Below are 72,089 nucleotides of genomic sequence, written 5' to 3'. Positions count from 1 at the left end.
ATATATATATTATTTATATCATTATATGATAGATGCCTTTGCATCCATTTCCAAGTAAGTTTTATCTTAATAATTCTGATGCACACTCTACACTCTCTATTCTCCCTTTATCACTATTATTATTCTTTCTTTCTATTTTTCTTCGCCTCCCCTTCACCATTCTCTTTCTCTCCCTCACTCTTCCTCCTTGACCCTCTTGTTGCTCACATGTGACCAGTGGCTATTCTTTTTTCCTCTCACTTTACAAGAGATAACACCTACTTTTGCCTTCTTTTTTCATAGTTCCTTTCTCCAGCGTTCACTACTTCACCTTGTTATGGCTTAACAGCCCTCACCATTTATTTTTATTGTTTTGTTCTTACTGTCCTGTTTTTGTTATCACTTTAAACCCCACCCCCTCCACAAAAATCCCAAATTTTATTTAATTTGCTTTGCGAGAAAGACTGTTTTAATGAAGTTGCGTCTTTTCCCAACCTTCAAAATGCGGAGTAGATAAAACAGGGGACAACTGATGAAGGGATTGTTCTTCGTGTTCTCGTTTTTTTGATGTCCTGTACCCACATATGCATGTATATATACATATATATGTAGGTATGTACATATATGTATGCATATATGCATATATATATATATATATATATATATATCATTTATATTATTATGTGATCGAACACCACGCATCCATTTCCAAGTAAGTTTTATATATATATATATATATATATATATATATATACACTCACATACACACATATATATACACACATATATCGGGTGGCTTTTTAGCTAGTATATAGCTTTAAAGCAACTGACGCTGAATGGGAAGATCTGCAAACAGATCTCTGAGTTGTTTAGGAGAATTTGTTGCAATTGCTTCCACCAGAGTCATATCCCATCATGAGTAATAATAGGAGTGTCATTGAATAGTGAGAGATGGGATCTAAGTGTGACACACTGATACACAGAAATTAGTTTTCGCATTTATTATATATATATATATATACAAGGAGGTGCTGAAAAGTTCCTGGTTTCAAGAGTATCGCAAAAGGCCTGGTTGGAGGCCAACCTTCTGAGTTCTTTTGCTGCGCTTAGAAAAACTGAAGGACTGCTGCAATAAGTGTGTGAATCTGAGAGGGGGAATATGTTGAATAAAATCATAATTAACTGATACCCCTGTATTTTCTTTTATTGAAAGCCAGGAACTTTGCAACACCTCCTCTCTCTCTCACACACATATTATTCTTTACTTTTTTTTACCCTTTTTGTTAAAATAATTTCCCTGATAATTTCAGCATTGAGAAAATCAGTATGTCTGTATGATCTCACTGTAGTAGCTCTAAACGGTATTATCTTTATAGTCTTTTATCTCCCCCAATAAGCTACTAAACTCTTATAATGACATAGAACACTCAAGCCTACCACTACCAAATGATAATATTGATTTCTTTTGATGGATATATTTAGGACAAACAGATTGGAATGTTGTGGTGGTTGGTTACATTTTCCTCAAAAGCATTATCTATAAAAGTGAAAGAAAAAAGACCACAGCTAGAATTAAAAGCCAGTCAGAAATTCCTTTTGCTGCAAACCTTTTCATATTTGGTTTTTTTACTCCAATCTGTCTTTGATGTCTAAATGATATCCTATCAGTTGGTTTCATGCTAAAGAATGCTAAACATATAAGCTGACCAAATTACTATTTCTCTAATCCTCACTAGGGTAAGAAAATTATAGATTCAGGAATTTTTAAATAATTAGGTAATGTATTCACTATTTCTGGTATCTTTATTGTTTTCAATTTCATCTCAAGAAATTTCAGAAAAATTTTTTAAAAAATTAAATCTGCTAACTAAATAGCAGGCACAAGTGTGACTGTGTGGTAAAGAAGTTTGCTTCACGACCACACGGTTCCAGGTTCAGTCCTACTGCATGGTACCTTGAGCAAGTGTCTTTTTACTACAGTCCTGGGTTGAAGAAATTGATGCCAGGACTTATTCTTTGTAAGCCTAGTACTTAGTCTATCAGTAACTATTTGCTGAACTGTTGAACACACCAACATTGGTTGTCAAGTGATGGTGGGGTGACAAACACAGACGCAAAGACACACATAAATCCACTCATAAGGCTTTGGTCAGTCTGAGGTTATAGTAGAAGACACCTTCCCGAGGTGCCACACAGTGGGATTGAACCCAGAACTATGTGGTTAAAAAGCAGGCTTCTTACCACACAGCTACATTTTAAAAATTTCTTTTTCCTAATAAAGTATTTAATGTTTGTTATAATTTTCGCTGTTGGCAATAATAATGGTCATATAACTTACATTGGTTTCAGCATTATCAGCCTGGGACATGGCTAAGTCAGTATCACCACCTGGATAAGTCTTTTAGTTAATTATTTCGGGACACTATGGACCACTGAAGCAGAGAGTTGTTGTTGGTTGAGACGTATCCAGGTGTAGGTGGTTTATCTGGTATTTCCTGGAGGAATTTGTTCAGGTACCGTTTGAAAGTTGTGGGGTCTGAATAAATTTCTCACTAATTTTGAAGCAATGGACTGTAATGTTGAACGCTTTGCAAAAGTTGGACATATCATTCAAGATGCTGTGCGTTATTATCATAAGATATATGAAGAAAAAAAGAAAAAAACTATTCAAAGCTCATCATGTTCCTTGAAAAACCATCTACCTCAACCAAAGAACATGACTGTGAAAATTGAAAATTTATGTTCAATTGCAATTTTTTCATTGGAACAATTTTTTTTATTGTATGTATTCGGAATTTCATTTGTATTAATTTTTACATTAGTTTTAGATTGTATTTATGTTTACAGTACAACAGAGTACATATGTATTTTTTACATTATGTACAATAATTATGGATTAAATTTTTGGGATTTATATTTTTATAACTCGTTTGAATGAAAATAGTGTTGGAAAATAGAAATCCAACGTACGACCAGATCGACCTACGACCTGTCAGACGGAACGGAACTCGGTCGTAAGTCGAGAAGGTGTACCTAGCTTCCTAACAGGGAATACTACAATATTTACTGGTGTACAAGATGCGCTTTTTAAAAAAAATTTATAATAGATCCTAAAATTTCTTTATGTCTAATATGACTATATTAATATATATGGAAGATTGAACTCCGTACACTAAAGAGCAGAATGAGCCTGAGTTCACAGGGTACAATAATTTTTACTAATAATAAAAGGTTGAAAACAAGCCAAATTAACAGACTAGTTGCATAAATTTGCTAAAAAGTGCACACAGTTACGTCGCTAATTATGTGAGATCACGTCATCCCATTATTCCTACTTCCTTAGCATACATGACCCGCTTATTTAATGAATTTATTGCCGTGGGGAAAAAAAACAACCTGACCATACCTTTGGTACATCACCTTGGTGGCCGATCGCAGTTACACAGAATTTTATTGCTAGAGATACACATTTTACACCTATTACGGCAATTCTTGTAATCGAAATATAAAAACTATTCAGTTGATCTGAAAGAAGATAAAGCTGAAATACAGCTCCACCATAACAAAGTTTATTATGATAAATTTATGTTTTCATACTTAATTTTAGTATTCTGTCGGAACATTCTATTTACATGCACAGAATTATTAATTTCCCGCCTCCCAAACCACTTTGAAATGTCTTTCAATAAGCATATGATCTTTAGTTACGCCGGGTTTTTTTTTATTATCAATTCAATTTTATTATTGTTGGGTTTATAATCTTTATTTCTATTACAATTACTTTTGTATTAGGATTTTATGTTATTTATGAGTAGGATATCAAGAAGATTATTGCGTTATCTACTTATACACCGACGAATGCGGTAATTAGTTAAATTTGTGCTTCATTTTAGACAATTACCGTTTCATAAATAACTTATTTAATATCTCTATGTAACCATACTGATGGGTCAATAAGACAATATGAATGTATTTGCAAAGCCTGCTAGAAACAATAACTAAAACATGCTGTTTTGAAAAAAGGAGGACATATTGGATAATGTGGTAATGGGTATACTAATCCAGCAACTAAGGTAGAATAAGTATATTTGGAATGTCTTTGATCTGAAATCAAATCTGGAGTTAAGCAACACGGATATATGTAGATTGTGATGGTAAATAAGGGCATAGTTGAGACATTAAAATGCTCTCTTTGAAATCATGAGGCTCCAGGTTTGATCTCATTACATGGCATCTTGGATAAATGTCTTGGAATTTAGTAGAAAGAAACTGTTTAGAACAGGCGTGGAAACCTTTTGCGAGAAGCGGCCAGCACCAGACATGGTTCATCAAGCGGGCTGCACTACTGAAAGAATTCAAGGAAACTTTTTGTTGGTGTGCCATTCAGAAAGTCCTACAGACTGCAATTTTGCTCATGACTAATTTAGAAGCTCATTAGATAGATGTTTTGTTCTTGTAATAGAGATATCAAGGATCTTTTTTAAAACGGGGGCCACATTTTTCATTAACGAAACACTTTGAAACCTGGAACACTGGTAGAATGTGTCATATAAAACATCTTTTTCTCTTAGTCTTCTTAAAAAAAAAAAGAAATCCCTAAGTTATTCCATGTTAAAGTTGTCGTATTTCTGTAATTTCAACCAATCACTGACGTCCATTCAGCCGATATACATTAAGTGCCGACTACATAAACAAACGATTCTGAAACAATTAACCCTAACCCTAGGGTTAGGGTTAAAGCAAATTTAAAATGAAAAAAGCAAATAAAACGAAGGTATGGAGATTAAATACGCTTTACATCGCTTAATCAGCCAAAGGAGTAAATATAAACAACTGAATACTTGTCAGTGATTGGTTGAAATTATCGAAATAAGACAATTTTTTACATGAAATAAATTCGAATACAAAAATATTTTTCTGTTCTATAACACAAAATAGATAAGTATACGAAGTTTGAAAGTCTTTCCGTACCAAAAACACTACGTAAAACAATGAAAAATGTGGCCCCCGTTTCAAAATAGATCCGATATCAATTCTTACTATATATTGTATCATGCTGATTTTATATGAGAATTGTCTGTGGAATATTCAACCACTTACACGTTTATGTAATGATTAGGTAGTTCGGTCGATCAAACGACAAAGCACTTATCGTTGAAGCCAACACCGCCGTGGTTACTAAACGAAGCAAGGGGATTACATTAACATTTTTACCTGAATGTCATTTGATAAAGTAAATGTCATGCTTATTTAAACAACATTCTGCTATATTTATGAATAGTGCATAAAGCGAGATGAGATAAATGATTTAGAAGTGTAGAATATAGCTGGAAATCCAGAATTTGTATATTTCAAAAAGAACCCCCAGACATTCCTGTATAATAATGATGTAGAATATTAAAAAATATCGAATATATTCTCTTCTTTTCTAGCATTCCTGTGTTTCATACAAGGAAAATTACGATTCTGAAAGATGTTTTTTCAAAAATTAAAAATTGCTTTTAATTCCATGCCCCTGCTTTCGTAACATTTTCTTTTCCTGTGTTGTAGTGTGTGCTGCATCCGAAACTACGACCCCCGTCCTTTATATATCAAAAGGATGTGTTATAATACTATTCCACAGCCACACCAACAATCCAATACTATTCCACATATACAAAAACAGCCATACCAACAATCCAACATACCTCCATCATAAGCTGCCCCACGGATATCATTATGGTTTCGACACCTGGGCAGTACCATTCAATCCGGCGGTGTCAACAGCACTAAAATAAGTGTTGATGGGGAACAAACAAACCAAAAAACTACAACTTTTAAACACATTTACCCAATGTACAACCGTACCGATAAATAAATACCATAAGTAAATTTCAACCACTCCTAAATACGTAACTAAACAGCGACAACTCTATTAAATTATACAAAATTATAATCCCTACCGTCTTCCGTAGTGTAATATAAAAGTAAAAACTTAATAACCACATTCTAATCAATCAATATATAGGCAGGATTAAACACTTTAATAAAACTACAAGAAACATATAAACCAATGTACATTGTATCGGTATTAATAGTTAACTGCAATAACTAAATTATATGCTAAATTGCGATCAATCTTTAAGTTCATATAAATAATAATCCCACCGGTCTTCCATAGATACTACTATAATGAAAGTTCAAGCCTTATAAAATTTTTTTCCAAAACAAAACACGAATGAAATTAATTTAACTCGTATTTTTATGTGTGAAATACATTATTTCATAATTCAAAAGTTAATAATAAAACACTACATACTCATTAATATATCACCACTACAAGTTATAATATATATATATGAAACTTTTTAAAAAAGCTCATGCCTTGCGTTAACTTTTAATGCATATTCAGTGTACCGTGGATCGAAAATATTTAAAATTCGATAATATAATTTATAGTAACACAAAAAGCGTTAAATGTAGTAATGTAAATTACAGCCATTACGTATTTAGGAGTGGTTGTAATTTACCCTGTTCAAACCCATCTTACACAGATGAGTGTGCGTAGATGAAAGAATCAAGTCTAGTGATAAAAACTAACGAAATAAAATTGCTCAGGCATGTGTGTATAAGCTAATACGAATGAAAAGATCCGAAATTCATGTCTACTTGTTCTTTATGATTGTTTATAGATATACATAAACACTTTCTCTGTCAAACATAATCTTACGTGCATTCTCCCCATACAAACACACATACATAAACCCATAATTATACATACACACATAAATGCAGAAACAAGTACTAACCGACATACATTTATTAAGAATAGTCGTGCACGTACACATAAACACACATAATCAAGAATAGTCAAATTGTGCGCGTACACACACACATTTCAAGACTAATCATGTCGCGCGCACAGACAAGCACAGACAGACATACTTATATCGGGAATAGTTGCGCGCGTATACACGCAAACACGTTCATACATGTAAGTGGAGGTGGTGGTGGTGCTGTGGTGTCAAATAAATGTCATTATTTGTCTGTATATGTTTTTGTTTCGAAAACTACATTTATGTGAAATGACAACAAAGAAACAATGAGTAAATGATAAAAAGCGGAAACGAAAATGGAGGAGGGGAATAATAATGTGTGTCTACATTGTGTCGGATTGTCTGTAATAATGACTTCCAACCTTGGCCCTCTTTCTCTTCACCTTCCCTCTCTCCATTTATCTCTATCTCTCCATCCATTTTATTATATTAGTGTTGTTATGTGTACATGTATGTGTGCAAACGTATGCATATGTAGATAATGTGTGTATGCATGTATATAAGAATTGTATACACACGTATCTGTGTGTGTAGGGGGGTAATCATCGGTATATAATATATATGTATATATGTTTATGTCTGCAAGTATCCATGTTTGTGCTTGTACATTTATAGAGAAAAATACACTACATTATCAATGTGTGTTCTTGTATGTTATATGTAGCTGTATACAGTTGTACGGATATGTTTGTGTATGTGCGTCAATCGGTATATTTTTGTGTATGTGTAGATAATATTGCTATATGTTAGTGTATGTTTGGTGGTGTGTGTACGTGGCTATATGCTTGCGTGTAAGACTTAAGGTTGTGTCTTTACGTGTGCGTGTCTCTGGTTTGCTTTGTGTAATCAAGTGGTTGCTTTTTCCATATTTCAAAAAAAAACTAAATGAATTGCTACTCTGCTTGTGTTGTTGGCAACAAGAAATACAGGAGTAACAGAGACAGATTGTGGTGGTTACTGACATGTACAACAACACTGGTGCTTTCTCCATGACAGTAGCAATGTTAACTGCTTCAAGAACTGTAGAACGAAAACAGCTCCTTAAAAGGAAACACACACACAATATCTGTGTGTGTGTTTTATATATATATGTGTGTGTGTGGTTGTCAGTGTGTATGTATATATGAATTTATTTTGCTTGATTGTGTTTGGATTGAGGCCATGCTGGGGCACCAAATCGAAACTAGTTGTCAAGCGGTGACGGGGGACAAACACAACACAACATAAAAACGCTCACGCACACAGATATTCTGTATTGGGATGAAATTAGTAAAATATTGTGAGAAATTGTTTGTTCTTTTAAATCCCTCAATAAAAACAGTTTTAACATTTTAAAAAAATGTGCAAATATTGAGAAAAGAGAATAACTCGATGTAACACGGTTACGCAACTGAAGTATAAAAGAATTCACTGACGAGTTATGTTATATGTATTGGAAAAAAATTTTACTCATTGTTACTCCAACTATCACGCTTTTTGATCGGAAATGCGTACCTTGCCCAAGCAGGACCGAACCCGAAACCACGTGGTTTCAAACACACAACCATACCTTCGCTGCTTATTAATCAATATTCTTTCATTTATGCTTGTTAGTCACTAGCTATACTTGCCATTCATTCTGCTGTAACTTTGACCACAGCAATCTTTTATGTCCAATACTGTTTTCCTATTAAAAGTTGAGTAAATTTTCAATGTAAACTTCGAATGAACCAGGCGATGCATTCATTGTGTTCTTACGCAAAACACTTCATTTCACGTTGTTCCAGTCCGCTCAGCTGGTAAAAATGAACAATCCTGTGACAGACTGGCGTCCCATCCAAGGAGGAATATATACGCCGAGAAATCGGTCCTATGCTCCTTATAGAGTAATGTGGACTAACCATATTTATTGTCAGTATTTTATGTTCTACTAAAAAATGGGTGGGACTAGTCAAAGTTTACTATGTTTCTAATAATTCCAGTTAATTTCCATTGTGATGACAGCCTACATCACTACCGTGAAATAAAAGGTCTTTTTGTTTTTGCTAAAACTTTACAACAATAAGCAAAAAGTGGTGTGCAATAACTGCACTTACAGAGTATTTATAGTGATGAACTTTAAAAGATTTTGAATGAAAGAAGACATTTTGATCAGCAGACTAAATCTGAGAGTGACACAGAGTAGGGAGGCGTGCCGAGCAATCGACAAGGCAAAACTAAAACAATATTTTATGAGATGGGGCAGGGTACACAAGCTGACCACTCGATTTAAAACCACCAGTCCTTGAGTTCTTTTAATCCTTTGTCTGTCATGTGTATTAGATGTGATACACATCCATGCTTCATATATGATATACAATTTTTTTTAGAGGCTTTATTTTGAGGCTTTGACCTTGTTCCTTACTTTCACTCCTGTCACTTTTGCTTTTTTCTCCCTTCTCTTTCTTCACTTAATCTCAACCTTCACCTTGTTTAAACATATTTCATTGGTGTCCATGCATCATATGTGATACACAATCCCAATTATTTTCAACCACCAGAGTAACTATGGACTTTATGAAAGGAAAGTTTTATATTATTCAGAATATATGTCTGAAAAGAAGCATGGACATTTAGGACAAACTTATTAAAATGCTTTGGGCAGGCAAAGGGTTAATGGAGACCACTCTAATGCAGGCTTTCTGACTCTCTGTTTCTACTCTTCTATTCTTATGAAAGGAAAGTTTTATATTATTTAGAAAAACATACATCATTTTATCTATTATGCTTGTCACACTTATCTAAACCTACTTTATACACCCGTCATATTTTCCTTTCCAATGTTCACTCTTCTGTGTTAAAACACCAGCTTCTTTCCTCCATTGCTACCTTTCAACCATGTTACATTTTTTGTTAATCAACATCGTTATTTTTGCCTTTTCTCCTATTTAGCCTTCTATTTTTCCTTTTCTTTTTCCTGTCTTGATGAAGGACTACTCTCCAAAATGTAGACTAGTCTTCCTTTCTTTTCTTCTGCATTGACACATTTTGTTTTTGTTCACTTCCTTTTTTACATTGTTTTCACGTCTCACCTGGATCTTAATTATATTGATATCAATTACTGTACTGTCTAGGATATAACCTGGTTTATTCTGGAGTTTTATATTTCATTGTCTTGAGGTTATTAAAATTATTTAAATTTTTTAAAAAATTCACACAATATTTTGAGTTTTACAGTGTGGAAAAGCCAGGGAGAGGTGGTGTGAGTGGAATATGAGGGAAACAAAGGTGGGAGAAGTTGAGAACAGAAGAGTAGAAACAGTGAGTCAAACTAGAGATCTGGCCTGAATGCCTGCATTAGAGTAGTCTCCATTAACCCTTTGCCTGTCCAAAGCATTTTAATAAGTTTGTCCTAAATGTACATGCTTCTTTTCGGACATTTAATTAGCCCTTGTTTTGTAACTTAGATAAGTTTCAGCCAGTATAGACCCAGGCCATGTCGAACTTATAGCACCACCTTCTGAAGTGATTTAGTTCATGATTCATACTTCAGTCATATATGGGATACCATGGCCCACTCTAGCAAAGAGTTATTATTGTTGGAGACATTTCTGGGTGCAGGAGGTGAATAATACAAAACTTTTTTTTCATAAGTCTATAGTTACTCTACTAGTTGAAAAAAATTGGGAATGTGTATCACATGATTCATGGACACTAATGAAATATGTTTAAACAAGGTGAAGGTTGAGGTTAAGTAAAGAAAGGGAGGGAAAAGTTAAAAGTGGTAGGAATGAAAGTAAAGAACACAAAGCTTCTAAGAAAAATCCTGAAGGATGATCAAATATTGGTCAGTGGTAAGAACACATTTATAAATAGCCTTCTTGATGAGCATGCATGCAAATACACGCACACACACACACACACACACACACAAACATGCACATACAATGCAAGCACGTGATTGTATATACACATGCGAACACAAGCATGCACTCTACTTACACCACCACTTCCGTCAAGCCTTTTGAATGTGATATAATGAAATACTCCACCTCTTGGAGTAATCTAGTTTACATCCTTGTCAGTACTGTAATATAAATGACATGTATGTAATTAATATCCATGTGAGACATGCAAAACAAAACAAAATAATACACCAAAAGAAAATATAAAGTCACTGTATTTAGCACTGAGAAGAAAAGAAAGGTAGATAAATTTACATTTCAGACAATGGTCCTTTATGAATAAACCCAGTCATTTACACAAAATGAACCTATGGAAATTGTAATTGAAGGGTGTAAAGAAGTTAACATGAGAAGGAGAATGAGATGGAAAGTAGAATTGCAGGAAGTTGAGGCCTATATTTATAGCTTATGAAGCAGTTCTCAGAGATTAAAGATAAGATGCTTTTTGTTGTGTTTGAGTCCAGTCAAGTCTAGTGTTGTAAAACACAAGATGAGAAGTGGTTAGTGGAGTGGACAGATGGACAAGTTGAAACGATATGCTACAAGTTAAGGGACTTTCTGGGCATTGTTACAGGCCCTGTGTGATGTTGTGTAATGTTCTTTAAAACAATCAACTGAATGTCAACCTATCTTGCTATCTATGAGGTATTGTAGATTTTATGTGCTGTGGAGAGAGTTGAAATGGCCACTCTCATTGACTGTAAATTTGGAGCCTGCTAAAAGGACACACAAAGACAAATATAATACTGGGAGAAGAGACTAGTGACATTCCAGATTAGGTATAGGTAGGGACAAAGTGATACCTGATCATATCTCTATTATGCCCAATATGTCTACTTTTTTAAGCTGCTTATAGCTTATCAGACAGTTGATCATCTGATTCAGGTAACCTTTGCTTTTGTTTTCTACACATGTAACAAGCCTTCTTGCCCCTTAAAAACATATATGATGAAGCATTGAAAAAGCCTCTATATTGTTGTGTGACTTACAAAATTAGCCAACAAGTCTCTCTTTAATTACACCTGCTCTTTTAACCCTTTAGTAATTTAAACCAGCTATACCTGGCCTTAATATTCTACCTGTTTTGTTTTAAAACCTGCCAGATTCAGCCTCTTGCACTTACCCTATTATGTCGTTCTAACAATAAACAAAAAACATCATTGAAATCTTGAAGTACCGAGATAATGCATGATTAATTCAAAATAATGCAAATGAATAAACATCACATTTGACAGAGTAATCTGAATACTAAAGGGTTAAAGAAGCAGCATGGTTGTGTCTGGAACATTTTTGATCATAATAAGTCTAATCATTCAAGATTAAGGGCTGAACAACAGCTTAAATCATCATCATCATTGTTTAACGTCCGCTTTCCATGCTAGCATGGGTTGGACAATTTGACTGAGGACTGGTGAGCCAGGTGGCTACACCAGGTTCCAATCTTGATTTGGCAGAGTTTCTACAGCTGGATGCCCTTTCTAACGCCAACCACCCTGAGAGTGTAGTGGGTGCTTTTATGTGTCACCCGGCATGAAGGCCAGTCAGACGGTACTGGCAACGGCCATGCTCGAAATGGTGTATTTTACGTGCCACCTGCACAGGAGCCAGTGTAGTGGTACTGGCAGCAATCTCGCTTGAATGTCTTTTCACCTGCCACTGGCACAAGTGCCAGGAAGGCGACGTTGGTAACGATCACACTCAAATGGTACTATTTACGTGCCACTGACACGGAAGCCAGGCAGCTGGTGCTCTGGCAACGATCACGCTCAGACGGTGCTTTTGTGATCCACTGGTATGTGTGTATCTTAATGTATCTTTGAGAAAAGAAATGTCTATTCTATAGCATGGGCTTTTATCATAACAGGCTGATCTGGGATAAACAACCATCACCTCCAATTCCCCTTCCCAAAGGAGGATGTTTATTCTCCTTGGTTTAATGGTTAAGGATCTTCGACAATACAATGGTGGAATTGTTGGGGTTGCAGAGCACTATACTAAATTCATTTTGGTATTTACTAGTTGTGGCATATACATTTGCTTATTGTTTAAACATAATAAAGGATGCACTTCAGTTGAGAAAAAATTAAGGGCTATGATGGAAGCAAAGGGTGGCCATTTTGAATAGTAATATATGCAAAATATTGTCAATAAATATAACCATCAACCTATGAACTTTCATTAATCAAAATCTAAGGCTTTTTATTTTATGATAAAATCAATAATGGGTGAATACATGTACTGCACCTAGTACACCTTTCACTGTACCTTCAGAGTTCAAAATGTCAATGGAGTTAACTCTTGATTCTCTACTCTTTTAGATTAATAAATTAAGTAATATTTGATGCTGTTTAGCTGCCAGTCGGTCCTAATTGAGCAGAAGACCAATGATCAAAGGCATTCCAGTCATGACTATTTCATCATGTTTTTGTATGTGTGTATCTTAATGTATCTTTCAATATATATCAATATCAACATGCTTATTTTTTGGCCAGTAGAGTGCAATTTGAAGAAGATTTAGCTGCTATTTCTTGCATGTTGAGCCATGTAGATGCATCCATGTTAACTAGAGTGAGTATTAGCCATATACTGAGCTGGTTCAATCAATTATATCTCACCCTTACACATTAGTGTACCCTGGGTTGTTGCAAGAAATCTATAAATAGTGAGTGCTTTAGTATAAAATCATCTTCTGTGAGCAGGTCATTCTTGTACTACCCTTATACATTCACTGTATTTTAAGTCTGTTCTATTCCTAATATTTTCCATTTTTGGTTTCTCTCTTCCTCTTTTCCATTCATTTTATCTTCTATTAACAGTGTCTGTAAATCATTTTTCTTTTATATCAAGTGCAAAATATTTTTCTCTCTTTGATGGTGTCCAGTTATATTTTCTTAGATTTTGCCATTCTTAGTACTATATTGTTAGTTTTGGAACAAGAAAACTCTTAATAATTAAAGTCTGTAAGCTGAACTCCATTCACAAGAGCTGTCTCACTTCTTTAACACTGCTAACATCATACTTACATCACAATCTCCCAAAACCTTTTCATATAATAAAATCTCTACCTTTTAGCATATTTAAGAGATAAATTTTACTACTATAACTATATTTTATTAATATACAAAGGTGACATCATCTTAAAATAATTTCTTTAAGATATAATTTATAAAGCATTTTATAAATTCATCGATGTAAAACTGGTGTAAACCAGTTGCTGATATGAACTATTAATAAATCTGAAAGTCTGACTAACTTCCAGGTCAAGACAACCTATGCTAAGAGATCAATTTAATCATCTGCAGCAGGCTATTAAGCTATTGTTCAGTGTATGTACGTGTGTGTCAGCGTGTATGTGTGAATCTTTTAGTTGATTGTGATGGTGGCATACTTTTACAGTAAGTTCTATATTGACTGAACTACTTTGTGCAAGTCATATGATGCTGCTAACTACACTATATAAAGGTGCTGGAAGAGTTCTCCATTGAAAATTTTAATCAGAATCTCTCTAAAACTAATATTATAGTAACATTACAGTAATTTATTTTATTGTATATTTATATTTGTTTTATTCATTATTACACTTTAAGCAAGAAAAGTCTGTTAAATGTTTGCACATTGTCTGAGAAATAAGCCTGCAATTTGGTTTCAATTCTCAGTTGGAACCATCTGAATTCACAGACATCTCTAACTTGACATAGTTTTGAGATGAAAGGCATAAATGCTGAAGAATCTGGTTAAACTTTCTTAATATATCTGATACTTTCTTTTTTCTTTGAATAGTTAAGCTCAAGCTAACATACTTAATGCATTAAAAATTGGTAATGAACAATGCAGTAGTAAGGAGTGAATCTGGTATTGACAGTATGGTGAGACAATTGTGGATGTGTTCCAGTATTATTAAACCTCTTCAGTTAGGTATAGTATTTAACAGTATCTCATTTTGCTCTTGTTTATCACAATTGGCAAATTGTACTGTCAGAATGATTGTCTCTTATCTTTATGCATGTACAGTTCATGTTCAGTGTTTTTGATATATGTGAAACCTATAAAACTCAACAATTTAACAATTTGTCACCGAAATCCTACCTTTTTTAAATTAAAGATATAACAATGGAAGAATAAGCATTTCATTTCTTTTTTAATTAGTCATTGCAAAACATTGCTGCTGCTGCAAACATGGCAATAATTTTTATTATTGTAGAGTGCTTAGGATGAGTAAGGCTTGAAAGGAGCCATTTCTCAACAAGTCACATTTTCAGAATGTGACCCCCTTCTATTATTATAATTTCATTGATAATTAAGGTACTTATAGGAGTATTAAATCAAATCCAGTAGTTGACTGATACTTAAATGTATCTGTCAGAAAGATGAAAGGCAAGTAGACCTCGGTGCAGTTTAAATTCAGAAGGGCCAACAATTCTGCCAATCATCTGTGAGTTAACCACAACATTTCAGGCTGAGAAAAAATTATCAGTTATAAACATATTTTCCAGCTGAAATGCATTTCATCATCATCTGTTGGTAATGTCTATTTACAGCTGTATATAATGAGACAATAGTAGTGTAGTGACCTAGGTTAAGGACACAGTTAATTGCTTTTAAAATGGAATATGAACAATTAACCTTTTACAATACTTTAAACAGATGATTGGTGTAAAACTAGACAGGCCTTATTGCTTTATCTTACTGTCTGACTTCTAAAATACTATATTTTATCTAGAGCGTTCAGATCTGTAAATATCAATTTAACTTCAAAGAAATAATAAATTAATTCTGGCCCTTCGAAATACAAGCACAGCTAATTTTTGCCAGCTAAGTAGACTGGAGCAATGTCAAATAAAAAAATCTTTTTCAAGGACTCATCACACTGTTGGGAATTGAACTCATGACCTCATGATTGTGAGCTGAATACCCTAACCTCTAAGCCACACACCTTCACTACACACACATACACACACACACAAACCCCTATTTCTTTAATGTTTTAATTATTACATTTTTTTTTTAATTGCAGAATGGTGGTAATGGTGATGTGCTTCTTTAAATTTTTAACATGAAGGTTTGTCCCATGGGCATTTTGTCCTGCATGCTGTCAGACCGTTGAGCCAACCTCTGTGTTTGTTGTAAATTGATGTTGCAAGAAAAAAGATGTGAAGGGAATAAAAAAAAAAAGAGGACTAGGTGCCATTGTCAGAATGGGGCCTGGTGATGGTGAGGAAGTGTGGTAGGAAGTTTCTTAGCAGAAGTAAAGTAAAACCAACCAGAACTGAGGGCAGAAGACACTAGTTGTGGAACAGAGAGAAGACACTAGTTGTGGAACAGAGAGAAGACAACATTTGTGGACTAGCAATTGGAGTGTATTAATGACTGACTTCATACCAAGTGGTTGAGTGTCCTTTTTTTTTTGGTTATGATCTCAGATGTTCATGTGTGTGATAGCAGCAGGAGTGTCCAAAATGAAAGAGAAGCACTCTTTTGCAGGCTTCACCTGAACTTTATTGAAGAGCTTGAAGGCACCATAAGCATACCCCAGCAATTATTTAGACCTATTGACAGTTGTTTGCTGCTGACATCTCTACACCTCATCCCCCAATAAATATGGATTCTCTCTCTTATTTTAATGATTTAAAAGTCTGAAAGATAGAGAGTTATATAAAGAAACATTTGAAAATGGTCTTGGAGGTATACATCTAAAGCTAAAAAGACAGTAAAAAAAATAGTTTGTAGTATTACTTCTGGCTCTTTGTGTTTCATGTTCAAATCTCATCAAGATCAGCTTTGCCTTTCATCCTTCTGGGGTTGATAAAATAAAGTACTAATCAAATACCTAAATTGGAAGCAATTATTATTACCACTGTTATGACAACAGTGCCATAACAATGATTAACTTTGCTTGCTTCACAATCCTGACGATAATGTCCACTAACTCTCTCAAGGCTTTCTTTTGTTTGTCTATTGTTCTGATCTAAAACCAAATGTTGACTAAGAAAAAAATTTTACCATGAGAAATGTTGAACATTTCCACTTTGTGTTGTGGAAACTCTTGTTATGGTAATAAAAATGAAAGCATTGTTTTCTTTCTTTTCTGTTTTTCCTGAAAAATTTCTATTGAAATGCATCACAATTTATAATATGGCAATTAACAGGAAAATAGGTATTTCTGACTTTATTCTAAAGAACAGAACAAAAATTATCTAGTGCATTAAAAAAAAATCATAATTTTATCAGATTGTATGTTATAAGTATTGTATATTAAGATTCTTGAATGTGGTAAGGTGGCAAAGTTGTTAGCAAGCCAGATAAAATGCTTAGCAGCATTTCTTCCAGTTTTACTTTACTTTCATCCTTTCTGGGTTGATAAAAGAAGTATGAGTTGAGCATAGGGGTTGATGTAATTGACTATCCCATGTCCCACATAATTTCAGGCCTTCTGCCTATAGTAGAAAGAATATTAAGATTCTACAAAAGAAAAAAAGTACGAGAGAAAAGAAAAACAAACAACAGACTAGTTTAATTTTATCTATGGATCCTTCTTATCATTTGTCAAACTGTTTTCCATAAATTTACAGTCTAGCTTAAAAAAAAAATTTTTTCAGGTTTATGTTACACATATTATTGAAGAATCATAATCTCAAATATTTGAATATAAATCTGAAAAAATTTTAGAACAGAATCAAAACTGAACAGTAATCTACAATGCTCAAAGCATATACATCCAAAAAATTACCAGGTTTTGGCACATATGATAATTTCTGACTTTGTTCTTTAGGAATGCTAGTTTTTTATAATGGAATTCTCTCCTTATGTCAAAGCTTTCAGAAATGCAACCCTTCAGTAACAAGGGGCATAGTTGTTTTATAAGAATAAAATTGAATTGCCCTGAAGTATCATAGAATTATTATATCATAATATTGTTTACATACATTCTATAAAACTTTATGATATCAATGATAGGAGGTCTTTGCCTCAATTTGAACCTAGATTCTTTTTTCAAGTAGAAGGTTTCAATAGCAACAAAACAGAATCTTTCATATTAAGTGATGTCATGAAAAATCTAACCAATGACTCCAACAACTTACACATTAACTTCTTAAACTGATATCAGCAAAAATCTAGTGAATCTGAAATTGTTGATTGAAGATCAGTCAAGCTTATGAAAAGAAAAGTAAACAATCAAGCATCTGTCAAACAGATATGGTCAGACAGAACTGGACAAGTGTATGGAGGAGTGATGCACTCATGCATGAGGTTAGGCTACTTGTTTTTGACAACTTGATTGGTCAGAATGAACATTCACATTCTGCAACACCCAATGACTAGACTATTAATTTCAAAATAAACCACATTTATTTACTCACCCCTCCATATCTCTCTCTCTCTCTCTCTCTCTCTCTCTCTCTCTCTCTCTCTCTCTCTCTCTCTCTGTTTCTCTCTCTCCCTTTCCCTCTCACTCTATATCTCTCTTTCATTGACACAGTCCCACAAGGATTTACTAAATTACTTAGGTGAGCACAGCACTCTCTTACAGAATCAGACTACAAACAACAATAATCTTAATTTCTTCCATTTTCTTTTGGAATAGACATTTCCTGATTTCAACAATAAACAATAAAACAATGGACTTAAACAACAGACTAGTTTAATTTTCTCTATGGATCCTTTTTATCATTTGTCAAATTAATCTCTACTTGACCATTTGCAGAACTAATGTACAAACTATATTGGAATAAAAGTAAATTAAAATGTTATAAAAACTTCCTTTCTTCCTTAGAAGACTAACCATAAAGCAACTGCTATGAAGACAGTTTGTGTATGTGATATAATTTGAAACAACGTCTCCTGTATGTAAGATAGCCATCGGCAGTTATGTTTATATGAATATGTGTTTGAACAGATTTCCACTAAAACATTATCAAAATATTCTGCATGTTGTCCTCAATGTCTTGTTTAAGTTATGTAAATGTTATTGTAAACTTTGTATAACTATACAAATATGTCACCTTATAGACTATTGTCCGCCATGTATCTAATGTATTTATATTCAGGAAAAACAGATAAAGAAAAAAATTTTCAGCATTTATATTCTGAGCTTTCTCTCCTGAAAATCTTTTGTATTCTGAATCCTTGCTACTTAGTATTTCTCTACAGAACATTTTAAAGGCCATTTGTGAGTTATTTGTTCCCATTTATTTGAAGCTCTTATGTAGATCTTTACTCAATTGTTAAGTATATGACTGACTTGCATGCCTATTTCCAAGAGCATATGTGAATCACAGTTCAGTGACTGAAATAGTATTTATTTTGACCAACTATTCATAGTATAGTACAGATGATAGGATGCCTACTGGATCCCACAGCTGAGAAACTGACCTTTCAATAACCCTGTTCACTTAGATAAAATTAAATGTTAAGCATTGGCATGTCTGTGTGGTTAAGAGGATTGGCTCATAAACACATTGTTTTAAGTTTGATTCCACTGCATAGCACCCTGGACAAATGTCTTCTACTTTAGTTTCAGGTTGACCAATACTTTGTGAGCAGAGTCTGCCAGACAGAAGCTGTACAAAAGCTTGTTGTTTATGAATTCATGTGGATGTGTAGAGCTTTCGCTGATGTATATCAGTAAAATATATGAACATCAGTGAGAAAACTGAAAAGAACAGTGTTTTACACTCAAGATAACATGTACCATAACATGATGGTGCTTTAATGAAATGAAATCAGATTCAACTGAATAATTTACAAACTATTTATGTGATCAACAGTTCTAACTTTATGCCTAGTAGTTATAAGTGTGCTAGGTACCATTACTAACCGACTATGTAGTTTCCTGATTGAGATCAGAGTAACTACGAAAATTGTATTTGTACAGAAATTTATTCTAATAAGAACAGCAAAGATTGTTTGAAAAGACTTCAATATATATAGAAACTACTTGTAACCTGGTTTCAAGGTCATTGATTTAAAATGTAACATATTAATGCATACCTTTAATAATAATAATAATAATAATAATAATAATAATGATTTCTTCTATTGGCCACATGGACCTAAGATATGGAGGACAATATCGAAGGATGATTTACAGCACAAAAAAATTACACAAAAGCCCAAAAATATGTGGTGTTAACATCAATAAAGGGGAGATACTACTACATTAAAGGATATAATAGAGGATATCTAATAGAAAGTAGAGAAATGAATAATAAATAAATAAATAAATAAATAGAATCCCCAATAATGAGGCAGTCCACTTAGGGTAATCCAGGGTAAACCCCACACAAAAATCCTGGATTACCCTGCCATCTCCAAGGCATGGGAATGTGCCCTCTTCCAGTTTCTTTCCTTCTGCTTAGAAAATCCTATTCAGAATAGATCCATTCAATCTCACCAGTGTCGCCGCTGTTGACTACCTTTTGATAAACACACTAGAAAGCAGCACCTCCCTCTTTACCCTCACCTTCCTCTTCAAATGATATCTGAAGAAATTGATCAGGACTTGACCAGATAGGAAAGTGCCTGTCTTCAAACCTTTCAGATGGGTCCACCATACAGCCTCTTTTGCCACAGCGACTAAGCAGAAAATGATCTGCTAAGAGAAGGTCATGCATTAATCTTCACTAAATACTCGGTAGACAGCTGAATATGTCTTACATGCAACAGCAGCTGCTCCACACAATCCCACAACTCTCTAATGCATGGAGACTGAATTATTGCATGCAGGACGGTTTCATCCCACCGGCAAGCACCTTAGGCAGGTTTGGCTGTTGTCACTTCATGCCTGAAGAGCTTGTCTTGAATGGGCAATGCCCCTCTGTAGCACTGCCAAGTCAAAGACTTTTGGAAATTGTCCATGATCTTTGACTTGAAGGTCTTCTGGAAGAGACTACTCAGACTGTGCTCGTTGATGCCTAGATTTAGTCCTAGGCCACCATCACTCATACCCTCAACTGGCCTCCTAAAGAAATCTTGGGTTGTTTTCTCACTAATGTATTTGAGCAGCTGATACAATGCAGTGAGCACCTGGCAACATTCTAGATGCCAAATGCCCAACCTTGGTCTACATTTGACCCATGACTGCAGCTCTGTCAATGAGATGAGCTGTGGAACGACATGTCGCACGAAAGATGCCCACACCAGTTCACCCTTATTTTCATCGCCAATAATAATGGATTCAGAATGGACTAAGCCTAAGGAACCACATGTGTCAGATGGTGAATTAAATTTACCACCAAAAAGAAGAAAAAAAAGCAAAAGAAATTAGGTATAAGTCATTTAACAGACTTATGTCAACCCAGTTTCATTCACAATGTTTTAGTCAACTCTAAGGCCTCTCCCCCACCCCTCTACTGAAATAGTCATTATCCTCTTTACTGCAAGACACCTGTTTCTATTCCTCTCTCATATTCTAACCTCTATCACCTGCCACAAAGCCATCTCCCTCAACACTACATCCCCTCAGTTGAGGAGTCTTGTCTTGCAGGCTATTTTGTGGCCTTGCTGGTGCTGGTACCACATAAAAAGTACACAGCACACTCTGTAAAGTGGTTGGTATTAGGAAGGGCGTCCAGATGAAGAAATCATGTCAAAGCAGATATTGAGCTTGGCACAGTCTTCTGGCTTGTCAGCTACTGTCAAACCATCCTACTCATGCTAGCATGGAAGGTGGGCATTAAATGGTGATGATGTTGATGAAGGCTATGGCAGAAGACACTTTTCCTGAGGTTCATGCAGTGGGATTAAACCCATAAGCATATAATGACAAAGTGACCTTAACTACACAACCATAATGAGTTTTCAATCTTCCTCAACACAGGAAATTCTAATGCTTTCTCTTACAAAAATCAGCTTTTTAAAGGGGACACAAGGTGTTTCCCCAGTTACTGTTATCCAATTCTGTGTTACATGATCTTATATCAGATATATATCACACATAGTTCTCTTCTAAAAATATGTTTGGTAATATCTTGCATCCTAGACAGAAACAACAGAATTACACTCCAATTTGACCAAGGAAGTTGTGCTTTTATTTGTTATACAAGGTAATTAGATTATACTTCTTCAACACTTTTATTAAAGCTAAGTATCTACTTCATTTCTAATTTCAAATGATAATGAGACACATTAAGTTTTGTTTCCTTCATTTAAGTACTGTTTCTGTGTTTAAGGAAACCATCTTTTAGCATATATTTAACAAACCTTATTGAATGAATTGATAAGGAGTTGGATAATGGTTGACAGTTTGTATGCAACTCTCTCTCCATGGTTCCACATGCCACATATTTCCCAAGAATACAAGTCAACATATTTTCTGGCATACAAGTCAACACAGCATATAGTGTAAACATATAGTGTAAACATGTAGTGTAAACATGAAATGTAAACATTCAAACATTGTTACTATCTTTTCAAATCCTGCTGCATTTCCCATAGAAGTTTAGGTCTTCCAAAGTTGTCTTGGTATGTAAGTCAACCTATCTTTTATGTCAGTAAATTTTGGTCTGAAAATATTGACTTGTGTACCAGCAAATACAGTAAGTCTGTTATAGTTACTGAGACTGGTAATTAAATATAAATATTATCAATATAAAACTGGGATGTATCCAATGATAACAGAAGCATTAGTGGGAGTACTATATAGCTGAGCTTGTTGTTAGCTTCCAGTGTGAAGACCACGTGTTTTTCTGAGCTCAGAGACATTACCAATAAATAGATCCAGTATTTAATCTCAAACTACATACCCACCATAATTGACAGGCACATAATCAACCCCTTCAACCCTAATATTACACTATAAATTTAAAACGGGTGTTAGTAATTTTTTTAATTTATTTATCTACTCCAGTTTATAGTAGAAGAAATTGAGAAGAAACATAGTGTTAGTGTGTGAAACTTTTCCAAACAGTCAGATAATGACCTTTTGGTGATGACTTTATGTGTGTACATGCGTGTGTGCATGTGTGATAAAAACTGAGTTGTTCTTCAACTTTATCAGTAAGTAATCTGAAGTATTTTCTGGTTTTCGTATGTGCAATAAGCCACTGTATGTTAAACTCATCAATCACAGCCACTCACAAGATTGGTGGCTGACTTGATTGACAATAAAGTTTCCTCAACAGTATACATGGTGTTGTTTAATGCTAGGCTTGACATGATTGAGCGGATCTATGATGATAGGTCTTTTTTCATATATCTATGACATTGTTAATGTGTCATTTTTGAAAGCAGTAGAATATGATTTGAGGAATACTTGGCTTCTATTTTCAGCAAGTCAAGTGACCACAAACAGGCTTTTTCTCATTGGCTTATTGATTTTGTGTAATAGTGAATCATATCAATTATTTAGTTCCAATGCTCTGAAATGGCAGAAATTTTCCTTTGTTATGTCTCAAGAATGTTGGTTGATAGGCCACAATAGCAAGTATTGCCTTGTTAGAGACATCACATGCCAATGAAATGTACTTTGTTAGAGACATTACACATCACTGTATAATGTACATTAGCAGTAAAAACAAAAATATTGTAAACTGATGTTAAGGATTAGCTGAACAAGGAGTTGGTCATGGAACTTTTGGGGTGAAATGAAGTAATTTAGCTGAGGTTTTAACCTAAAAGGGTAATAGATTCTGTTGCATGCTATCACTCAATGACATAGTAGCAGAGACAAACAAGAGGCATGGTATGTTGATAGCAAACCCATTACTAACTCCACCAGTAAAAGCAATACAAGCACAAAAGAAGGGAGCTCATATTGATCTTTTGGCCTGCTAGAAACAGTAGCCAAATCTCTTTCAAATTATTCTCTAATTTCTTAATAAGGAAAGACTCATTAGATTATGAAGTGCTAAATATACTGTGAGTGAAAGGATGGGATGGGATGGTCACGGTTAAGTTTCAAATACCTTTGATCATTGAATTAGGTGATGCTGGTGAAGATGGAAATATCTGATTAAGATTGTTGTTCCTTGCTATTAATGATTTCAAAATTATTGATTCATTTATGAAAACCAAACTTGTAATTTAATTATAAGCTTATAATCTAACACCAACAAGGCTCTAGAAGATAAGGTAATTAAGTAATTAACCAGAATATTGACAGTAAAGATAGCCTAACAGTGATTTAATTGTAGTGATTGTTTTAAAGTTATCATTTATGGTAATACTTTGATTTGAACTCTAGATATGTTCTTAAAATATGCAGTACTATACAGGGTCACTATCATGTAGCATAAACAGTTTATTTTTAAATGTAAAATGAACAGACCACCAATTGTTGAAAAATCCAATGTCTTACTATTCACCTTCTAAATGAACTCCACAATGTGATGCACATTATGATCTAAAATTATGATAAAATTAGATGACAAAATTTGATTGAGATGTAATATTATATAATTATGAAATAGGTTAAATTAATTTTGATCATTGCCATGTAGTCTTATGAGCTCATGATGATCTCACAAGTACTGGTTGGCATAAAAAAAAAGCACCCAGTACATATCGTAAAGTGGTTGGTGTTAGGAAGGGTATCTAGCCATAGAAACCATGACAAAGTAGATGCAGTCCTTGGACCCATTGGATTCTGTCGAACCATCTGACCCATACCAGCATTGAAGATGGACATTAACAATTATGAAGATGATGATGATGATGAGTGCAGAGGCCGACTTACCATTACTTCCGTTGAAAAGCATCACTGAGGAATAAGACAGATGAGGTTAAATCTGGTACAAGAGACCCAGTTGTCGTTCTTCCTTGCTTTCCAAAGAACACACTTAATGCCATGTGTGAATCTGCAGTAAATGGAGTAGCACATTGCATGGTTTTACTGTAGCTCAAAGGTTGTTGATGGTATTGTTTGACCTTGATCAAGCAAACTTTTGATCAAAAGTGTTCTAGTTATAAATATCCTGTTTCTTTTTCTACAAATAGTGTACCAGGGCTACATTCTCCATTCCTTTTTTTTAAAGTCAGTAGTGTGAGATTTGAGAGAGATTTGGATGCTATTTCTTACAGGTAAAGTAACCAACTGATCTAAATGTTTTCAAGGATGAAGTGGTGGTGTTAAGCAGCATGACCTAAGAATACGGATATCTTTTGTAATATTGTAATTTCTCTTCCAACCTATTTCTGATAAAATTAATAAAAACTAAAAATTACATTCAATATGGAGACTCATGTCAGTTTCTTGGCATTTGTTTTCTCCTAGTTGTATACAAAGACACAGTGGCTGAGAGGTTTAGAAGTTTAGTTTGTAATCATTAGATCACAACTTTGATCCTTCCATTAGATGTTTTGAACAAGTAACATTTACCAAAACCTCAAATAGACTCAAGACTTGTGAGTGGATGAAAACTGTAGAAGGTCGTCAGATAAACTGTAACTGCACTTCAAAAGTCTATATTGTTTTGCCTGAAAATTACATTAACCTTTTAGCATTCAGATGTAATGGTTATTTATTCACACCATTTTGAAATAATCAAGCATTATTTTGTAACTTCAAGATTTCAATGATGTAACTGCTTATTTTTTAGAATGACATTGTAGGGTAGGTGTGAGAAGCTAGATAAGGTTTGTTTGAACATAATACATGCAAAATATTTGAACTGGATATGGTTGGTTTAAATGTTAATGAGTTAAAGGTATATGTGCCTGTAGAATACTCAGGTACATGCACTATAATTCAATTAGGAGACAGTTCAGATGATCAAGCAACTGAAACAGTAATCCTTAAAATCAACAGAGACCCATGTATTTTTATGCATACCTACTCACACAACATACGTACACACATGCATACACACATACATTCATTCATATTTTTGCACATACACACACATACATCTACATGTACACAGACATGTATACACACATACACACACATACATGCACACAAACACATACACATTCATGTACATATATGCATTTACATATATATATGCTCAGTCTTAGTTGCAAGTAAGTCTATAACATTTCAAAAAAAGCTCCACTATATTATTTCTACATCGCAAACATTTAATATTTCACCAGTCTGGAATATATTCTTCCCACAATCATCTCATTTATTTATTCATTTATTTATTTATTTATTTGCTTTAGTAAATTATCTTGCTGGCATTGAAAGACAGATTAGCAGAGCTACAGACAACTGTAATGATAATTACTAGAGAATTTTTGATTGGTTTGTGCATGCTGTGACTATATATCTTCTTAACAACTGTGAATGTAGTATATGCTTGATGATAGTTATCACTAGATTTTTTAGGAGAAAGAATTTGGTATATCATCATCATCATCATCATCATCATTATTTTCTATTGTTGAACAAAACTTATTTTACTCTTATTGTTCCTAGTGCTGATTTTTCTTCTCTGATTGATTATGTTTATTCTGAGCTCCATATCAATTTATAGGACTAATATGTCTGTATCCAAACACTGATGAGCGAAAACCTATAACAGATGTGGATGATGATTTAATGATGTGTATGTTTTTTTTTTTTGGCTTTTGTTTTTTGCCTATTTAGGTGATTTGTTTTGCAGCCTAGCAACAAGTTTTCTAAACTAGAGAAAAAGAAAGGGTCTTTTGTGTTTGGTTCTGGATGGATATAAGCTTTGTTTTAGAAAGAGGAAAAAGTGGAAGTAGCATCTTGTTAGGCAGACGAATGAAACAAAATGGCTGACTTAAAAAGATTGATACATGAAGTAGATTGTTATCAAATTAGCAACAAGACATAAGCACGTGCTCTCGAATCTCTAGCTGTCTTTTCTAGAATCTTAATGAACATCTTTTCTCTTTAGATTAATCACCCTTCCAAAAATACAAAAGAAAAATTCTGTGTGTGTATGTGTGTGTGTGTGTGTGTGCATGCGTGCATGCGCGTGTGTGTGTGCATGTGTGTGTGTGTTTTAATTGCTCATCTAGCTACACTGATAGACTTTCAACAAAAGAACCCACGGTTTATATTGTCATTAGCAGAGTGATTTGCTTTTTGTGAAAACTCACAAACGTCCCAGTTCAGTCCACTTAGTTTTAAATAGGTACCATGAGTATGTGCACCTCAGTAATATAGACAACAATATTGTAAAGTTTTTGAGTGTCCTTTCCTTTCCATTCAGCTGAGTGGAAAGGAAAGGAAAGACCATGATGGGCTACCCAGCAAATATTGTAGCAACACAAGCTTCCATTGTTTCAATGAGTTATGTACATACACATACGTGATGAAACACACACATGTACAAAAGCACACATGTACATATACACACGCACACACACAGACATGCTTATAATATACTCAGCTAAAATGTCATAACCACTCTACCTCATCATCATTTTAACATCCTCTTTTCCATGTTTATATGGGTCAGATGGAGTTTATCAAAAATTTTCTACAGCCAGATGCTCTTCCTGTTGCCAACCCTCATCTAGTTCCAAGCATGGTAATATTTTTCTATAGTCAAACATATTCTCACAAAATGGCACTTATTGTGTGACAGTGACAATCATTTTACAACTATCACATAATGTCAGGACAAGGACACACACACTATATATATATATATATATATATATATATGATGAGATTTTTTTTCAGTTACTGTCTACCAAATCCACTCTCAAGGTTTTGGTTGGCCCAGGTTTATAGAAGAAAACACTTACACAAGATGCCACACAGTGGGACTGAACCTGGAACCATGTGGATGGGAAGCAAACTTCTTACCACATAGCTACACCTGTACCTACCTCACTTAGATGTTAATGTCTTTGCTAGAAAAACAATCCAATTTTGTAAGAGTTGCTATATATAATTGTCAGCATCAAAGCTTAAAATGGAGGGAAAAGCAAAGTTATCTTATTCAGATTTGAAATCTGTGTAATGAGATATAGCTTACGTTATGTTCATTCCTTTGACTCCACGTAGAGTGTAGAGTGCCATTCCTCCTCTTGATCCGGATTTTGATAGGTTGCCGGTTCACTTTTCCCCACAAAATTTATATTTGTGAGTCTGTCTTGTAATCTCACCTGAAAGGATGTTCCAGAGACATCTATTCACAAACATTTGGAACTTATCCATGGAGAACTTTGTGACTCGTCATGTTTCACATGCATACAGCAGAACTGTCATCACAGTTCTGTTGATTGAACAACTGGAATACTCCTTGTTGAAACCCATAGAGGGAGTCCATTAATTTGTTATGTTCAGCAAGTTCATCAAATCAGTGGTGTCCATAATAACTCTAACTCTACAGATTAATTCTTCTTATTTTTTATCTTTTACTTGTTCCCATCATTGGTCTGTGGCCATGCTGGGGCACCACATTGAAGGGTTTAGTTGCACAAATTGACCCTACTACTTACTTTTAATGTCTGGTACTTAAAATCAATCAATCTCATTTGCTGAACTGATAAATTACGGGTATGTAAACAAACACAAAGACATACACACATTCACACATACAGTTTTCATCTACAAAATTCACTCACAAAGCATTGGTTGACCCTGGGCAATAGTAGAAAACAACTTGCCCAAGGTACCACACAGAAGGACTGAATCCAAAATTGCATGGTTACCAAGTGAGCTTTTTGACCACAAAGCCATACCTGTACCTAACTGAAGTAAATCAATTACTCACATTAAGAGTCCCTAACCCAGGGTTGTCTTAACAGTATCATGTGCTCTGAGTCACAGCAATATACTAGGGCAGTGATTCCCAACCATTTTTTATCTAAGGACCCCTTTGATTGCTGTTTTACTCTGGTGGACCCCATCCCCACCCCTAGCCAATTGATGCTTAACAACTAATTTTATAGATACTTCTTTCAAAATTCCTATTCTGCTTTTCACACATTAATTTGTGTAGGTTGAACTATGTTAAACATTAGAGAAAGAAACCTAGCTGTTTCTTTCAATAAATACATCCAGAGCAAAATATTTTCATAGACCCTTAATATACTGCTGTACATCCCTAATTTACTAATTTTGCATGCATGGACCCCCACCACCACCACCACCACCAAAAAATCTTATATGGACCACCAGGGGTTATATGGACCCTAGTTGAGAACTACTGTACTAGGACCTATAGTATTTATTGACAGCACACCACAACTATATCAAATAGCATTAAGCCCCTAAACCCATGACTCTACCCCAGGCAATTGTCTAGTTTACCTATAACTTAAGATAGTATTAGCACAATATTTAGTGACTCTTGGTTACTAAATATCATAGATAATAGTCTTTCTCTTCATGTAATACATCTAGGACAAGATTGGCAGAGCCTTTTCTTCTTGAGTTAACAGGAGAGCTGCTACATGGTCAACCTGCTAGAAATAGCAGTCAAATCTACTTCAAAATCACACCCTCCAATCTTAAAAATGGAAGGATATAGTCATAGATAAAAGAAAAGAAAAATGGATGGTCGTGGCTGAAATGTCTTTGATTATAGGTCCCCTCTATAAAGTCTGACCTGGGGCTAAAAACTAAACAACCAACAAGAAGAGGTTCCAGTGTTGCTGCAAATTACAGCTAAGTGGATTGTGCCTTTTGAGAGTGAAATATCTTGGTTATACATACACCAGGTAAATAGCTGTAGCAATTCAACATTTCAGCTAGTTGCTGTGGTAGTTTAACCCCAGGTCAGCCATGACTGAGTAGACCTATGATCACATGAGTTCCAGCCAGGACAGTATTAGCATTTTGTATCAATATATTAGGGATTTCATTGTTAAATATGTCTGTACTTAACCCTTTAGCATTCAGACTCTTCTGTAAAATGCAATGCTTAGCTTTGAAATTTTGATGATGTGATTGTGTATTTTTGGAATAGCAATTTAGGGTAGGTATGAAAAGCCGGATCTGGCTGGTTTGAACATAAAACAAGAAGAATATTTGGGCTGGATATGGCCAGTTTAAATGCTAAAGGGTTAAAACAATAAGGTGTGATATGAAGCTCATTTGGTAGATATTTTTAGCAGATCTAGAAACCTCATAGTGGCTCTTCCATCACCTATCTTTTATGACCTTCTAGTTTACTTTCATCTGATCTATTTCTAACTTATATAAGCACTTCTACTAACTATACTAGTCCTCTTAATATTACACCCATTATTCAATCCCACCATGGGTTAAATATTTGATATGTTGCTACAGCTATTTCATCACCTAAATATCTATCATGCCAACCATTCACGCATATACACACATTAACACATGTATATCTACATGCATGTATATATGCATGTATATATATATATATATATATATATATATATATATATATATATATATCATCATCATCATCATCATCATCATCATCATCATCGATTAACGTCCGCTTTCCATGCTGGCATGGGTTGGACAATTTGACTGAGGACTGGTGAAACCGGATGGCAACACCAGGCTCCAATCTAATTTGGCAGAGTTTCTACAGCTGGATGCCCTTCCTAACACCAACCACTCAGAGAGTGTAGTGGGTGCTTTTACGTGTCACCCGCACGAAAATGGCCACGCTCGAAATGGTGTCTTTTATGTGCCACCCGCACAAGAGCCAGTCCAGAGGCACTGGCAACGATCTCGCTCGAAAACCCTACAAAGGCCAGTCAGGCGGTACTGGCAACGGTCACGCTCAAGATGGTACATCTTATGTGCCACCCGCACAAGAGCCAGTCCAGGGGCACTGGCAACGATCTCACTTGGCTTGCCGGGTCTTCTCACGCACAGCACATTTCCAAAGGTCTCGTTCAGTAGTCATCGCCTCGGTGAGGCCCAATGTTCGAAGGTCTTGCCTCACCACCTCAGCCCAGGTCTTCCTGGGCCTACCTCTTCCACGGGTTCCCTCAACTGTTAGGGTGTGGCACTTTTTCACGCAGCTATCCTCATTCATTCTCACCACATGTCCAAACCAGCACAATCGTCTCTCTTGCACACCACAACTGATGCTTCTTATGTTCAGCTTTTCTCTCAAGATACTTACACTCTGACGGGTATTCACATTGACATTACACATCCAGTGGAGCATACTGGCTTCATTCCTTGTGAGCTTACGCATGTCCTCAGCAGTCACAGCCCATGTTTCACTGCCATGTAGCATGGCTGTTCGTACACATGCGTCATACAGTCTGCCTTTTACTCTGAGTGAGAGACCCATTGTTGCCAGCAGAGGTAAGAGCTCTCTAAACTTTGCTCAGGCTATTCTTATTCTAGCAGCTACACTTTCAGCGCACCCACCCCCACTACTAACTTGGTCACCCAGACAGCGGAAGCTATCGACTACCTCTAGTTTTTCACCCTGGAATGAGATAGAAGTTGTTTCCTGTTTGTTTACAGTGTTTATTGCATCTGAACATCTGCCACATACAAAAACTAACTTCGTTGTTAATCTGCCTTTGATATTGCTGCACCTCTTCTTATGTGTCCATAGCTTGCACCGGGTACATCTTATAGAGTTACTACCTACTCCTTTTCTGCATACTGAGCAGGGCCATTTACCTGAAGGGGTTTGTGTTTTATCTACCTTCCTACTTATTAGGATTTTGGTTTTTGCTAGGTTGACTCTAAGGCCCTTCGATTCTAGTCCTTGCTTCCACACCTGAAACTTCTCCTCTAGTTCTGATAGTGACTCTGCAATTAGTGCAAGGTCATCAGCATAGAGGAGCTCCCAGGGGCAACCTGTCTTGAATTCCTCTGTGATCGCCTGGAGGACTATGATAAATAGGAGGGGGCTGAGGACGGAACCTTGGTGGACCCCTACCTCTACCCGGAATTCATTACTGTACTCATTTCCAACCCTCACCTTACTGGCAGCATCTCTGTACATGGCTCGCACAGCTCTCACTAACCATTCTTCTATCCCAAGTTTCCTCATTGACCACCAGATAAGGGATCGGGGGACCCTGTCAAAGACTTTCTCCATGTCAACGAAAGCCAGGTACAGAGGTTTATCCTTGGCTAGGTATTTCTCCTGCAGCTGTCTCACTAGAAATATGGCATCAGTGGTGCTTTTTCCTGGCACAAACCCAAACTGCATCTCATCTAAATTGATTCGCTCCCTAATTAGTTGGTCTATGACCCTCTCCGTAACTTTCATAACCTGATCTAACAGCTTGATGCCTCTGTAATTATTTGTATCTAAAGCGTCACCTTTACCTTTGTAGCAGTTGACTATGGTGCTGCTACACCAGTCATTGGGTATGACTCCTTCGTGTATCACCTGGTTCGTAATACGGGTGACTAGGCTGTAGCCAACACTGCCAGATATTTTGAGCATCTCTGCAGTGATTCCTGATGGGCCGGGGGCTTTCCCTGTCTTCATACTCTTAATTGCTTTATCTACCCTGGTACTGTCAACTCGGATAGCTGGTCCCTCTGTTGGGTCGACATACGGCAGGCTCTCTTTCTCCCATTCATTCTCTTTATTAAGCAATCTATCGTAGTGGCATCTCCAGACCTCTTTCTTTGCAGCCTCATTTAGTGCAAGCGTACCATCATCCATGCGAACACATTTCTCTCCTACAACATCACTATTCTCTCTCCTACACTGTCTTGCAACACGAAATACCTCGAGTCTTTGGTCCTTACGGCGCAGAACATTGGCAAATCTTTTCTTATCTGCTTCCCCTCTGGCTAAATAAACCTGTCGCTTAGCTTCCCTTCTGGCAGATTGGTACAATTCCCTGCTACCACCGTTCTTCCAGTCCTTCCAAGCCTGTTTCTTTTGTCTAATAGCCCCATCTACCTTCTTGTTCCACCACCGCGTTACTCTGGGTCGAGAGGGGACTTTACACCAGCCACAGATCTGGTCGGTGGCTCTCAACAGGTTGTCCCGCAGAAATCTCCAATTGTCTTCCACGTTGTATGATGCTATATCCCCTTCTATTTCGTCAAATGCTTCAAGTAACTTGTCTCTAAGTCTCCGTCCATTTGCAGGGTCTTTAAGCTTCCATGCCCTTCTCCTCCAAGGCGGTCTACTTCTGGGCACCCATACTGCCTTGATCTCGAAGTCGCTGACTACTAATTTGTGTTGGGATATATATATATATATATATATATATATATATATATATATATATATATATATATATATATATATATATATATATATATATATACATATGCACACACACATACATACATACATATATATATGTGTATATATGAATGGAATGGTATGTATTTTGAAACTGGGTACATCATTAAGGTAGGTGAAATCTTACTGGTAAGTAACATACCACCTTAACAGGTGAACCAGCACACCTCTATAGTTACTGATTGTACACTTTTACAAGCATACACCCACACACAAATAAGCACACACACATCTAATTTATGTATTCAGATATGTTTAACATTATAGATAATGCTATTAAGAATTGCTGATTAAAATCAAGCTACTTCCTAATTAGATGATATAAATATATTGGTGGCCATAGTTCCAAAAGCAGTATGTAGACACCCAGATATTTCCGAGAAACAGGAACTATTTCAGCTTTTAGTAATGCAGTTCTAATTATAGGAATTTAACTTTGGCTCAGGAACATATAATGTTACTGTGATTCATAAGTGATTGTTAGTTTTTTTATTACATAGGCACAGGTGTGGCTGTGTAGTGAGAAGTTTGTTTCTCAACCTCATGGTTCTGGGTTCAGTCCCACTGTATGGCACCTTAGGCAAGTGGCTTCTACTACAGCCCTGAGGGCCAACCAAAGCCTTTTGGGTGGATTTGGAAAACGGAAACACATACATACTTTTATACATACATACATACATACATACACACACTGGAACTGTAAAAATCTGTAAAACTTTCCGGAAGTTTATCATTTAAGTATATATGAGCATGTCTAGATATGAAAGTATATGCATGAGAAGACATACATAAAACAAAACATATAAATCTGTACATATACAAACATACATACAAAAATACCCTTTGTTGATGTTGAAATTCCAATAAACGAGCCTTGGATCTAGGTTAGAAACTGACTCTTTCTCTATATATGTAATATCTGTGACTACACTGTTTTCTTTCTTTCTATCCCTCTAGCTTTTCCATTTCTCCCCCTCTCTACTATCTTTCGTTCCTTCTCCTCACTACCTATGTTTCTTTCTCACATTCTTTCTCTTGTCCCCCTTCCCCTCTGCCTATTGCTCACACATGACTACAGGCCATTTCTCTCACTCCTGTCTTTTCTGGACAAGATGTCTACCAGGCTCGACATCGTTTCTCTTGCCTCCCAACATTTTTTCTCTTCTACTATTTTCTTCTCTTCTATTTATTCTATTTCTTTTTAAAATTTCTTCCGGCATCACATGTTTTTCTTTGTTGATTGTTTACTTTGTACGTCCACTCTGTTGTTGATTGTTCAAAGCCCTAACTCTCCACAAATTTTATATGTAAAAAATTTCTGCATGCTGCTATGTCTTATGAAGTTTTCCTATCTTGTTTTTGAAAGCACGAAATAGGGAGTAGTAAAACAGTTGACAACTGACAAGCAAGTTAACTTCTTTGGGGTATTTTGTCCTGTACTTATCTCTCGTGTGTTTACATATTTTTCACTCATTGGTGATGTCCTGTACTTAATGTGTATTATATATATATATATATATATATATATATATATATATCATCTTCAGTACCACTATCATTTAATGTTCATGTTCAAACTGGCATGGATTGGATGGTTTGACAAGATCTGATGGGTTCAAGAACTGCATTGTGCTTCAGTGTCTGCATTAACATGGTTCCTATTGCATAATACTCTTCGTAATGCCAACCACTTTAGAACATGTGCTGGGAACTTTTCCCATGACACCAGCACTTGTGAGGTTGCCATACAGCTTTCATGACCATAAGCCTTGAGGAGGGAACTTTACAGTAGGAATGAAAGAAAGGGCTACAGCAGAACAGGTTTCTCGCTGCAGAGGATCTATGTGATTACTCACATTTTAGAAGAAAGGGAAAGAGTTATCATGCTGAGTTGGAAAGAGATAAAAACATTGGTGATGAAGTGTCAGGGTGGATCCTCAAGGTACGAGGAGGGTAGAAATGAGAAGGACCAGGAATATGGGTGGATGGAGGTTGCAAGGAGGCAGGGAATGAAAGATGAGAAATGGGTAAGGTGAGAGGTGGTAGGTGACCACTGTAAAGACTGGGTAGGGTTGAAGGTGAATGTAGTGAATGACCAATGATACAAGAGTTAGAGGAGGAGGTAGGAAAGAGAAGGAGATGATTGACAGTGCAGAGCAGCAGAACAGTAACAATGATGCAGTAGGCAGGAGAAGGACAAGAGAGAAATGACATGTGTGACTGGCAAGTTGTAGGAGAGTGGGTGGGACGATAAAAGCAATGGTTAGGGTGTTGCACTCATGTTTATGAGATTGTGAGTTCAATTCCAGGACTAAACAGTGTGTTGTGCTTTTGAGCAAAACGCTTCATCTCTCATTGTTCTGCAATCACTTCGACGTCTGATGTATAGCACACCATGCACCTGTACAGGTAATATCAATTTCATGAAGAGAGTGAGCATAAACATTTGATCACTATAAAGAAATTGTCTGTGATGTTCAGCATGAAATTGCAGAACTAACTTATATATATGTATATATCTGTAGCTGTATCTGTGTGTGTGTGCATGCATGTGTGTATGTGCGTGCATGTATGTGTGCATGTGCATGTTCATACATGTGTGCATGTGTATGTGTGCATATGTATGTGTTTGCATGTGTGTGTGTGTGTGGTGTGTGTGTGTGCGCGTGCATGCAGAAGAAAAAGAGAAAGAAGAAATCGATTGCCTTTTAATCTGCAATATAATTGAATTTAGAACTGCCATCCACCCACTCCAACACAGGAACTTGTTGCATAGTGCCACAGTTGAGAAACGACCATTTCTTTCTTCATACTTGTACCTCCTACCTGTTAGTGCTAAATACCAATCTGTTTACCAACACACTCTTTTCACCTTGAATCTTCTATCTCCTTCTTCTAACAGCTGCATTCTAACCCAGTTTATTTGAACAACTTGCTTGTTTACAGCTTACCAACAGTTTTATTAGCAAGCATCAGTTTCTACTTTGGAACAGTCTCTGTACAGTTTTCGACAGTCTGTCTGACCGTCTGTCTGTCTGGCTGACCGTCTGTTTGGCTGACCGTCTGTCTGTCTGACCGTCCGTTTGTCTGTCTGTCTCACAGATGTTATTACTGCTACCTATTCACCCATATATTTTGTTTTTCTCTGCAAAATTAATCATGTGTCAATGTTTGTCTGGGTACCTTATAAACTTGTCCCTACAAGTTCACCATAGGCCACAAGCATGCATATTTCCAAAAAGATCCTTTTTAATATGTTGGTATTACAGTTTAGAATGGAACGAATGAGACCTACATCTCATTCTTTCGTCATTTTGTTAAAGACTTTGTTGCTTATGTAAGCTATCATTTATATTGATGTATAGGTGCAGTAATATCACATAAGCTCTCTCTCTCTCTCTCTCACACACACACACCTCCATACACACACACGCGTGCATTATATTCCAGGCAGACGCCCCATACATATAATGGATACGTGTGTAGGCAACAGTTTTATGCGCCCAGCAAATTATACTAGCCTACCACACACACACACACACACACACAAACATACATATACACACATCTTTAAAAGGTGTCAGTCACTTCAAAGTTTCGTCAAGTATAGTTTTGTAAGCTCTCTGTGAGTGTACATGTATGTGTGCGTGCGTGTATATATATATATATATATATATAAACAATATATGAGTATATGCATATATATGTACGTGTATGTATATACGTTCATCTACATGTACATATAGATACATAACTGGGTACATGACGTGGCAAAAGAACATGGACAAAATGGTAAACAAGGTGCAACAAACAAGCAGGCCACATTGAAACATCCCCTTCATCAGCTGCCACCATTAAAACTCCGGCGTTTCGAAGAATTAAGGCAGTACGCATCGTTAAAATGGTTCTTCCCACGAACACAAATTAAATTGTTTTCGTGGAGGGTAGTGGTGGACGGAAAACAAGACAGGAAAACGAAACGGTTAAATAAACAAACAAAAAGGCTGTACAGCCAGACGCGAAGTGTGTATGTATTGAACGCTGTGAAGCACGTACAGGAGGGGCAAAGAAGTACGTGCGAGCTTGGTGATTCCAAGAACGAAAAGAAATAGCAGCAGGACTCATGTGACCAAGGCTGTGTGAGGAGAAAGAGTAGCAGAGGGAAAAGAAGGGGAGAAAGTAGAATAAAAGTGAGCAACGAGAGGTAGATAGAGAGAGAGAGAGAGAGAGAGAGAGAGAGAGAGAGAGAGAGAGATAGTAGTAGTGACGGTGAGAGGCGAAGGACGAGTAACAAGAGATAGAGAGAGAGAGATAGTAGTGACAGGTAGAGGCGAAGAACAGTAGAGGGAAGAATGAGAGGGGGAGATAGAAATAGAGAGAGTCGCGTTAGAAAAATAGTTAAAACTTACTGTATATATATATATATATATATATATATATATATATATATATATATATATATATATATATATATGCATACATACATACATATATAAATATATATATTGTGAGAAAGAGAAACGGAGAGAGAGAAAGAGCTATGTATAGTAGGAAATGTAACCTACATATATGTATGTATGTACGTCTATGTGCTCATACAACTTTCTCAAGCATATGCATTCATGCATATAAATGTCTAACTGTGAATATTAGTATAATTGTGTGTGTGCGCGCGTGCACCAGCTGATAAAACTAGATTGAATGTCACATGCAACTTGCAAGACTACCTACTTCGATGAAATGGACACGAAGACTTCCGATTGGTTATTTCTATCTTTCCATACTGATGAATGAATATATTTTGTTCCCAGAACTATTTTCTTTACTGTCCTGCCAAAAAAGTAATCCCAAATTATCTTCTTTATGTCTTCTGTTTCTATTTATCATCTCAAAAGAATTCTATACATTCCTGTTACAGTAACTAAAGTTTGGTGCAGAAATATATCTCAAAGGTATAGGGGTAATTGAATGGATGGCAGTCTTCATGATTTTTTTGAGGACACTTCAAAAGAGCAATATATTTTACGCTTAAATGATTGAAGAATGTCACAACCTTTATGGGTAAAGAGTAGGAACTAGTGGAGGAAGCCAAACATCACTAGTTAGATTTCGTTGGTGTCTCCTCTACTAGGTTCCAAGGCTCTGGTACCATAGATTTGGATAGAGAGGGAATTCCACTATTTGGGTGTGGTGCCAACTACAAGATTGAGTCAAAAGTTTTTTTTTGTATTTCAAGCTTTAATTAATAGTTCAAAGAAATTAGAATGTAATAAGTTGGAAGAAATGCCTCTATGTACTTTGTCTGTCATGCTAACAATTCGGCCAACTTGCTGCCTTGAGTAAACCGTAACATTAGCACAAACCTATCATCATAGATTACTTCCAGAAATATTCTCCTCCACCTGGCCTTTTAAACGTATTTTGACTTTATCCAATAAAAGAGATATTTCTTTTCTGCTGGAATCGAAAGAAATCATTGCAAAGGAGAAATGTCAATTGTTTTGACAACATTGTCGAACTTGCAACAGCGGCTGCTGCTGCCTCCGCCACCGCCGCTGCTGTCGCCGCTGCTGCTGCCGCTGCTGCTGCCGCTGCTGCTGCCGCTGCTGCCGCCGTCGCCGCCGCCGCCTCCACTGTCAGCACTTCCACCACCATCACCAGATCTTGACTCATATTCTAAAAGCAAAAATATGAAAATAATAAGTTGAAAAATAACAATGAATTGAAATGTTTGCCAAACTGTAAATTGTTTAGGTTCTGAGACAGAAGACAGAATTAACTTCACAGATTTTCTATTTATGCTTTCCTCCTTTACAAAGTATATTTTAGTTGTTTGTGAAAGTCAAGTAGAGTACACTAAATACTGTGTGTTCTTCAAAAACTTACACACATTAGACATAGATTTCACCAGACAACAAACAAGCATTTATGTAGCGCTTTTTCCATGCTGGTATGGGTCGAATGTTGAATGGGTCCCATAACCCTCTGGCACTTTGTTGCAGACATAAAGCCTTATAACAGGAAGAACTTATTAAATGATATTGTTCAAGATATATAAAAATATAGGATGGTCACTACTGAATGTCTTTGGTTAAAGGTCTACTTAACCCTTTTGTTACCATATTTCTGTTGACATATTTCTGTTACCATATTTCTGTCGTTGTCTCAACTGACTTTTGAAATAATGAAGAATTTAGTAAAATAACTGTCATTATTAAACTGGTGTGTGGAACATTAATTAACAAAAAAATTTGATGGAAAATTGTGATTTAAATCACTTTAAAACAGTAAGTTTGTCAAAGAAACAGGGGTAGTCTCTGGTAAATTGGTGTCAAAAGGATTAATCATAGCAGATCCTGTGCTAAACAACAATGACCTGTACTTGGTACTCAAATGCTTTTAGTGAACTTCACTCCATTGCAAGTATTTGGATCAGGTTCCCTTCAACTGTGATTTTACAAGCAGCCCTTCTCCAGTGTATTCAGTCAGATCTATCAATCTTTTGACCTCATTGGTAAACATATTTACCTGTTTCCCAGTGCATTTTATTTTCCCAGCCTAATGCTGCTTTTGTTGAAGTTTTCTTTAGCATAGCTTCTATTTTCTTTCAATATCTAACTGGGCTTCTTTGCTCATCTCCAAGTCTCTAGGGTACTGCTCAGAAGAAAGAAGAAGCAAGCGAAATAAATGTGCATCTTTCTACAGCTGCAGAGAAATAATGCTTCCCTTTTCACTCATAGAATGCTACATGTGAATTAACTCCTTCTGGTGAAAAAGCAACCTTGACTGACTTCCTCCTAATGTTACTCCTGCCCAGCAACTCAGCTTAGCACCTCCTATTGCTTGCTATCTCAGCTCACAACATTATATTTTCACATACTAATATGATGTAACATTGTAAATAATGTGAGATTTAATTGAATATGTAAATCCTTTATATTGTAGTTGAGCACTTTTTTTATGAAATGTTGCATGTGTATGTATTCTTCTTAATTCCTCTAACTCTATGTGGATCATAGAACAACAATAAGAGATTTCCATTCATATATTCTCTTGTTGGTGTTTTCAGTAGCAATGTAGAAAATTGACAGCACAGGGTTATTAACTGTATATCTACCATCCTTTTCCTTTCTCGACTGAGCCAGGGACTGGCTATGGCAGAGTTGTGTGTTTATCTATATCATCATCATCATCATCATCGTTTAACGTCCGCTTTCCATGCTGGCATGGGTTGGACGATTTGACTGAGGACTGGTGAAACCGGATGGCAACACCAGGCTCCAATCTAAATTTGGCAGAGTTTCTACAGTTGGATGCCCTTCCTAACGCCAACCACTCAGAGAGTGTAGTAGGTGCTTTTACGTGTCACTTGCACGAAGGCCAGTCAGGCGATACTGGCAACGGCCACGCTCGAAATGGTGTCTTTTATGTGCCACCCACACAAGCCAGTCCAGGGGCACAGGCAACGATCTCGCTCGAAAATCCTACGAAGGCCAGTCAGGCGGTACTGGCAACGGCCACGCTCAAAATGGTGCATCTTATGTGCCACCCGCACAAGAGCCAGTCCAGGGGCACTGGCAACGATCTTACTTGGCTTGCCGGGTCTTCTCACGCACAGCACATTTCCAAAGGTCTCGGTCAGTAGTCATCGCCTCGGTGAGGCCCAATGTTCGAAGGTCTTGCCTCACCACCTCAGCCCAGGTCTTCCTGGGCCTACCTCTTCCACGGGTTCCCTCAACTGTTAGGGTGTGGCACTTTTTCACGCAGCTATCCTCATCCATTCTCACCACATGTCCATACCAGCACAATCGTCTCTCTTGCACACCACAACTGATGCTTCTAATGTTCAGCTTTTCTCTCAAGATACTTACACTCTGACGGGTATTCACATTGACATTACACATCCAACGGAGCATACTGGCTTCATTCCTTGCGAGCTTACGCATGTCCTCAGCAGTTACAGCCCATGTTTCACTGCCATGTAGCATGGTTGTTCATACACATGCGTCATACAGTCTGCCTTTTACTCTGAATGAGAGTCCCTTTGTCGCCAGCAGAGGTAAGAGCTCTCTAAACTTTGCCCAGGCTATTCTTATTCTAGCAGCTACACTTTCAGCGCACCCACCCCCACTACTAACTTGGTCGCCCAGATAGCGGAAGCTATCGACTACCTCTAGTTTTTCACCCTGGAATGAGATAGAAGTTGTTTCCTGTTTGTTTACAGTCTTTATTGCAACTGAACATCTGCCACATACAAAAACTAACTTCCTAGTTAACCTGCCTTTGATGTTGCTGCACCTCTTATGTGTCCATAGCATGCACCGGGTACATCTTATTGAGTTACTACCTACTCCTTTTCTACATACTGAGCAGGGCCATCTACCTAAAGGGGTTTGTGTTTTATCTACCTTCCTACTTATTAGGATTTTGGTTTTAGCTAGGTTGACTCTAAGGCCCTTCAATTCTAGACCTTGCTTCCACACCTGAAACTTCTCCTCTAGTTCTGATAGTGACTCCGCAATTAGTGCAAGGTCATCAGCATAGAGGAGCTCCCAGGGGCAACCTGTCTTGAATTCCTCTGTGATTGCCTGGAGGACTATGATAAATAAGAGGGGGCTGAGGACTGAACCTTGGTGGACCCCTACTTCTACCTGGAATTCATTACTGTACTCATTTCCAACCCTCACCTTACTGGCAGCATCTCTGTACATGGCTCGCACAGCTCTCACTAACCATTCTTCTATCCCAAGTTTCCTCATTGACCACCAGATAAGGGATCGGGGGACCCTGTCAAAGGCTTTCTCCATGTCAACGAAAGCCAGGTACAGAGGTTTATCCTTGGCTAGGTATTTCTCCTGCAGCTGTCTTACTAGAAATATTATACATATTTTTGATTGTTCCACTAGTTCTGCTGCATTTTATTCCTTTCCTGAAAAACTCACAACAGAATGCTTTTATAAATTAGCTATGCATGGATATAAGATCTCCCTTCCACCAGTGATGATTGTGTATGTATCACATGAAATTTTGAGATCTCAAAGCCAGCAATCCTGTATGGATATTTATTTTAATATTTGTAAACACATCCCATACCCTGTATAGAATCCTGTATAGATATTTTATGTAATATTTGTAGGAACATTGAAAAGTAGGTCTAGCGAGATTGTTGAGCTACTTGAACGGATGCGTGTTGATGTATGCTGCATCCAAGAGATAAGGTAGAGAGGAGCTTCAGCCAGGTTCCTCACAAGCAAGACACATAGGTATAAAATTTTCTGGGAAGGTAACAGTGACAGGGTAAGTGGTGTAGGTATACCTCTTGCAGAGAAATGGGTGGATAAGGTCACAGAGGTAGTTAGAGTGAGCGATATAGTACTTAAGCTCAGGCTAGTCTTGCAGAATAGCATAGCGTCAATTATCTCTGCCTATGCCCCACAAGCGGGCCTACCAAATGAACAGAAGGACCATTTTTATGATATTCTCCTGCAGGCTACCTCTAAGACAAATAACAAGGATCTCATCTTCATGGCTGGGGACTTTAATGGGCATGTCGGACAGCAGACTGGTATTTTCTATGGTATACATGGAGGCCATGGAATTGGTTCAAGAAACGAAGAGGGAACAAGGCTACTGGAGTTCTGTGATGCAAATAACCTATTGATCTGCAACACTAACTTCAGTAAGCCAACCAGCCACCAATCAGATGGCTGCGCTAGCCAAATCAATTACATTCTCATCAGGCAATGGGATGCAAGGTTGCTCTTAAATACAAAGACCCTCCCTAGTGAAGAATGTATCTCCCAGCATAGATTAGTTGTTAGCGATTTTAGATTCCAGACCAGAAGGATACCAGTCTGGAAAAGGATTTGGAAACTTAAAGATCCTTCATGTGCTCAGAGATTTAGGGACATCCTAATTCAGAAATTTGATGAGAGGAAAGAGGAGCTACAAACTTGTGACATAGAGGGGAACTGGGAATTCCTGTGAGACAGTTTGCTGAGTGCCACAGACCAAATCGGTAGGTGGTGCAAAGTCTTAAGCAGACCTCGAGTAATGTGGTGGTGGAATGATGCGGTAGACAGGGCCATTAGAGCAAAGAAATAAGCCTGGAAGGACTGGAAGAGTGTGGGTAGTACTAGCAGGGAACTGTATTAGACAGCCAGAAGGGAAGCTAGGGGACAGATATATCTAGCCAAGGGAGAAACAGAAAAGAAGTTTGCCTGTGTGCAGCGACGTGGGGACCAAACAAGTGAAGTGTTTTGGATTGTAAGACTGAGTGAGAGAAAATTGTGATGTCAAATTGTTGGATCAGAGGTATCAAATTGTTGGATCATACAATGAAAGTTATGGAGAGAGGGTCATAGCCCAGCTAATTAGGGAGAGAGTTAGTCTAGATGAGATGCAGTTTGGTTTTGTGCTAGGGAGAAGCACTACTGATGCCATATTTCTGGTCAGACAGCTGCAGGAGAAATACCTAGCTCCTCTATGCTGATGATCTTGCTCTTATAGCAAGATCATCAGCATACAATCTAGAACTAGAGAAGTTCCAGGTATGGAAGCAAGAACTAGAGAAGTTCCAGGTGTGGAAGCAAGAACTAGAGAAGTTCCAGGTATGGAAGTAAGGTCTAAAATCAAAGGAGCTTAGAGTTAACCTGGCAAAAACCAAAGTCTTAGTGAGTAGGAAGGCGGACAAATCATAATCCCTTCAGTAGATGGCCCTGATCAATCTGTAGAAAAGTCATAGGTAGAAACTCCATAAGACACATCCAGTGTAAGCTTTGGATGCATAAAAGGTGCAGCAATATCAGAGGAAGGTTAACAGGGAAATTAGCTTTTGTGTGTGGAAGATGCACAGGTACAATAAATGCTGAAAATGTACAGAAAATAGATTCCATCAACTGTTAGGGGGACAAGCTAGAGGTAGTAGATAGCTTCCGATATCTAGGTGATCAAGTTAGTAGGGGAGGGGGATGATCCAAGAGCATAGCTGTGAGGATAAGATTATGCTGGGCAAAGTGCAGAGAGCTCCTACCTCTGCTGGCAACAAAGGGCCTCTCTCTTATGTTCGACAGAGTGTAAGCATTTTGAGAGAAAAGTTAGGCATAAGAGGCATCAGATGTGGTGTGTAAGAGAAACAACTGCACTGGTATGGTCATGTGATGCATATGAACGACAGCTATGTAAGGAAGTTCTGATCTCTAGCTGTGGAGGGAACCTGTGGTAGAGGTAGACCCAGGAAGACATGAGAAGTGGTGAAGCATGATCTTCGAACTTTGAGCGTCACAGAAGCAATGACTAGTGACCGAGGCCTTTGGCGATATGCTGTACTTGAGAAGACCCATCAAACCAAGTGAAATTGTAGTCATCGCTGATGATGGTGTCACATAACTGGCACCCATGCCGGTGGCACGTAAAGAGTACCGTTCGAGCATTGGGCCTCACGGAGGCAAAGTGGCTGAGTGCCTTTCGAGCGTTGGGGCTCATGGAGGCAAAGTGACTGACTTCCTTTCGAGCGTTGTGCCTCACAGAAGCAAAGTGGCTGAGTATCTTTCGAGTGTTGGGCCTCACGGAGGCAATGACCAAGACCTTTGGCATTATGTAGTGCTTGAAAATAAGACTCATCAAACCAAGCAAAATCGCAGTCGTGGAAGATACCGGTGTCACTCAAATGGCACCCGTGCCAGTGGCACGTAAAAGCACCCATTGTACTCTTGGAGTGGTTGGCGTTAGGAAGGGCATCCAGCCATAGAAAACCATACCAAATCAAACTGGAGTCTGGTGCAGTCTTCCAGCTTACCAGCCCTGGTCAAACCGTTCAACCCATGTCAGCATGGGCAACGGATGTTAAATGATGATGATGATGATTGTACACAGAGATTGCTTTTACCAGTGCATTTAGATATTTAACTTTACACACACATTCATATATATAATTGAAGTAATGTTGAACATAAGAGGGAATAGGGGTGAGTGGGAAAATAGTTAAAACGTACTGTTAAGAAAAATTAAAGGTGTTAAAGGAAAACGTCACAAAATGGATTAAGTACCAATTGTTCTAAACGAAATTCTGCACTGGCAACTTATTGTCACCTCACAATCTCCTTCACTCTCTCTTTTTCTTATCCTTTCTTTCTTGAGCTGATACAATCATCTCCCTCCTCTCTCTCTCTCTCTCTCTCTCTCTCTCTCTTGGCTACCTATACCTTTTCTCCTTCGCTTCAGCTTGTGTATCCTACTCTTTCCTTCTTACTCTTAGTTACCTCCCACATTTTCTCTTCACTAGATGGTTTTCTTTCATCCATCCTCTCTAGAAAACATAAATGACCGAGAGGTATTCATAAACGTACTTAGTAAAAGAAGGAGAGGCAGTTGTAGAGGTATACAATAAATGGCAGACAACTGCAGCAGTATAAAGTAAACGACAACGTAAACTATGGAAAGGAAAGGCAGATAAAGTTAGATAGAATGATAGATTGAGAGAAGAAATGACTAAGTTACCTCTGAGCATGAGAATCTATTGCTACATGTAACTGACACCCTAACGTGACATCTGTTTAAACTATATGACCTGTAAGAGCTCAAAGTTTCAAACTTATTTTTGTGAGCGTGTTGTGTTCTGTTAACTGTGAGACATGTTGAGTCATCGTCGTCGTTTAACGCCCGTCTTCCATGCTAGCATGAGTGGAGCATGTTTCTTTATTTGGATCTATTTTAAAACGGGGGCCACAGTTTTCATTAATGTTTTACGTAGTGTTTTTGGTACCGAAAGACTTTCAAACTTCGTATACTTATCTATTTTGTGTTATAGAACAGAAAAATATTTTTGTATTCGAATTTATTTCATGTAAAAAATTGTCTTATTTCGATAATTTCAACCAATCACTGACAAGTATTCAGTTGTTTATATTTACTCCTTTGGCTGATTAAGCGGTGTAAAGCATATTTAATCTCCATAGCTTCGTTTTATTTGCTTTTTTCATTTTCTTTTTTTTTCTTCGTTTTATTTGCTTTTTTCTTTTTAAATTTGCTGTTTTACCCTAACCCTAACCCTAACCCTAAGGTTAGGGTTAGGGTTAGCCTATAATAGAAAGGTTTATTAGCTACTGCCAATATGCTTGAGCCATTTTTTGACAAGGAAATAATAATTTTATCACCGATAGAATTGTTTCAGAATCGTTTGTTTATGTAGTCGGCACTTAATGTATATCGGCTGAATGGACGTCAGTGATTGGTTGAAATTACAGAAATACGACAACTTTAACATGGAATAACTTAGGGATTTCTTTTTTTTTTTAAGAAGACTAAGAGAAAAGATGTTTTATATGATACATTCTACCAGTGTTCCAAGTTTCAAAGTGTTTCGTTAAGAAAATACTGTGGTCCCCGTTTTAAAATAGATCCCTTTATTTCAATTGGACCTCAATATCGTGGGAAGGGAAGAACCTCAATATTGAGGGAAGAGGTAAAGCTCTATGTAGGAAGAGTAATAAAATCTCAGTGCAAAGAGAATAAAAGCAACTCAATGTAGAGGAAGGAGAACTTTAGTGTAGAGGGAGGGGGATGACTTGTTTAGATCAGTGGTGTAGATCTGAATTGGATCCTCCATAACCAAAAACGTGGGATCCCATTAAAAAAAAATCAATATATATATCCATTTTACCCGAAGTTATGACAGAAAAATCGAATCTTGTGAATTTTCCGAAAGTCCTCTCCCTACCCCATAGTCGTCAGCGCACATTTTTTTTCACATTCGTTTTCCATACATTTCTTAATACCGCCCAGGCTGGTTAATTTTATTTTCCCGAGTGAAAGTCTTTATATCGACCCTGATAGTTTGGTATCCCACTAAAATAAACATTAAAAATCGAAAGAAGAAAATAAACAGCTTTGCAAGTTTAACTCAGTGTTTATTGAACAAGAAAGGTGCAAAATTTAAGAAGCGACTTGTTAGAATATACATGTCTGTGAGGAGTCATAAACAAAAATAGCAAAAATCTACTGTACCAAAAGAACTAGTAATACATACATTACAAGTGTTCTATGAAGAGAACATAAGATTGCTGCATAATTCAACATGAATGTGAGGCAACATTAAACATCGTATAAGGCAAATGAAGGTTTCTGTGGGAACGCTAAAAGTCAGATTCACTTAGTGAGTTTACATACATGAGGATGAATTATGATGTTGTCATTGTGGGCGTTAGATGCAGTAAGAGCTGGTAGTGATGATATCGATGGTGATGAATTTCATTGTGTTGTAACATGGAGAAAGCGAGCAATAGCTTCCTGGTGTCAATGCAAGCTAGACCCCCCCGCCCAGCAGAGAAAAACCGATCTATTTAAGGAAATTGCTGGGCTCCACAGAGATGTGAAAGGTTTTCCCACCAAAAGAACACATGATCCATTTGAGGGCATCTAATTGGTTGACCAGGTAATTTGGCGTTATTGTTTAGGGGACAAATTGTGCCTAAAAAGTACCCAATCAGAACAAGTGATTTAAACATAATCTTTATAGCTAAGTGTTTCTCTGCTACATCCAAACAAAAACTATAAATAAAAGGGAGAGAGAATAGTTTGTCATTTCTGCTTTTGTCAATCCATTCTGCTACAGACCATATGGACCCTGGTTGAAAACCACTGATCTAGATGATAGGACATGGAGAAACTCTGTGCAGAGGCGAAACTAGTACTTCTCTGCTGAAGTCTACCTCAGTTTGGTGTGTCTCAACATTTAATTGTAAATGCATCAAACATAACTAGAATATGTAGAAACCAGAGATGGTATATAGGCAAAAACAACAGCTATAAAATTCATAAAATAAGAACTATACAAATATCAGAACTTTCCAAACATGTTAATCTTATTCTCCAAGGAGTGGCTGTGTGGTAAGTAGCTTGCTTACCAATCACATAATTCCGGGTTCAGTCCCACTGTGTGGCACCTCGGGCCGACCAAAGCCTTATGAGTGGATTTGGTAGACAGAAACTGAAAGAAGCCCATTGTATATATATATATATATATATATATATGCATGTGTGTGTTTGTGTGTCTATGTTTGTCCCCTCCACCATCGCTTGACAACTGATGTTGGTGTGTTTACGTCCCTGTAAATTAACAGTTTGCCAAAAACGATTAATAGAATAAGTACTAGGATTACAAAGAATAAGTCCTGGAGTCGATTTGTTCGACTAAAAGTGGTACTCCAGCATAGTCACAGTCAAATGACTGAAACAAATAAAGGAATATTAATCTTATTCTCCATATTTTATCAAATTTTTCTAAACAAGAAATATACGAGAAAATAAAGTACTAGAGATACACAACTCACTAATGTAATATTTTGTAAGAATTAAATTAATAAAGTCAACCAGAGATGGAGAGAGCAGAGATACAAGTGACAGTTACTGGATCTTCCCCAAAACTGGTGACATTGATGTGACTGATATCTAAGCCTGAGGGATAAAGACACTGTTGATGACTTCTGTAGGTCCTTCTTTCTGACTTGGCAAGATTAATGTGGTGATGTCTAGTCTGAAGGTCAATATCATTGACCATAACCGCTGCTGGCTATTGAGATTGATGCAGCTGTTACCTAGCTGGATGGACAGCATGAGGACAATGTAGGTAAGGAACAATTATAATAGAGTAAATTCTGTTAAATGTACTCAAGGACCAGCAACATTTTTACTTACTTGTGTGTATTTTGATATTAAACATATGGAGACATCTGCTAATATGTATTGATTATAGATAAAAAATAAAGAAAAGCTTAGACAATAGAAAATAGCAATGTTTAAGCTGTGACACAGAACTTTCATGTTTTGTGATCGAAGAAAATATAAACAAGCTGTAAAAAAAAAATCTAAATTTAAAGAAAAAAGAGTAAAAATAATGGAACAAAAGTAAAATAAATTTTATAAAAATATAATAATAAAATTGAAAATGTAAAAGGAAAGATACACACACATTTACAAACACATACATATCTGTATATTTGTATATATCATCATCATCATCATTGTCGCTTACAGTGGCCGTTAAACAACGATGATGATGATATATACAAATATACAGATATACATACATATACACACGCACACACACATATATATTTATTATTCTTAAAAAAGAATATTATATATATACATACACATATGCATACATATATTTATTTATTTATTCATTATTCTTAAACAAGAATATTATTGACAGTGACTTCAAAGTTTCAGCCAGCTAAGCTAAAATATGTATATGCTTATGTATATGCTTATATATCTATTACATATGTGGAAAATGGTGGGGGTTGTTTGTGGCGTTGTTAGCTAACTCCTATATCGTTTTATTGATTTTGATGAAACTTGACACGTGTGTAGAACTCATGTCTGGAAACCTTGTGACATACTTAGATTGTTGAAAAAAATCGATACTAGTGCCCTTCCAATGGATCCTTCTATCTACCGCATATTACTAATATTTTATTTAAACAACTCAAGGGAAGTAACCCATACCAAAGGCAGATTTTAGTGAAGCGATCAATATTTGATTCTCACGATCAGCCGACCTAATTCTGCATTTCACTACTCACAGTTTTGAACTGCTAAAATTTATTATTGCATTTCCTTAATTTGAATCTTAAACATTAAAGACTTCATTCGTACTTTTCTATACATACATACTTTTTTGAATGCCTGTTACTCCGATAATTCTGCATTTTTACAGTTACACTTTTTCCATGACAGTAGATGAGTTTTTTATTCCACAACATATTTGTAGTGGCTTCATGCAGGCATAGTGTGGATTTGATCCTCGATTGCCAAATTTCATTAACACTTCAACAGCGCTTTTCTCATGGCAAAACAATAGTTTTTCTGTGAATGACAGCAGTCATACATTTCCCAGATGCCTTCGCTAAGCAGAATAATGTCAAATCCTATAGGAACCAATGTTATGATCCACAAGGTCAACAAATCTCATGTCTTTGTTGTAATTTTGGATGCTTTCAGGCTGTGGAATTGGAACACATTTCTTTTCAGGCCTATCATAGTGCTCAACTGTGGATATTTTATAGGTTTCAAAATTTGATAGCAAAACAACATCGTTATTATCTTTCCATTTCACAGCGACTGTATTTGAAGTGGACTTGAAGTCAGCTGTTTCTCTGGGGCATGCTTCCATTTCAGTTTTTGTTTTGAAAGGACATCTAGCCGTCCTATTTTCTCTGCAGGTTCCCAACACATATTCTTTTCTCAAAAAGTTTCTCCATCAATTGAATACTTGTGAAATAGTTATCAAAAAATATTTTGAAACCTTTATTGTCTGGTACTCTTACAGTATCAATGACATCAAGGACAATGTTCCCACCTAGGCTAAATGCATTTTTGGTTTTATCAGGACCGTCTTTCTTGCCAGTATAGAGATCAAAAACATGCATATATCCATGCTGAGAACAAAGGACCCAAACTTTGAAACCAAACCGAATTGGTTTCCCTTTCATAAATTGTTTGGCATAGTGCTTGCCATAATATGGAATCATACTTTTGTCAACAGAAAGATGTTCTCCTAAGCCACCATGTTCCTTGAATTTTTTTGTAAGTGGTCAAGTAGAGGTCTGAGTTTGAATGCATGATTGTCTCCTGAAGTATTGGTGTTATCCACTAAATGGGTATTTCTCAATATACTCTCAAATCTGTCTTACCTCATGCTATTTTGTAAAATTTTTGGAACATTATCTTCAGATGACCAATACCTTCTTTTATTAGGGAGTGGACAGTGAGCTGACAGAAGCAATACACCAAAAAATACATACAGCTCTGATTTGCATACATTCAGAGCTTTACCTTTTTTAACAGCATATCGGTTTGTTTCTTCTTCAATGTCATCCAGTAATTCATCTATGAAGACAAACTAAAGAAATCTATTGGATTTGAGAAAAGATTTTGCTTCCTTGGATAATATCTACAGGCTCACATGAATTTGAAACATGATTCACCGCTTCATTTTTCTTCCAATTTCTTGTTTTACTGAATTTAGTTTGTTTTAGATTTCCTGCAACTTCTTCAATTTCTTCAGGCATATCCTGTTGACAAGAAATTTGAGCATCAGTTTCCAAAAGCCCTCCTTTCAATTGAACTGAGGAACCTACAGCCTCATCATCTGAAGCATCACTATCACTGTTGGAGAGTTCTATATCGTGAGGGAGACCCCTGTGAACATTGCCTCCATTGCTCAGCTCTTCTAAACAGCTTCTGCTGCTGTAAGACTAAAAGAAAAAATCACAATGATATAGAGATGTGTGGACGCAAAATTTATTGTAAATAAAAACCAGAGACTACTTCATATATATTATACTGGCTATTTATAATGCAAAGCTATATCAACAGGCATGAAATATTAGGTGTATTGTTTTATGTCGAAGTTGCCTGATGTCCATTATAATGGACAGGGTGTTATATTTTATTTTGTTTACAACATAAATCTTAAATGGTAACAAATGATATTAGTCATCTCACCTATGATCATAAAAAAAACACATAAGAAACCACAATAATGCCTACAGAATTAAATGGAAATAATTGGCTTACCATTTACAGTGCATCCTGCTTATACTCACCCTGTTGCACAACTGTGGTTGTTACAAGTTATGGTGCAAGAATTTGTTGAAACAGACTGCATATGTGTTAAGAACATGTTTCATTCTTTGATACATAAATCACAAACAGTCTTCATTGTCATCATCATCATTATCATCATCATTTAACATCTGTTTTACATGCTGACATGGGTTAGACAGCTTGACAGGAACTGGCAAAGACAGGGGTCACACCAGGTTCCATAGTCTGTTTTGGCTTGGTTTCTACAGCCCTCCTAATGCTTGCAACCACTTTACAGAGTATACTTGGTACATTTTATGAGGAACCATTACCAGTGCTTTTTATATAGCATCAGCACTACTGCTTTTTATGTGGCACCAGCACCCACACCAGTGCATGGCACCTTGGTTGATTAATTTAGTATAATTAAGATGGTTTTGAACCTTTTTCTATTTGTCCAGCTCTGCAGCAAAGAAAGGAGAACTATATTCACTAAGATTCAAGGTTGAAGCTGGTATTTATCATTAATAGAACCAAGGATCTAGAACTAACTGTTGACTTTTAAGAGAATCTTAGAGCCATTTGAAGCATTTATGTACATACCTATTCACATACATAGCCAGTGGATGGTTTGATAGTTTCAAAGAAACTCCACTGCAACTCCATGCGTCTATAACTGTTATCTAACTCTTAATATCATGGCTATACTCATGTTATTAGTGTCTTCATATTTTTGCTGAAAAACTTTCATTTTTGCCTGGTGTAGCCTGAGGTAAAATTTTCAAGATTCCAGAGGTAAATTTGAGAATTCTAGTGAGGAAATTATTTTTAGACTATCATTATTTGCCCTAATTTTGCTAGATCTATTTTCTTTTCCAAGACTAATTAAAGATGTAAGTTATATATAACAAATTATGGTGTATACAAAACTACTTTTTTTGCCTTATTCTATATACAGGGTGTTTGGGCTAAATGTGATTTTTATGTCTCCTCTTTCTTTCAGGAACAGCTTGAACAGTCAATGGTGTTGGAGTGCATAAAGACGAAAGTTGTATTTGAGAAAAAGTTAACTGACATGGAGGACTAGAACCCATCTGAATATTGGGAAAAAGTTGACTGTTTCATGATGATTCGCTCTGGTTATCAAAATACTAACATCTTGACTGATGCCCAATGCTCTGTGAAACTGCCTGAGACTGTGGTTAAACCTGGCTTGAAAAGTCTGTTGCTGGAAAGCCATATATGTGGCAGCAGGATTCAGCTCTTTGCCATACCTCAGGAAAGAGTCAGAAGTAGTTTTCAGAAAATTACTATCACTTCACCAGCCCCAATGTCTAGCCTCCTAATTCCCCTGATTTGGATTATTACGTGTGGGACGCAGTTAAAAAAGACACCAACCATTCTGCCTATAACACCAAGGCCAAGCAGGTCGCCAAGTTCAAAGAAGTGTTTGAAGATTTTCCCAGGGACACAGTGAGGAATGCATGCTCCAGGTTCTGGAGCCATCTTGAAGTCATGGCAGAAGCTCAAGGTGCTACTTTGAGTAAACTGTTATCTCCCAGCTATAATCTTGTTGATATTTTTTGATTTTTTAAAATACTTTTATTTTTGGATGGAATATTGTGTTTTTTTCCTACTATGCAAACTGTCAGATTTAGACCAAACACCCTGTTGGTGGAGGCATGGCTGTATAGTCAAGAAATTTGCTTCCCAAATAGATGGCTTTGGTTTTAGTGGGCAAGTGTCTTCTATTAAAGCTCTGTGAGTGGATTTGGTAGGTGGAAACTGAAAGAAGCTTGTGAGATTTAAATATATATATATGCGGCTGTACTGAAAAGTTCTTGACTTTAAGGATATTGCGAAAGGTCTGGCTGGAGGCCCAACCATCTGAATTCTTTTACAGGGCTTAGAAAAACTGAAAGACTGCTGCAATAAGTGTGTGAATCTGAGAAGGGAATATGTTGAATAAAATCATAATTAACCGATCCTCCACTATTTTCTTTTACCCAAAGCCAGGAACTTTTCAGCACCCACTCCATATATCTCAGATAGCCACCTATGTATCATACTTTATGTATACACACTGTTGATTGATCAGTTACTGTAGTATTTCTCCTGAGATAACATCTGTTCTAGATTTGGGCTTGCTGTGTTAAAAGCACAATAAATATTATAGAGAGAGAGAAAGAGTAAGAGAAACAAAAATTCATCCCACCAGTGGCTAGTAAGAGCCCCAGATGCATTTCAGCTTTTTTGGATGCTTTTCCAAAAGCACATACGTACAGCCAGCCACTTGCTTTAGTGAATATTTGTTGTCTCTGATATGGAAAGAAGTGAATAAACGATTCACTGATGATGTGAAAGTTTGTGTACAAGTGAGTACGTGTGTGTGTATGCATGCATGTGTGTGTATGCATGTGTGTGTGTGTGTGTGTGTGTGTGTGCGTGTGCGTTTCTGTCTTGACATCATGCAATAGTTGTAAATGAGTATCACTATTGCAAGTGATGCTGTTTGTTTCCAGTTTTCTATGGAACCAAGTTTGGCTAAGGGAGGTGGTGGGGTAAAAACAGGTGATCACTGGTGACAGAAAAGGCATCTGATTGTAGAAAATCTGCTTGAACAAACTCCATCTGATTCAAGCAGGTATAGAAAAGTGGATGTTAAAATGATGATAATAATATATGTAGAGAACTCATTTGATTCTCTATTAAAGGAGGAAAAGACAAGTGTCTTCAGCTATAGCTTTAGGCTGACGAAAGCCTAGTGAGTGGATTTGGTAGACAGAAACTGAAAGAAGCTTGATGTAATATATATATAGCGTTGCCAGTGCCGTTGGACTGACTCCTGTGCAGATGACACATAAAAACACCATTTGAGTGTGGCTGTTGCCAGTACCGCCTGACTGGCCCCTGTGCCGGTGGCATGTAAACACACCCACTACACTCTCAGAGTGGTTGGCATTAGGAAGGGCATCCAGCTGTAGAAACTCTGCCAGATCAGATTGGAGCCTGGTGCAGCCATCTGGCTCACCAGTCCCCAGTCAAACCGTCAAACCCATGCCAGCATGGAAAGCGGATGTTAAACGATGATGATGATGATGATGATGATATACACATTGTATATTTTTGATTTTGCACAGGTGCATTGTTTGCTTTTGATCTTGTTGACTACACAGTATGGTAAGGTCAGTTGGGCACCATCTGTGAGAAAAATAGTACGATGCAATTCACTCTGCCTGAAATTTGGAAATGGCATGATGTAGTGCTTAGCATTCACACTGGAAGCTCCAATACGAGCATTTCAGAGTGTTTGGGTGTCAATCAGAGGACAATGCAATCTGAGGACATGTACCAAGAATGATAAAAATAAAATGTCCAGTCAACATCATGGTGTTTGGAGTGATCAAGAGGGTGGCTGCTGGAAGACCCTATGTCTGGCAACAGGACTCTGCACCATGCCACTTAAGCAGGAGAACTAAGTCATGGCTGTCAGACAATTTCTGCAACCACATCATCCCTTACATCTGACCACCTAACTCCTAAGACTGTAACCCCTTTGATTATTATGTGTGGGGTGCAGTTGAGTGAGAGATGAACAAAACTCCTTGTAACACCAAACATGAACTGATTGCAAGGATTATGGCAGCATTCACCAACTTAAACAAGCAGACCGTCCAGAAGATTTGCAGGAGATTCTGAAGTCATCTGGGGGCCATGGTTGAAGCCAATGGCAATTTTATTGAATAAATTTACTCTTTAGTATTTCAAGATATTTTTATGTAATTTTGGTAAATATATGTTAAAATGAGATGTCAGTGCTATTTTCATTTTTGCATAACTTAGACGACAGTTTATTCACCGCATTCTGTATATATATATAAGTATATATATAAAAGCGCCTGTATGGTGTTACATGAAGGCACCCTGCATAATCTGTAAAGTGGTTGGTATTAGGAAGGGCATCCAGATGTAGAAACCATGCCAAATCAAACTGGAATCTGGTGCAGCTTGCCAGCCCTGGTCAAACCATCCAACCCATGCCAGTATGGACAACGGATATTAAATCATGATGATGATGATGATGATGATGGTGATGATGCTATATGTGTATTTTCTGTGTCACCCACCCACCCACCCACCGCTTGACAATGGGTATTGGTGTGTTTATGTCTCCATAACTTCGCAGTTCAGTAAAAGAGACCAGTATAATAAGTACCAGGTTTAAGAGTAAAAATACTCATGGGTAGGGGTCGTTTGTTTGACTAAAAACTCTACAAGTTAAGTGCCCCATCATGGCTGCAGTACAATGACTGCAACAAATAAAAGATGAGAGATACAAGCCAAATGAATAAACAAGAAGTGTCCAAGTGACATGTAGGAAGATATAAAGTGATGTTATATATTCTAGTAATTATAAATCTGCCTTGTAAAAGAAAACGTTTTTATAACTCTGAGACAACCAGTGCCATTGTTGACATCACTGTCATAGCTGTCACTATTGGTAACTTTATCATTGAACTATCTCTATTATCACAACCCCCACCATGGTAACAACAACAAATACTGCTGCTGCTTCTACTACTACTACTACTACTACTACTACTACTACTACTACTGTCGCTGCTGCTGTTACTGCCACCACTGCTGCTGCTGTTGTTGCTATGCCACTTCTACTATTTCTCATCCCATTACCACCACCTCTTCTTTTATAATCACAATGACTGCTATGGTTACTACAACTGCTACAGCTGCTGCTGTTGTTGTTGCTATGCTGCTTCTACTACTTCTAATACCATTACCACCGCCTCTCCTTTAATAATCACAACCACTGCTACTGCTACTGCTACTACTACTACTACTACTACTACTACTAGCTCATTCACAAACACTGCCATAGTAATTACAAGTATTACCATACTACAGGGTACCTCTAGCGCTATCCCTGTTACCATTAACATTAAAGCGTCTACCACCTACACCTCCACTACCATCACTATTATCATTAACACTGTCACCACCTTCCTCTTACCACCACAACCACCTCTACTACTAAAATCATCATCGGAGCCTAAATGGTATGCCCAGGTAACAAGACTCCAGGAGCCTTATAAAGACCATTCTTTAAGGAGCTGAGGAAGAAAAAAAGAAGGATGTGGGTTGACAGTATTGAAGATGGAGGTACAACAACAAAGAATGGTCAGGTATATTGCTTGTAGAAACCTGATTTGTGGCACACTACTATGGCACACTACTTCCTCAGACGGAGGAAGTAGTACACTACTGTGGCACACTACTTCCACAGATGGAGGAAAGTGAGGTACAGTATATCCCAATGGTGTTTCCCTATGATTCCATGGACAATGATCCAGAGCACACCAAGCCATTCCTGTCTTCAAGAAACTGACAAGAACATATATAGTAGTAGGCATGGCTGTGTGGTTAAGATGTTTGCTTCACAACTATGTGGTTTTGGGTTCAGTCCCATTACACAGCACCCTGGGCATGTCCTTAACTATAATCTCAGGTCTACCAAAGCCTTGTGAATGGATTTGGTCAATGAAAACTGAAAGGTTCTTGGTATCAGATGTAGTAAGCAAGAGAGAAGACTGTGCTGGTACAGTCATGTAATGCGTATGGATGAGGACAGTTGCATTAAGAATTGTCGAGGGGACGTGTAGAAGAGGTAGACCAAGGAAAATGTGGGACAAAGTGGTGAGAAAGGATTTTCGGACTTAGGCATTACAGAAGGGATGACAGGGGACCAAGACCTCTGGTAGTTTGCTGTGCTTGAGAAGACATATCAAGCTAAGTAAAATGAGGTTGCTCTTGTACACAGGCTTGTCCCCTATATCCCCTACATAATAAATGTAATCTACAACCCCAACATAATTTTCCAGCTGAGCGATCCTAAACTTGTGGGCTCATTGGTGTTGGTGCTTTGTAAAAAGCACGTGTGCCAGTGTTACATAAAAGCACCTGTACTAATGCTGCATAAAAGCACCCAGTACACTCTGTGAAGTGGTTGGCATTAGGAAGGTCATCCAGACATAGAAGCCATGCCAAAACAAACATGGTGATGATGATGATGATGATGACGACGATGATGATGATGCACACACACACACACATACAAACACACACACACACACACACACACACACAAATTAGTGCATTATATTCTTGGGCAAAAATGCTTCATCTCACATTGCTCTGTCATTACTTTGACACATGACATGCGGGTCACTGTGCACCTGTTCAACAATGTCAGTTTGAGAGCACATACATTTTGATCTCTATAAACAAATCATTTGTATAGGTTGAACACTCATACATCATCTTCAATGGGAGATTCCATCATGTAACATATATATATAATAGACAATAGATAATAAATAATATTTCCACCACCCCACTTCGTTCTCTCTAACTATACATTTATGTCTTGAATTCATGATTATTTATGTATTTTTTTCTCTATCTCACGCGATCTATTGTCTTCGCATCTACTTGTTGAAGTTTTTGCTCCTTAGCTCAAACCTGACTGAAATTTGTCTCTAACTCCCTTTAAAAATTACGATTTTTAACTCTCATTTCTGTTACCGATTTAAACATTTAATCTCACGTTTAAACACTGCTGTGTTTCTTTCAACTTTTTCTAAAAACCTAACGAATTTGACCAGCATGATGTACTGCTGCCGGTTCTCCCTCTCCCTCCCTATTGTATTCTATCTCTCTCTCTCTCTCTCTGAATCACCACTTCTTCCACCATTTCCACTTCGACTTGCGCGCGAACGCAAACATATAACCAGCTCGCTTTCCAATTCCACCACAATTTTGTATTGGCATCTCTATGCTAATAGAACCCACGACGAAGCTCCATTAGCCCGCGGTACACCCGCCCTCCCGCCCCCTCCACCAGTACCGGAAGTCTTTTTAGATCATCTTCCGCGAACACTGCCTGTGACCTTATAGCGCATAAAGATTGGGTAGTATATGAAGGTTGTAGGTATTGTTTTTGTTTATGAACTCTGCCAAATGCAAGCTTTCTTTTCAGGTTCACGACACTGCTTACCCCCATCCCAGGGTCACACGGGCCCACTCCTCTGACACCCACTCCTCCCACACTGTCAGGATTGGCACTCTCAACGTCGGCACGCTGAAAGGTAGGTCTGGTGAGATTGTTGAGATGCTTGAACGGCGACGCGTAGATCTGTGCTGCATCCAAGAAGTAAGATGGAGAGGAGGTTCTGCGAGGTTCCTCACAGGCAAAGAACACAGGTACAAGTTTTTCTGGGCAGGGAACACTGACGGAGTCGGGAGCGTAGGAATACTTCTAGCAGAGAAATGGGTTGATAAGGTAATCGAGGTAGTTAGAGTATGTGACAGAGTACTTAAGATTAGACTAGTGCTTCATCATAGGCTAGCTACTGTCATCTCAGCCTATGCCCCTCAACCGGGGCTCCCGGATGGGCTGAAAAACCAATTCTATGACACCCTCTTGCAAACTACCTCGTCGACAAGAGACAGAGAACTTCTCTTTGTGGCTGGTGACTTCAATGGTCATGTCGGACGTCGTGCTGGAGGCTTCCATGGCATACATGGAGGCTATGGCTTCGGTTCCCGCAACGAGGAAGGAACCAGACTGCTGGAGTTCTGTGATGCAACCGATCTTATGGTTTGCAATACCAACTTCAGGAAACCTGCCAGTCACCTAGTCACCTACCGCTCCGGCAGACACTCTAGCCAAATCGACTACATCCTCGCCAGAAATAGAGAAAGAGGGAGGCTTATAAATGCCAAAACCCTCCCTGGCGAAGAATGTACACCCCAACACAGATTAGTAGTTAGCGACTTCGAGATCAAGGCAATATGGGTGCCCAGAAGTAGACCGGCCTGGGGGAGAAGGGTATGGAAACTTAAAGACCCTGCAAATGGACAGAGATTTAGAGACAAGTTACTTGAAGCATTTGACGAAATAGAAGGGGATATAGCATCATACAACGTGGAAGACAATTGGAGATTTCTGCGGGACAACCTGTTGAGAGCCACAGACCAGATCTGTGGCTGGTGTAAAGTCCCCTCTCGACCCAGAGTAACGTGATGGTGGAACAAGGATGTAGACGGGGCTATTAGACAAAAGAAACAGGCTTGGAAGGACTGGAAGAACGGTGGTAGCAGGGAATTGTACCAATCTGCCAGAAGGGAAGCTAGGCGACAGGTTTATTTAGCCAGAGGGGAAGCAGATAAGAAAAGATTTGCCAATGTTCTGCGCTGTGAGGACCAAAGACTCGAGGTATTTCGTGTTGCAAGACAGTGTAGGAGAGAGAATAGTGATGTTGTAGGAGAGAAATGTGTTCGCATGGATGATGGTACGCTTGCACTAAATGAGGCTGCAAAGAAAGAGGTCTGGAGATGCCACTACGATAGATTGCTTAATAAAGAGAATGAATGGGAGAAAGAGAGCCTGCCGTATGTCGACCCAACAGAGGGACCAGCTATCCGAGTTGACAGTACCAGGGTAGATAAAGCAATTAAGAGTATGAAGACAGGGAAAGCCCCCGGCCCATCAGGAATCACTGCAGAGATGCTCAAAATATCTGGCAGTGTTGGCTACAGCCTAGTCACCCGTATTACGAACCAGGTGATACACGAAGGAGTCATACCCAATGACTGGTGTAGCAGCACCATAGTAAACTGCTACAAAGGTAAAGGTGACGCTTTAGATACTAATAATTACAGAGGCATCTAGCTGTTAGATCAGGTTATGAAAGTTACGGAGAGGGTCATAGCCCAACTAATTAGGGAGCGAATCAATTTAGATGAGATGCAGTTTGGGTTCGTGCCAGGTAAAAGCACCACTGATGCCATATTTCTAGTGAGACAGCTGCAGGAGAAATATCTAGCCAAGGATAAACCTCTGTACCTGGCCTTCGTTGACATGGAGAAAGCCTTTGACAGGGTTCCCCGATCCCTTATCTGGTGGTCAATGAGGAAACTTGGGATAGAAGAATGGTTAGTGAGAGCTGTGCAAGCCATGTACAGAGATGCTGTCAGTAAGGTGAAGGTTGGAAATGAGTACAGTAATGAATTCCGGGTAGAGGTAGGGGTCCACCAAGGTTCCGTCCTCAGCCCCCTCCTATTTATCATAGTCCTCCAGGAGATCACAGAGGAATTCAAGACAGGTTGCCGCTGGGAGCTCCTCTATGCTGATGACCTTGCACTAATTGCGCAGACACTATCAGAACTAGAGGAGAAGTTTAAGGTGTGGAAGCAAGGACTAGAATCGAAGGGCCTTAGAGTCAACCTAGCAAAAACCAAAATCCTAATAAGTAGGAAGGTAGATAAAACACAAACCCCTTCAGGTAGATGGCCCTGCTCAGTATGCAGTAAAGGAGTAGGTAGTAACTCTATAAGATGTACCCGGTGCAAGCTATGGACACATAAGAGGTGCAGCAATATCAAAGGCAGATTAACTACAAAGTTAGTTTTTGTATGTGACAGATGTTCAGGTGCAATAAACACTGTAAAAAAACAGGAAACAACTTCTATCTCTGCTAGAATAAGAATAGCCTGGGCCAAGTTTAGAGAGCTCTTACCTCTGCTGGTGACAAAGGGACTCTCACTCAGAGTAAAAGGCAGACTGTACAACGCATGTGTACGAACAGCCATGCTACATGGCAGTGAAATATGGGCTGTGACTGCTGAGGACATGCGTAAGCTCGCAAGGAATGAAGCCAGTATGCTCCGCTGGTTGTGTAATGTAAATGTGCATACCCGTCACAGTATAAGTATCTTGAGAGAAAAGCTGAACATAAGAAGTATCAGTAGTGGTGTGCAAGAGAGACGATTGCGCTGGTTTGGACATGTGGTGAGAATGAATGAGGATAGCTGCGTGAAAAAGTGTCACTCCCTAACAGTTGAGGGAACCCGTGGAAGAGGTAGGCCCAGGAAGACCTGGGCTGAGGTGGTGAGGCAAGACCTTCGAACATTGGGCCTCACCAAGGCGATGACTACTGACCGAGACCTTTGGAAATGTGCTGTGCGTGAGAAGACCCGGCAAGCCAAGTGAGATTGTTGCCAGGGCCCCTGGACTGGCTCTTGTGCAGGTGGCACATAAGATGTACCATCCTGAGCGTGACCGTTGCCAGTACCGCCTGACTGGCCTTGTAGGGTTTTCGAGCGAGATCGTTGCCAGTGCCCCTGGACTGGCTCTTGTGCGGGTGGCACATAAAAGACACCATTTTGAGCGTGGCTGTTTTCGTGCGGGTGACACGTAAAAGCACCCACTACACTCTCTGAGTGGTTGGCGTTAGGAAGGGCATCCAGCTGTAGAAACTCTGCCAAATTAGATTGGAGCCTGGTGTAGCCATCCGGTTGCACCAGTCCTCAGTCAAATCGTCCAACCCATGCTAGCATGGAAAGCGGAGGTTAAACGATGATGATGATGATGATGATGATGATATATATATATATATATATATATATAAAATATATATATAATACATATATATATATATATATATATATATATATATATATATAAATGGAGCTAAACGCAGGTGTTATTCAAATTCTTTTACTTCCGACACATGTTTCGAAGATATCACTGGTATTATTCCAAAGGAATAAAATGGTGTAAAACAATGTAATCTTCTCTTCAGGAAAATGAAGAAATAAAACTTGTCAATAAGACATTTTAACAGAATATGTCTTATTGACAAATTTAGTTTTATTTCTTCATTTCCCTGAAGGGAAGATTACATTGTTTTACACCATTTTATTCCTTTGGAATAATACCAGTGATATCTTCGAAACATGTGTCGGAAATAAAAGAATTTGAATAACACCTGCGTTTAATTCCATTTATTTATTTATATATATTATACAAAATATTTCACATAAACCTGGAGTTTCTACCTTTAAAAACAAGGTGTTGCGCCCTTTTTACTTGTGTGATTTTTGCTACCCTGGTAACTGTTCATCTATTTTTTCTGAGTTAATTGTAAAGAAGGGAAAAATACACACACGCACACACATACATGCATATATGAGTATAGGATGTCACCAACTGTGCAAACAACATGAAATACATAAACAAATGAGCCAAATACACAAACAACGAGAAACAAATGGAAAACAGGACAAGTAAACACAGAGGAAGGACCTTTCATCAGTTGTTGGCTGGCTATCTAGTCATTTTGAGCATTCAACAACAATATGAGTCTTCAAAGACAGTTGCTCCCATAAATTCTAAAATAAACTTTAGGATTTATGGAGGGTCAAAGTTGGGAGCAAAAACACGACAGTGGCGACATACAAGGAAACTGAATGAAAACAGAGGGTCGTTAGACCAGAACATGAGGAAAATAGTGAATGCTGGGAGAAACATTTTTTTGAAAAGACAAAAGATAGAAGTGAGAGAGAGAGAAACACGTCTGTTCTTTTGAACTTCTGTGCAGGAAAAGAAAGATAGTCATATGAGGAAAAGAAAGATGGACGATGGTCATGTGTGAGCAATGAGAGAGAGAGAGAGAGAGAGAGGGAGGGAGAGAAAAAGAGAAGGAAGAGAGAGAGAGAGACAGACAGAAAATGGTGAAACAGTGGAAGTGAGCTAGAATGTTAAAACTTAGTGTGCATGCACAGCAGAATTCAAGATCAATCTGTGCCAAGCAACTTCACTCTGCATGCTTTAGCTTTGTTACTTTGGCAACAGTCCAAATACTTATTGATCAGCCCTCGTATTAATGTCTGTTTTCATGTTTAGTTATAATTATAATAAAAATAATTGTACATTAATCTGAGGAAGTTACTCTATACTTTTGTAGAGTACAAGTTTATTCTCAAACAAGAATATTGTTGACAGTGACTTTGAAGTTTCAGTCAGTTCAGCTGTCATACATATATATTTATGTATATGTAACAAATGATAGAGACAGAAAATGGAATACACGAGAAACTTTATTGCTCCCAACAATCATTTCAACCTATCCTGCATCGATCCCTCACAGATGGGATACTATACAACTGGTTGTGGTACACCTCCCAGTGCAGAAGTGTCTCATCAAGTGATTTTACAAGGGGAATCTCATTAAATGAACCTTGTTTTGCTTAGTTTTGAAACAGCCTGCTGTTAGTGACCATAGGTTTAAGCCCCTTGGGCAGCAATGTGTGTGTGTGTGTGTGTGTGTGCATGTGTGTGTGTGTTTGCATCTTCTTATCTTGATATTGTATGCTAATCGTAAACAAATGTCACCATCATACAATAGGTGTTGTTTGCAATTTTTCATGAAAGCATTTCTAGCTATTGCAAGAGAAATTAGTTGCTGTGTGCAAGAGAGAAGACTACACTGGTTTGGTCATGTGATGCAGAGGGATGCCAATAGCTCCACAAAGAAGTGCTGATTTCCCAAAGTGGATGGAACACATGGAAGTGGAAGACCTAGGAAGACATGGAATGAACTACTGAAGAACAACTTCAGGAAGCTGAACCTTTCAGGCAAGATGACAAAGGAGTGAGATACCTGGTGCCTGGCTGTGCTCAAGAAAACTTATACCCCCAGCAGAAGTGCTAAGACCAATCCTTCTGGTAGTGCAAAGCACTCAGGGCAATGCTATGTAAAAGTGCCCGTGCAGTGCCATGTGAAAGCACTGATGCAGCAATACATAAAAGCACCTGTGCAGCATCACATAAAAGTGCCTGTGCGGTGCCACATAAAAGCACCTGTGCAGCGTCATGTAAAAGTGCCCATGCGGTATCATATAAAAGCACCCAGCATACTCTGTAAAGTGGTTGGCATTAGGAAGGGCATCCAGCCTTAGAAACCATGCCAAATCAGACTGGAGTCTGGCACAGCTCACTAGCTTGCCAGCTTTGGTCACAAAGGACATTAAATGATGATGATGATGTACTGTTTGGGTTCTAGGGATGAGGAGAAATACTACCATGCTTAGAAACAAGTGAGAATTTAGTAACAGGAAGAGTGTCTTGACAGAGAAAAATTAGCCTCAATGAGTTTTGTCTGAATCATGCAAACATTGAAAAGTGGACTTTAAAATGATGATTATGACAACAACGACAACAATGATGATGACGATGGCAATGATGATGAAGATGATGATGATGGTGATTGACAACAACGATGAAGATGACATTAACAGCAACGATGACGACAACGACCACTAAGATTATGTTAACAACGATGATGATCACAACAATGACAACAGCAATGATGATGATGATGATGATGACCATGACAGTGATGATAAAGACAACAATGATAACAATGATGCTAATGTTGATAGTAATGATAAAGATGACGACTACGATAATGACGATAATGACGACAATGATGATGATGATGATGATGAGGTGATGATAACTACATTGGAATGCCTTCACAGAAAGTAAAACACTGAGAAATTTTTACTCATTGACCTTTGAGATTCCTTCAGTGCATTCATTATTACCCATGCACTTGGAAATGTGCTTCTGTTTTTCTCATTTGTATGGTCATCCAGTGTAAATATACAAAAGATTGGTCAGTGTCTCAGAACTTTTGCTGTGACAAGTTCTATATGTTTAAACACCTGCCACAGTTTTTGTTAATTATATATATTGGCACAAGTGTGGCTGTATAGTAAGAAGTTTGCTTTTCAGCTACACAGTTTCAGGTTCAGTCTCAGTGCATGACACCTTGGGCAAGTGTCTTCTACTGTAGCCTTGAGCTGACCAAAGCCTTGTGAGTGGATTTGGTAGATGGAAACTGAAAGAGACCCATCATCTTTGTGTCTGTGTTTGTCCTACACTGCTGCTTGACAACCAATGTTGGTGTGTTTACATCCCCATAACTTAGTGGTTCAGCAAAAGATATCAATAGAATAAGTACCAGGCTTAAAAAAATAATTACTGGGGTTGATTCGTTTGACTAAATTTCTCCAAGGTGGTGCCCCAGCATGGCCACAGTCAAATGATGAACAATTAAAAGATTAAAAGATTATATCTTTTGCCTCTTTCATCTTTTGCTTTTTTCAGTCACTGGACTGCAGCCATGCTGGGGCACACCTTAGAGAAGTTTAGTCAAACGAATCAACCTCGGCACTTTTTTTTTTAAAGCATGGTACTTACTTTATCAGTCTCTTTTGCCAAACTGCTAAGTAACAAGTACATAAACAAACCAACACTGGTTGTCAAGCAGTGGTGGGAGACAAACACAAACACAGACATAACACACACACACATACATACATACATACATACACACATATACATTGAACTTCTTTCAGTTTCTGTTTTGCCAAATCCACTCATAAGGCTTTGATCAGCATGAGGCTATGGTAGAAGACACTTGCCCAAGGTGCCATGCAGTGTGACTGGGGACTGAGCCTGAGGCCATATGGTCGAGAAGTAATCTTCCAAAACTCACAGCCATACCTGCACCTATATATATGTGTGTGCGTGTGTCTTGTATCTTTTATCTTTTACTTATTTCAATCATTAGACTGCAGCCATGCTGGGGCACTGCCTTGAATTATTTGTTTAGTCAAATGAATTGACCCCAGTACTTCTTTTTTAAGGCTGGTGCTTATTCTATTGGTCTCTTTGCTGAACTGCTAAGTTATAGGGATGCAAACACACCTACACTGGTTGCCAAGCAGTGGTGGGGCAACAAACACAGACAAAGACACACATACATGGATATACATGTATACATATATACAATGGGCTTCTTCTAATTTTCATCTGCCAAATCTACTCACAGGGTTTTGGTCAGCCCAAGGCTATAGTAGAAGACACTTACCCAAGGTGCCATGCAGTGGGACTGAACCCAGAACTATGTGGTTGGGAAATAAGCTTCTTATCACACACAGCCATATATTTTAAAGTTTGATCTACGAGTGAATATATATTTGGATGTGGCAACTGTTGCTAAGTAAGAAACATTCATGACTTTTTTTATAGAATCTAATGTTACATGACTTTACTGTAAAAAGAAATGAAAACCTTCCATCAAGGTTTTATGTTAACATATGTTCCAAACATCAACTTAATAGCTACTAAGTTATTTCACTAAATTCTTCATCATTTTCAAAATTAATTGAAACAGAGGCAACATATTTCAACTGAAATAGTTAATGCATGCTCATGTTGAAAAGTCTATGATAATAATGTATTTATATTACTGTCAATGTCATGTTTGTATTCATAGAATGTATGTTATATAATGAGGAAACCTTTTTTTGTAATCACCTTTAAATCTTGCTCTGTAAATTTTCATTAAGTAAAGGGAAAATTCAGTATTGATGTCATGTTGGTATTGAACAGTTCAGTTCTTATGACCTGCTAATTACATATGTTAATATCACTAATTGAAGGCCAATGTTTTAAAAGTACATATTTACCAATGATGCATTGCATTTTCTAGTAAAACTGTTAGAGTGACTGAAGATGCTGGAAAATCAATAGCTGTAAAGAAAAACGAAAATTAAGTGTAGATGTACTTTTAATGTATTTGGAAAACAATGTTTGAGTGTATGATCAGTGTGGATTCAGCTTGCCTGATAAAATGGCTTCAGGCCATATAATTCACTGAGTTGAACATGATTTTAACATATATAGTTGTTCTATCATCTTTGGTCTGAATGTTTAGAGCAGTGAATTTCACTAAAGGCAGTCAAGGACCATAGTGATGATTTATAGTTAATCTCCAAATCAGCCATGATCTAGCTATTATCTATGATCAGAGGGTTTGAAACTGTAACCAGTCCTTTTTTTTCTTCTGATATAATGTATCTGAGACTAAATCATCTACTGTGCTATTCAGCTTTTTAAGACAACTGGGTATGATATAAAAAAAAGTTGTCTGCTGTTTCTAGCAAGTGGAGCAACCCATTGGCTTCTTGTAAAACTGAATGGTGTGAACCAAATGTAAACACAAAATTGCATGTTTGTCTTGAGAAAGCTTCTCATATAGATGTATAGTGCTGAAAAGCACAGAAATGTATCAGTAGAAGATGAAAAATGTCCAGCAGTGGTGGTGGAATTGTTAGATTTGAATTTCTATGTCTTTTCACATCATCAGTAGCAAGTTTCCACTATCAACTGCATGCCTAGACAAATTTAGCCTGTACTGATATAGAAAAACAATGATTGACAAATCACTAGTGTCATAAATTGATGGTGACCTGGGTAAAAGTTCATTACTCATCTATAAAACATATATAGTGCTGCAGCGGAATGACATATGTGATATTCTCTGAGTTTTTAGCAAAACAGCATTGCTAACAGAAAGACTTGATTTACAATTGTTATAGCTCACCAGTTTCTGCTTAAGTAATAAATTACAGCAATGTTGAAACTGTTTCTGAATTTACAAATGGGTGAATTATTTTTCAGATGTAAAATGAAGCCAGTCTATGTGGTAAATTGGTAGGTAATAAGAATGGCGTCCGACTTAACATTAGAATGAAATACTCCATTAATATTCTGAGCTGTCTGTGATGCTGTATTTCCAAGAAAGAACTCATATTTCAAAACTGTATGAATTTCTGATTTATCCATTTCTAAACAAAATACTTTATAAAATGCAAAATGAGTTAGAATAAAGAGATAGATGTGTCAGCTTTCTAACAAAAAATAAAGATTATCAAAATATAATAATGGCACAAAATGAGCAGCTGTCAAAGTTTACCATATACCTTACTACAAATTTCATACTTGACGACCTAATATAATATTTGCATAACATCAGGGTGGCAAGCTGGCTGAATCATTAGGATGCTGAACAAAATGCTTAGTGGTATTTTGTCTGTCTTTACATCCTGAGTTCAAATTCTGCTGAGGTTGACCTTTGTTCTTTTGGGGTCGATAAAATAAGTAACAGTTGAACACTGGGATCAATGTAATTGACTTAACCTCTCTCCCAAAATCGCTGGCCTTGTGCCAAAATTTGAAAGCAATATTTATATAACATCATTCTGTCATAATGTCTTTCAAAGCTAATAACACATGGAGTCACTGCTCCTCACAGAAATACTGTAGCAATTAGGGTTTACACCCCCATTTACACTTAAAATACAAGCATCTCTATGAGGATTCATTTCAGGATTCTCAGCTGTAGTCTCTTGTTTCAGTTAATTTAATGGAACCCAGTACATGACAAGTATTTTATTTTATTGATCTCAGAAAGATACAAAGTTGACCTAACTCTACACCACAAGACAATTTGTCCAAGACTAATGGGTTTATCATTTCCCCACCTGTCAATACATTCATATATTTAAAACTCACATAGTTTGGCTGTGGAATAAATATTGGTTAATATTCTTGGTTTTCTGCAAAATGGTACTGGTAGTTGAGAATTTGGTTTTTGCAATCTTTATTGCTCCAGAATTTTTCGTTAACATCAGTCTTCTCATGAGAAAATGACAACTTATTGAAACTGTTGTCTATTTGGTACATGGATAAGCTAATTTACAGATTGGTAATTGTTTAATAACTGGTAAAAGCACTCCTTATACCAAATATAAACTGGCAATTAAAAATATTAATTTGTATGCTTAGAATATGTATTATTAAGCCTTCCACTTTAGGACCAGAAAATAGTTCAGTACAGAACAGCACATTTTTCATAGCTTAAATGAGAGCCACAATTACATAATGATACTGATCTCATATTTAGGATAGTGCTGCTACTGCACATTCACAGACATTCACAGACATTCTGGACAGCAACCCATCCAAAAAAAAGGCCCTTTATATTCGGCAGGAAGTCACAACTGTCCCCTCACTCTGCTTTTTTTGCTGATTCTACAGTGGCCTCTACTTTTTAGAGTTGGCTGGTCTCACGTCACTTTCTCCAATGCATTCCAAACTCACTTGTCTCTCCTCTCATCACCAATATTGTCTTCCCCCAAAATGGCCTTGCATCAAACATACCAATCCTTCCGAGCCAAAATGTTGACCCACTGGAATTAATTTTCTGCTCACGTTCCCCTGTAACTCACTACTTGTTGTTAATGCAGAACATTAACTGCAGTGCTTAGATAGAAACATCCTTTGTACAGACACTATGTAGTATAAGGAGAAAAGTGAAATTTCTCTCAGAAAGCCTTCTACCATTTTTACATGTTTAGGTCCTGACTCTGAAGATATTGAGTCCCTACAAAGAGAGGAATGGCAAGTGGTCTCTCTCCCCACCTCTCTCTCTCTCTCTCTCTCTCTCTCTCTCTATGTGCATGTGTGTGTGCATGTGTGCGTATATAAATATATATATGTATGCATAGTATATATGTGTGTATTCATATATATATATATATATATATATATATATACACACACACATACATACATACATACATATATATGTCTGTGTGTTGTGTATATAAAATATACATATATATGCATACACATGAATATATAGGCAGGTATGTATGCAGATATATGTGTATGAATATGTGTCTGTGTATAATATATATTTTCTTTCTTAAATGTAAAAATTTAAAACTTTGGATATATATATATATATATATATATATATATATATATATATATATATATATATATATATATAGATGTATATGTATATATGTGCGTATGTGTATTTTCTCTGCGTATGCATGTCTAAATGTTGTGTGATCTCTACCTATCTATAAGAAGAGAGAGAGAGAGAGAGAGAGAGAGACGGAGGGAGAGGGGGAGAGAGGGGGAGGGAGAGAGGGGGAGAGAGAGAGTGAGAGAGAGTGAGAGAGAAATATCCACACAAGTACAGACATGCAGAAATTTATGAATCCACATCATTATAATATTCATGATGTAATACACGTGTGTACGCGCGCACACGCGCACGCACGCACTCACAGACCTGTACAAGTTACTATGGAAGGAGAGAATGTATACATCCAGTTATTTTACTTAATACAGTGGATGAAGAGAAGAAATATTTTCTATCGACCTTCTAGTGCAAGTGACTCAGCAAACAGAGGTTTATTTATTCCAGTTTGGCTGTATTTACGAAGAAAAGCAGATAGTCAGAGAGAACACGGCAAGAAGTGTTCTGACATGAATTGTATCAATCCCAACCCTAGCTTTATAGTCATGCAAATATTTAAACCTTAAATGAAAATGAACTTCATGACACAGGCTTAGTTGTTGAGTAACCCTTGGTTAATTCTGATTTATGATGAAAGCAATCTGGTGCTTCACACATGTCTCTCTAAGACTACATTATTGAACGTATCTTGGGTATGATATGGAGATTTGTTTGTTATCTTTTATTTTTTACTTGTCTTAGTCATTGGACTGCGGCCATGCTGGGACACTGCCTTAATAGGTTTAATCAGATAAATCAACTCCAATGCTTATTTTTTTAATCTGGTAGTTATTCTATCAGCCTCTTTCACCAAACCATTATTTTACAGGGCAGTAAACAAACCAACACCAATTAACAAGCATTGGAAGGCCAAACACAAACAAAAAGACATATAACTACACACATACACATACACACACACACACACGCAGACACACATACATTCACACATGCACTCATGCACACACATGCACATAACCAGAATGCTGAGAGCCAGAATAAATACGTGATGGTAGCTTTCCTGATTCTCAAACATGTCTGCCACTCTACCGTCAACCATTGGCACTATTTTTATTGGCCCCCAAAAGGCACTTGAACTCAGGGTACAGTGAGTCAAGCCCTCAACGCTTTCTGGCTGGGACTGGCATACTACACAAAGCATAAGACATCAACTTTCAGCTTTTGTAGAGTAGAGGACCCCATTGACAATTCTCTATTTGGGCCCCACACTTCCTAGTGCCAGCCCTGATTGTAGATTTGGTCTCTATCTCTAACAAGTGGAGCTACCATGATGCCTAGGGGACTCATAACTTCAAGAATGTATTAAACTATGGTAGATTACAAACTATTTCATTGATAATATATGTTCCTGAAATGAAATAAAATTTTTCAAAGATGAGAACTAATACAAGATCATCTCTTTCAGATTGATCAATATCAGTGAATCAATCAAGGAATTGAATTTACACTTCTCTTTTATATAAAGAATATAAACAATTGAGTCAGTTGGAATAATAGAATTTTATCAATAAAACATGCTTCCTTCTTTATTCTTTCTAATGAAATGCGATGTTTTAATTGTGTGGATTATTCTAGAAGCTGAAACAGCCACAGCTTTGAATCTTGATTTTGCATCATTGTTGTCAGTCACAGCAGAGTCATCCTTGTTATCCTCCTCCTCCTTCTTCCTACCCTTCCTCCATCTTATTCTCCTCATTCTCCCTCCTACTTCAGCCTGGTACTTATTCTATCAATATCTTATGCCATACTGCTAAATTATGTAGATATAAACAAACCCAAACACTGGTTGTCAAGTGGCAGTGAGAGAAAGACACACACACACACACACACACTTCTGAATTGAAACAGCTGTAAGCGATGTCATATTTTCTAATTAATAAATAATTTTATTAATTACCTCTCCATTTTCTCTTTATTCTCTAAATATATATATATATGAGCCATGGTTCATCTGGTTACCTTATAGTTGATCTTTCTATAGATTGGTAACTAACCAGTATTTTCATTAGATTTATGATCCCTTAATGAAGTTTATTACCTTTACTTGATATGTGTGTGTATGTATGCATATATATACACACATGC

The 72,089-nt window shown here is 37.3% G+C and overlaps 1 protein-coding gene and 2 long non-coding RNA genes across 7 annotated transcripts in view; 1 reads left to right on the top strand and 2 right to left on the bottom strand.

Annotated features, from left to right (window-relative positions):
- Positions 1 to 8,545, bottom strand: part of LOC128247922 (uncharacterized) — a 37,192-nt gene extending 28,647 nt beyond the window's left edge. For 2 of the 4 annotated variants that reach the window (XM_089352517.1, XM_089352518.1), the window contains exon 1: positions 5,667 to 6,105. In XM_089352517.1, coding sequence (XP_089208643.1) covers positions 5,667 to 5,696 — 30 coding nt within the window. In that variant the 5' untranslated portion in view covers positions 5,697 to 6,105. Of the gene's footprint in view, positions 1 to 5,666; positions 6,106 to 8,404 lie in introns of those variants that run through there. The other 2 variants (XR_016241935.1, XM_052968368.2) reach the window with 2 other exon arrangements.
- Positions 8,546 to 9,017: 472 nt separating this feature from the next.
- Positions 9,018 to 16,791, top strand: LOC106881291 (uncharacterized). The gene is made up of 2 exons (XR_008264266.2): positions 9,018 to 10,606; positions 15,732 to 16,791. It is a non-coding gene; the product is annotated as an uncharacterized LOC106881291 (long non-coding RNA).
- Positions 16,792 to 37,718: 20,927 nt separating this feature from the next.
- LOC149135632 (uncharacterized) lies at positions 37,719 to 66,860 on the bottom strand. 2 transcript variants are annotated; one of them, XR_016241796.1, is made up of 2 exons: positions 66,796 to 66,860; positions 37,719 to 38,481 (listed from the first exon to the last, which is right to left on the bottom strand). It is a non-coding gene; the product is annotated as an uncharacterized LOC149135632 (long non-coding RNA). The 2 variants fall into 2 exon arrangements; XR_016241797.1 differs by lacking the exon at positions 66,796 to 66,860 and adding an exon at positions 45,304 to 45,879.
- Between the last annotated feature and the right edge of the window lie 5,229 nt (positions 66,861 to 72,089).

The sequence above is a fragment of the Octopus bimaculoides genome, chromosome 5 (assembly GCF_046866305.1).
Source record: "Octopus bimaculoides isolate indiv1 chromosome 5, ASM4686630v1, whole genome shotgun sequence".
Classification (NCBI taxonomy): Eukaryota; Metazoa; Mollusca; class Cephalopoda; order Octopoda; family Octopodidae; genus Octopus; species Octopus bimaculoides.
This window is presented reverse-complemented; position numbering and strand designations above follow the sequence as displayed.